The sequence below is a fragment of the Sinohyriopsis cumingii genome, chromosome 18, assembly GCF_028554795.1.
Source record: "Sinohyriopsis cumingii isolate HCF-2022 chromosome 18, ASM2855479v2, whole genome shotgun sequence".
Classification (NCBI taxonomy): Eukaryota; Metazoa; Mollusca; class Bivalvia; order Unionida; family Unionidae; genus Sinohyriopsis; species Sinohyriopsis cumingii.
Window position 1 is genome coordinate 18,608,571 of NC_142978.1, and position 72,089 is coordinate 18,680,659.

Genomic DNA, 72,089 nt, shown 5'->3' on the forward strand with positions numbered 1-72,089 from the left:
AGGGGCTTTTAGCTTTCTTTGGAATTCATGATCACATATGTTTATATTATCAGGTCCTGGAAGGTGTAATACATGGAGGGACTCGACTTAATGTCCATTCAAGTTGTAGTGGTTGGCGACTTTCGCGTTGATTTTGCTGCGAAATGTGACTTTTGTGATTATTCGTTAGCTTTCGGAAATCAATGGTTTCACCAACTTATTGAATGCCACGGGTCTCGCATGTCAGACGATAGACTGTATTATTGGTTCGACATCCTAACTTCTGATTCACAGGTATCGGGAACATGTTTGCAAATTATGCAGCGTTATGTGTCTTAATCTGCTGTCTTGTTTGAAGATACCTTTGCACGTACCAGATGGTCCTTAGACTTTTACATCTACTGTAAGCAATCATAGAACCGTCTTAAAATTTACCCTTGAGACGTTCGGACGATTCAGTATATGGCCAATTCTTGCGTATGAACTGTTGTTGGTTTGCTTCATTGGGGTAGAAAGTTTGAACGAAGGGGACACGCTTGTTGGTTTTCTTATTTTTTTTCTTTCAGGAAGGTTCCTCTGTCAAGAATCCTGTTTTGTTATTAACCTGCTCAATGTAGCTTGTTTTGTACCTTCTCAATCTATGCATGCCATCGAGCTCGACGAGTCACTCTCTAAAAGTGACAGGATTAGAACATATGTGTTTGTTTCAAATACATATATCGTAAAGGAGGTTTTGTTAATCACGTTCTGGGGGAAGCAGCTGGACGGGATTATTGTCAGTAGGTCAGTATCCATGTTACTATCTAGATGGGTAAATTTTATATGAGTCTGTGTAAATTAAATTCATGGGAGTATGAAAACCTGGGCAACGTTTTTATGTTTATATCTCATGGAAGACTTAGAGCTGCTTATGTTACCAAGGTCACAACATCACCAAAAGTTTCTAACCTTGTTAACTATACGATAACCGAAACGATTCTGATTAATAGAGTTGATTCGACACTCAGCCTTTCCTTCGATCTGCGCCTTAGACTTACAGATGATAGCTATTTATTTAGAACCCATTGATTGATCTGTGTACTCAAAACTTTGAAAACAAGAATAAAGGCAATTTTTCAAGTTCACAATAGACTCTGAATACGCAATCAATCGCAAGTGAAACAAAGAAAAGAAAACAATTCTACTATATTACAGAAAATTAATAAAACTTCGCGTGGCATATATGACTGTGGCATTTCACGCATATAACATACGCATTTGATTAACAGATTAATACATGCATTTTCATTTCTTAACTTTCAAAATTTCGACACAATGTAACAAACAATCCACTGGGTTTACCTGGCCGAGCGATGTCAAACCCTGGCTCGATTTCGTTTGAAGTCATGTTTCCTCTAATTCCAAAGACGTCTATACAAATTATGTTGTAAACTGGAAAGTGCAACGTGTAAATTCTATAAAACTATTTACGCTCGCGTACGTACAGATATGGAGAGTGTGATTGGGTTTATTTTTTCCGCCAGATTATTTTCGTGTAAAACACTGTAAAGGACCAAAATTGATAAAGTTTTGAATCGTGTGTTCTGCCCAGCCAATCTCAATGCTTTCGGATCAACTGCGCGTGAAGGGATTCTCTCTGATAACGACTTTGGCGTCAGTGGAGCTATAATTTCTTTTCGGGTGCGGAGGTGTTGTCTATTCCTTTACCATCTCCACCCCAACATACCTCCCTGTATATAATTATTCTATATGTTACATGTTTAGGCTCTTTTATACAGTAACAAGAAAAGAGTGAAGGCAACAAGCTTTGTAAAATTTAACAAGTAATTTATTTCCTTAAAAAAACCCAAAGTAAAATAAAGGAACGAACTTACGGTTTTACGAAACTAATCCAGAAATAATCCAAGAATTAAAAATATAAAAGTCCTAGATTATAAAAAGCCCTAAATGAATATGAGATTGAGTCCTGATGAAAAATCCAAGATATTGGAATATGACGTATGATGTGGTCAGTGTTGTTCTAATGTGTCATCATTTTCTTGTAGAACCACAGAAAATAATATTCCAGTTTTGAATTCCGAATAAAATTTCAATAAATGTCTTTGTACAGGAATTATGTATGAGCACTTAAATATTCCAAATGAAATGAATTAATAATTTCATAAAATAGAATTTCAATTCAAACTGGTCACAACAAAACACCTTTAAGTGTTAATGGTTTAGAGCCCAGCTGACTAAATTCGTTATATAAAAATATATGTATACAATAATTTAAGACGCAAAACAGATTCTAGTACGAGGGTCACATTATCATATTTCTAGAACAAAGTAGAAGCTTTTTACATCCCTAGCATTACGTACTCCCAGTATGGCCTCGTGTAAAACCAATGATTTTACTCTAAGAAAGAACAAAATAAAAAATAAAAATTTGTTTACGTCAACTCACTGATTTCTGATTCAAGGTCAGGAACTATGTCAGCATTTGATACAAAGTTTCAATTATTAGATGTTTAAGAGAAAGAAAGGTCAAACTAATTTCTGGACAAAGTCAAATCCAGTAAATAATTTTACATTCCAAAAGCATGTAATGGAATAAAAAAGCATTTAAAATTAGCACTCGAACAATCAAATTAAATAATGTATAAATTAAATTAATTATACATAACATTTCCATCCATAAAGAAAACGAAAAATTTATATAATAAAGCTTTGATGGTTGAGTAATTTATTTGGTGCATATTTAATTTCTTCGAAAAATAGCACACTGGATGAAGAACACCATTTTCGTCTTCTTGAAACAATACTTCTACAACCCCAACATCACTTGCATCAACAGACAGTTTAAATAATTGGTTGAAATTTGGAACTGTAAGAACTGGCGCGCTTTTAAATATGGCTTTTTAACTTATCAAAAGCCTCCTGACATTTTGTAGTCCAAATAAGCTTGTTTTTCTTTCTCAATAAATATGTCAGCGGTTCATCAATTATAGAAAAATAGGAACAAAATTTCCGATAGTATCCGGCCATACCTAAACCTCTCATCAGTTTGTGTTTACTAACTGGCACAGGGAATTCAGAGATAGCCCTTAACTTATCATCTGTAGGTTTAACATGTCCATGTCCAATAATATGTCCTAGAAAAGTTACACTAGCACGGCGTAACTCACTCTTGGATAAATTAATTGTCAAAGTTGCATCTGTGAGTCTGTCAAAGAATGTTCTAATTGTCGCTAAATGGTCTTTCCAGCTGTCATTGTAAATCATGACAACATTGATATAAGCATCAAAATTATCTAGACCAGAGGTGATCATATTCATTAGACGTTGAAAAGTACTTGGCGAACCCTTCATCCCAAACGGCATCACTTTATATTGATAAAGTCCATCTGGAGTCACGAATGCCGAAATTTCCTTTGTTCTTTCCGTTTGGTGGAATTTGCTGAAATACTTTCAGAAGGTCAAATTTGGTGACATACTTGGCATTTTCGATTTTATTAATCCAGTCATCGATTCTTAGTAATGGAAATTGTTTTTGTCACATAGTTCACCTTCCTATAATCAGTGCACATACGGAAAGTTTTATCTGGTTTTGAAACAAGTATAGATGGTGAACTCCAGTCACATTTACTGTATTCTATAAAATCATTCTCCAGCAAATACTGAATTTCTTTTTTCAAGTATTACTGTCTGTTTGAGAGAGTTCATCATGTACGGGTGTTGTTACACAGGTTTGGAATTTCCAATTTCAACGTCATGGAAAAGTTTTTTTGTTCGTCTAGGAACATCTGGAAATAAGTGCTCATATTCAAATAATAACTGTTTAAGTTCATTCCGTTCTTGTTGTTGCAAATGTGAAAGTTTCTGGTCCAGATCATTCGAACATTCTGAATTCCGAAGATTTGTCATTCCAAAGTCTATAGAGTCCGATGGTATTCCTTCACTTAAATCTTCACTGAGTGAGACATTTACAACTAAATTAATTGCATTTTTAACTTGGTTATCCCTCTCAATATACTGTTACTCCTTTAATTTATTTGATCCCAGGAGCACTAATATTATCATTTATCTCACACATTTGCTTCTTAACTTTAAAAGAGACGTAATGCCAAAACTGAAGAACATTTTGAAGACTGAGCAAGAGAGACAAAATTCTATTACCAGACTTAAATGTGCTTTGCATTATAGTTCTATCAAACCATGATTTGACTTTTGACTTCAAATGCTGAAAGCCAAATTCAAGCTTAATTTGCTGGAAAGTTCCAGACCTAAAATTTGACCCTTGATCCGATCGGACAGAATTCGGATGGCCAAATTGAGTTTAAAAAAATCTTTATCAAAGCTTTTACTATTGTTTTAGATTTAAAATTCCTCAAAGGAATTGCCTCTGGAAACCTTGTTGACGCAAACATTATGTTCAACAAGTATTGTTTACCAGACTTGGTCTCAGGTAAGAAATCAATACAGTCTACCATAATTCTGCTAAATGGTTCATCAAATGCGAAGATAGGTTATAGATCAGCCTTAGGTATCTTCTGATTTGGTTTCCTACCCTTTAACAAGTATGACAAAATCTACAGTATTTATAAAAATCACGTTTGATTTTTGGCCAATAGAAGTGAGTCAATATCTTATGATACGTCTTATTAAACCCTAAATGAGTCGTTAAAATAGGGTCACTGTGATCAATACCTTTTGATTGATCCAAACAAGCAGTGAAAGTGACCTCATCAAAAGCATGACCAATACACGTGTCAGCTAAAGGAATACTTTCCTGATCAACATTATTCTCAAGAGCTTTCTTTGCTATATCTCTAGTAACTGAACAAGCTGGGTATAAATCAGGGAATTCTTTGTCAATAGGATCGACCTTCTGATCCAAACAAAACTTGTCAGTACAAGTGGATTAACCACAACCTTATCTCCAGCTAGTTCGTTGCTTAGTAATAAATGAATGCCATAAACGGGTGAATTAAACACTTTTCTTTCTGTCACGGGTCCTGAGACTAAGTCTGATGACAAATTTACACAATAAAGAGGGACATTAACAAAGTCGTACTCTCCTCCCTGATTAAGAACACTCTGATTAGAAGAAGGCTTACCAGAAAAAGGCAAAGTACCTGATAATAAAAGACTCTGAGAAGCTCATGTGTCTCTTAACTTTTTAATAGGGATAGGATTGGCCGAATCACCCAAGAGCGATACAGAACCCTAGGATATGAATGGTTCATAATTCTCCATAATAAAATTAGACTGGGGTTTATTAGACCCAACAAATGTATTGCTTTCAATACATGACCGTGACTTTGACCTCTTAGAAATAAGAGCATTTGAAATATGTTTGTCTTGATTCTGATGCTTATTTTTCAATTTGTAGCAATCAGAAATAACGTGTCCCTTCTTCTTGCAATAGGTACACGTAGGAACAGACACGGATTTTTGATCAAGCGTATGAGAAGCATGATTTTTAAAAGTTGTGCCAGATTGAGATTTCGAAGGGCTTGTATTAGGCTGAAACACTTTACTGCCAGAAGATGCTGAGTGGAAGTCTGCCTACAAAAGAAACTTTATGAGCTAAGGAATACTCGTCAGCAGTACGAGCAGCATTTTAAGGTATCGACCCTATGCTGATCATAATAAGTCTTAATGTCACTATGGACACAGTTCTTGAATTCGTCAAATAATGAATAGTATGTGACTTTTGTAATCTTTATCTAGAAGAGCACCACGAATCGAATTGTCGTGCTTTTTTCCATGCAAATTCGACATAGGTCTTGGCAGGTTCTTTTTTATAGTTCCTGAATGTTTGACGATAAACCTCAGGGACCAACTTATAACCCTTTAAGATATAGTCCTTAACTAGATTATAGTCAGCACCCTGCTCTAGTGACAGTGAAATGTAATTAGCACGAGCTTTACCAGTGAGTATACATTGTAAAATCAGAGTCTAGAACTCTCGTGGCCGCTTCAAATGTTCCGCTATTTTCTCGAAATAAGAAAATTATTTGTCTACTGTTTTTTTCCAGAAAAAGGGTACTAACTTGATATTTCTTAAAACATCAAAAAAGGGGAGTTTGTTCCCTTCGCCAGCTCTAATTCTTTTAACCTAATTTGAAATTCCCTTTCTTCCTTTTCTCTTTGCATTTGGATTTGCAGTAACCTATCTTCTTTATATTTCTAAAATTGCATTTGTGTTTCATCTTTTTCTATCTGATACTGCATTTGCCTGTTCTCCCTTTTCTCCATTTGTATCATTTCTATATGAAACTGAACCTGTCTTATCTCTAATTCTAACTTCCATAGCTGTTCTTCCATTTTCAAATATTTCCAACCACTCCTGGGTAAAATACAAATTTATCTACCTTTGATGATATTGTATAAAGTCCTGTTGAGTTCACTAAAGATTTCTAAATTGAAAAATTATGCTTGGGATTTAAAATATTTAAAAAAACTATGGGAATTCAATTTATAAAAACAAAGTTGTCTGAAATATTTTAGCCAAAATAAATGTATCCCAAGGACGTGGCCCCAAATTTCTTTGTTACGTGTTTAGGCTCTTTTAAACAGTAACAAGAAAAGAGGGAAGACAATAAGCTTTGCAAAATTTAGCAAATAATTTATTTCCCAATAAAAACAAAGTAAAAATGAGGAAAAGAACTTACGATTTTACGAACAAATCCAAAAATAATCCAATAATTAAAAAATAAAAGTATTCGAAATAAAATAAAATGTCCTAAATGAATCTGAATTTGAGTCCTGATAATAAATCCAAGTTGGATGACGATGACGTATGATGTGGTCAGTTTTGTCTTGATGTGTAAGCAGTTCCTTGTTGAACCACATAAAATAATATTCCAGTTTTGTATTCCTAATAAAATTTCAATAATTTTTTTTTTCAAGATTTCTCTATAAGCAGTTAAATATTCCCAGGGAAAAAATTAATCATTGTATAAAATAGAATTTCAACTCACAACAAAACACTTTTAAGTGTTAATGGTTTATAGCCCGGCTGACTAAAGCTCTATAAAAAGAAAAAAAATTATACACTAATTTAAGACGCGAAACAGATTTCCGCATGAAGCTCACATTTTCACATTTCTGCAACACTTTAGAAGCTTTTTACATGTCTAACATCACGTCCTTGACTAAAACCAATGAGTTTTGCTCTTAGAAAGAATAAAAGATAAAAAAGTTGTTTACTTCAAATCTCTGATTTCTGAGTAAAGGTCAGGAACTAGGTGAGCATTTAATACAAAGTTTATATTATTAGGTGTTTTAAAAAAACAGTCAGGTCAAACTAATCTCTGGAAAATGTCAAATTCAGTAAATACAACTACATTACAATAGCATGTAATGGAATAAAAAATTGAAACTATCACTCAAACAATTAAATTAAATCAAATATAAATTAAATCAAATATACGTACCATATGCTATCTATTTTTAATGATATTATAGTTTTTCTACATTTGTTCAGATTTATACGGTTGCCTCCGATGTAATCTCTTTCAAGGTTATACGGCTTATATAGTCTCATTGCTTAATGTTTATAATGCCGCTTGTCTCAGTGTTTCACTTGTTGGCACCTTTACTTAATATATTTTTTTCGAACAGTTATATTGCTATAAATGCCTAGTTTAAGTCTGAGCCTGCTCAGTATATAACATTCGTATTTACGGTGGTTGCAGCCTTGAAATAATTCTGCATTATACGGTAATTCTCATTTTTTAATTTCTTAGCACGTTTACTCTATAGACTTTGTCTAAATAGTTATATTATGCTGTAAATCGATAGCAATTGCTTGGCTCACTACATACCATTTATGACTAATACAAAGTCACGAAAGTGGCCACCATCAAACGCAATGTTTGTCTTTATTTTAAACATGTACCCGTATGCTGTGACTTTGTAATATTTGCACGACTGACCTAGCGAATTCTGTCTTTTCACTCTGCATCTTCATTTCGACTCAAGCGATGACGTAAAGAGAAGGCTAGTGTATGCACATTTAATTTTACAACCCCATCAAACAAGTTAATACTACAGAACCCTGTTTTTTCATTTACTTTCTTTCTGACAATAACTTGCACCCCTTTTCTACATGCGTAAGAACACATCACATAATTTTTTTTTAACCCTAATTGATACAAGACCACAGATCCCACAACTTTCCAATTCTCAAACAACCGCACAACTGCATGGTTTCACTTCATTAACTTTCCGTAACGTACCGGCGGCATTTCGCGCCGTAAAACTATATTATTCAACCAACTAATACAGGAACTATTTTTTAATACGCAACCTTTGGCCAGTTAAATCATGGTTTTAAGCCACATTGTGCCTGTAACTTTGCATCACATTTTCCACCATGGCAGTAATAAACGGTGCCTGCCAACGACTTAACAGTCCATTCTCGTTTAGTCCACTGTGTAATATACCAGTTTCACTCTACAATCATTAATACTGCACCTGGAGTCACACGATCAATGTACACAACTAGATTTTAATAGGGACTATGGAACTCCACGGACTATCATAGGACTCTGACCTAAATTAACCAAAATTAAACCCTGTCATTATTGAAACCCACTAGCACTTCACTCCCTGACGTTTGCTCCTAGTAATTGGCTATTTATTTCGGGCTGAGGAATATATTCCCAGCACCGACTTCTCTTAATCAAACAAGTAATCACAAACATACAAACAATACTTTAAACGGAGCTCTATAAATACATTCGCATCCTCCAAATGATAATACAATGTAGTAACGTTTGCTTGAAAGGAGACTAGTCTCGTCCGGATGGAAATGTCTGCAAAGAGGGCCAGTGAGGACAAACATAGACCTTTCGTACTACTTACTTTAGTCTGCAGTCATTGTAGAAATCATGAATACTGCAGAGGAACGGACTCACACAGTTTTGCTAATAGTAACGATCAATATACGCACTACCAAGCCTAGTAATACGAATGAATGAATGTACTTATTTCAGCCTCTGATGTGTATTGAATTTATCCACAGTGTTATAGTCTCTATAACCATTGGTATATCTACAATGATAATTTTGTCCTGGCTGTAGAGTAAAATACAGCTGAGCTATGGATATTCTCATACTGAATAATTGTCTGTGTCGTTTTATATATAAATGTTGAGTAGCAGCGAAACCATTGTTTGGCAAACTATACAGAAAGAATTCATGGAAGAGCGGCGTAAACCTTCCAAAAGAATGGAATGTCAAGAATGTAACCGATAAATTGAGATTGCTGTATCATTTGAATGAAGCGTACATGTCCTTAAAGAAGCACAAAAACTGTTCCACAAATTTTCAGAAACAATCCAGGCCACATTAATACGTTCGTGAATCTGGGAATAACTTTATAAATAAAAGGAAATAAACTCGGACATATTTTTGAGGCAAATATTACCAATAGAATCTGCAGAATATCGTGCATGAAAGAGTGCATCCTCAAAAGAAACATAACTCGCCCACTGCTCTGAAGCGATCCACTCTTTTGGTGACGTCAGTGACGAAGATGTTCAAGAACAAGCTAATTGTAGACAAATGCTTCCGGTCCATTCGTATAAAAATGGCGTCCAAACTCAATTCTATATACGACAAATATTACAACAACACAGAAGAGGATAGTGGCAAGCATCGGCAGCAATTTGTTTTAAGTTATTGCACTAAAGAAACGAGGCAAAACTGATTGAGGAAATTGAGTAAATTTACCAGCGTTTTAAGAAAATTAACGTCACTGGATTCCAACGAGTCTGGTTGTCTTCGAGCTGGTGTAGTACTCACTGACGGGTACTTCGAGCTCCACGATGGGTCATTTGATATCATTTGGGCCAGTGCGAGACTGGAATATAAATTATTTGCGTTTGCAGATGTGTTTTATGATGACATTGATAATAAAGGGGTATATTAACCCAGAAAGCCTGATCTGAAATTTCGAGTTACCACAAAGTTGTGCAATGGACTCTGTAAGGATCGATATCCGCCTAGCCTCAATATTAGTGTACCAACTAATCAGGAGGAAGAAATAAATAAGGGACGACGGATAAACTGAAATAAAGTAGTGTTTTCCGATAATTAGATACGCTCGCATGTTTGCATGTGAATCTCAGTGGCATTGGGACGCAATAAATACAAATCTGCCCGCCTTGGAAAATACTAATCCTGTGGCAGAACATGCCATTATGAGAAATGTAGTACACACACTAATGTTTTACGTGATGGCCTACGTGCGCAACCCTGCCTAAAATGCGGGTCTCGCCAGGTGAGTTATCCACACGAAAAACTATGATGATCGTTGTTTAGAATGGGAATTTTGACGGTGCTAAAAACAGTCAGTGATCACCAAGACATGCTTAAACATGGTTAAATTCAACTTTGGTGAAATTGGAAACACTTAATCCATGTATCACTGTTAATCTATTCACGTATGACAAAGGTTTTTATCCGCTGACATTATTTCTCCATGGTGATCACACACAACTTCAGATTGATTTCATGTTGCCCAAAGAGAGGAAATAAACAGAATCGATATCACACAACATATGGATAAAGAATCTTGATCGACTCCTTAACCGACAGATCAAGAACATGGGATAAAATTATCCATAAAGACGTTGTAAGCATGTTTAACACTCAAGAACGTCTCACTAGTCACGACTTTTACTGCGGTGACCTCAGTGAAAATCTGCAACACACACTCATGCCCGAGCCTGGTATATACACTTTTAAATTTACTGCAGCACAGCGCAAGCTGCCAAGTCATGTATGTCATCTACGAGGATTTTAAATACCTGAATGTTTCAGAAGAAAGCTCTGCTTTCACACTCGCTAATGCGTCCAACTCTGCTTTCATGGACACCAGTGTGCCAGCTCTTATATTAATAATAATAATAATAATATCGATCAAACTGCAATTTGCAGAACAAATCCCTTGCTGATTATGTTATGTTGTGGTTCAATGTAATGGAAAAGCAGATCCGCCAGTCCTTTATCGTACCAAGAGTGCAAGCTTGCTTAACATAGTTGAGATGTTTCTGATTTTGATCGAAATCACAGCGAAATGTACGCATATAATTTGCAGTTGATAATTAATCCCAAGGAAACCAAAATTGATGTGGTACTTCATAACATGCGTAGGTACGAAGGCCACTTGATAACACAAGCAGTAGCCACGACATCAGAATCACCGACTAGAGTGATCCCCAACAACATGGACGAATACATCACGTTTCGTCTGGGACAATTGCAGTTTATCAAGTCCGTATAATTAAGGAATTCGTCCCTAAAGATATCAGCGAATAATCTGACGGCGAAGAACTTACAATCGCTTCTCGATACTGCCCAACCGATTCAGACCTGATAACGGAAAAATGTGTGTATCCGTACGAGCACATAAACTATGTGAACACATTTGCCGAAACTAAGTTGATACCTATATATGTTTGATACAATTGCAATGTATTTTTATCTCATCAAGACTTGTCTTTTTGTTGTATAATGTCAAAGGTTGTCTTTCGTAATCTATTGAATTTGTGTCATAGAGTATTAAAGTATTTCTTTGATCTAGACTTGCAATTTCAAACCATTGTCTTTCCCCAAATTTTTTATTGGTGTCGTAATATTTCAATGTATTTTTGTCCATGACGTTTATCTCATTCCTACGATTTCAATGCAATGATTTTGGTCAAGTCTTGTATTTGTGTCTTATAATTTCAAGACATTTGTCTTTCTCTAAGACTCGTACGTATCGTACAAGCCTCAAGGTCTTGTCTTTCCTAAACACTTGTGTTTGCGTCCTACAAGTAAAAGGCATTGTATTATCCTTTCTCACTTGTGTATGATGAAATTTACAACACTCGTGTCACTCACGTTAATTTTACTCGGTGACCTAGCCCATTATCACTCTTGATTTTCAAGAATGCGTATCGGATTAAATCATATCGGCTATATATTTATCGATGTGAAAATTGTACCTAAATTATTCAGAAAAAAAATGAAGTTTGAACGATTGTCTGCTAACTTTGCTTGAGGCTAGGTACAATGTACACTTTGATAAATGCCAACCATGATCATTTCTTTCTTATAATTCCAATTTTCGCCCTTGCTGCCAAGAAATCAAGGCATTGCATGAACAAAGCAATTCATTTTACGTAGCATTTAATGTTTTCAAAAACTTCTGTTAGCCTCTTCACAGTGTGCCAGAATACCTAGCCCATCCTCGCTAGTCAAAGGTAACTGATCCAAGTCGCAGACAAACGATGTGGAACTAATTGTAACAAATACTCTTAGCACGCGAAGTAGACATACCCCTTACAAAATCACAGCACAAGAGTTAATGAGAGTCACCATGGTTTCGTTTATTGAGAAAAGCATATACCGGTGTTGATGCTCATTATTCCTCCTTTATATGCTGTTCCATATTTTTCCAAATGAGTCACATTCATTTTTAGTGAGATCCGCTGCTGTCACGTCTAATGATCTTCGTCCTAAAAGTAAAAGTAATATCGAAGCAAAAAGGCAGTAATTTGTGGAGGCTCGTTAGTTTTTAAAACGTTGAAATATTCTTTATGTGTCAGCAGCAGAGAGTATTCTTGTGCTGGAATGAATTTTGACTGCAACGCTTTAACTTCTAATCTGAAATTGTGTTTGCCAAATTTGATATAAAATCCTAAGGAAAGATGGGTGTTGGAGGGGTGTCATTGTAGTGTCGTAAATAGTTGGCAACGATAAATCTTGACCTCAAAGTTCCTGAATCTGATTGGGACCAAAACATAATTTTCAGAATTAACTGATGTTCATATTAAATTAAAGATCAGTACCACGTGACCGTTTACCGTTTTTCACATGACAGAAAATAAGGTAAATTCTTATCAATAGAAATTAATCAGAGTCTAGCGCATCCAGAGAAATTTGCAAGTAATATTCTTCCCTGCGAAATTAATGGAATTCGCAATGTGAAAATAGGCCTTAGAGTTACTGATCACAACGAGACGTGAACAATGACTTACTTATCTAGTTTGATTTCACTCTCAATCTTAACTTTGTGTATAAATGTCTAAATAATAGCCATTTAGCCATATATATATGCGTGTGTGTGTGTTTTGTGTGTGTGCGTGTGTGTGTGTTTGTGTGCTATAAATTTAATTTACTTATTTCTAACGTTTTAAACCGAACTAACAATCGAATGTCTCTTTTGCTTTTGACTCAATTTCTAAGACCTTAATGATTTCCTTGCTTATGTTGACATACTGAATATAAATGTGCAAAATGAAGCAATGTATTTAAACGGCAACTAATGATGATATAAAAGAAAGTAAGTGGCAAATATGTTGATCAATAGACTTACTCAATATTTATATCTTTATGACAATATCGTGTCTAATATTTTAGTAAATCAGTGTTAACTTGATACCAGGTTTAACAATCTAAACTCAACAATAGTTCATTAATATTTAAAAACAGAAGCATTAATTTAATATATTTGTCTTCTCAATTTCCATTGTCAATAAAAGATGCAAATATTTAAAGTAGTAAGCTGTAAATTAAATTATCGTTTAATTAAAGAAATTTAAATTAATAATTTAATCAAATAAATATAAAATAATAATTGAATACAGGAAATATGATGTTTAGATGCAAAAGGATAAATCCACTAAAAATAAAATGATGTTTAAGTCCAAGTAATACAATCTTTCACTTGCAGTGGTGCGCTCAGATAGACGTCTTAACTAAAATCATGTTAACTGAATATTATAGTGCAAGGTTAAAAATGGTTGTAAATGTCTGAATCTGCAGTTACGTAAAGGTTGAGCATTACCAGAAAGTGTAAGAAGGAAGATAATATATTAGCATAAAAATGCAATCGTACCTTCGTTACTGTTTTTATTCCGAAAGGCATTATAAGTTAGAAGATTTAGTTTCATCATTAAATTTCTTGTTATAGGCCAGAGAATACCACACAAGATAAACGTATTGTGTAAAATTTATTTCAGTTTCAGCTTATTATATTTCGAGCTAATTCCGGTGTACTTGTCATCGCAGCTGATTAAAGTAGAATTTAACAACGATGTAATATTCGTTTGAGTCAGAAGGTAGACATAGTCGCAATTTATATTTTCCGCCTCCATTATTTAACAATATTATATTTTCTGTCAGATTAGATTCCCCGTCTGAAAATCTATGGAGTATTTATGTAAATATTAAAGCTTGTCACTAAAAGCCTCAATATGGCGGCCTAATGATGAATGCCCCTTATGCCCCGTAAACTTTTTCCCGCTTTTTTGCATCGGATGCGTTTCCTGTTATCCCAAAGGACCACTCTATATTACTTACGAAGCATTTCATAAAATAAGATAACTTTCTTAGCAGTGAATGGGGGCGATATATGGACAAGTGGAATTAGCATTAAAGAAACCCTGGGGGATTTACGGACAAGATATATACTGGCAAGGAATATGCGGACAAAAGGTTGGGTCTGTATACGGACAAGGGAAATTGAACATTGGATGGGCCTATATACGGTCAGAAAAAAATTGAAAAGGGGCGACGTCACGGTACCGGACACTAGCAACAATGTTGCAAGGGGCTAACCTCGATCGGGCGGAACAGTGTGCCAAGGGACTAACCTGAATACGCGTTACTCTAGGAACAGATAGAGACATATAAATAGAGACATGCTTAAAGAGTTAGAGACAGGGTTAGAGACACAGATATTTGACACAAACATAGAATGATTGACATAAATCTTTCACACAAACAACTATACAAACGACTAAAAACAATTAGGTAAAAGATAAAATATATATATTGGAGGCAATGGGGTGGCCCTGAAAGGGGCCTTTGTTTTTTTAATTATTTTTTTTATTGTTTTTTTTCTATTTGTTTACACCAATTAGTTAACATAGAGGGCATCGAGCGGATCGTCATCTCTTCCTCAAACTTCACCTGACTTCTGGACCGTATATTAAGACACTTTTTAGGCAGCATTGTCTCTCCACACAGATCCTTCGTTTCCAATGGGCCGTCTTTGTGATCTGGGTGATAGCCCATGACGATCTGACATAATGGGATAGTCCAAGTCGAACAACATCGACGATAGGAGGGTAGACGATTCTGCTGCTGACACCTCATAGCCTCATCCAAACACATTTAGTTGGTTAAGACTTAGAACTGACAACCTGGTTTTCTAAAAATGTTTTGAGAGGTGCTAGGTTTCCCTGTTCACCCAGTTAGTGTTATATCTTTTGGTCCATAATTTTCAATCTTCCTGTTTCCAACGTAATTAAGGCGCAATATTAATTTATTATAACAGAAACATATTTATTAAATCACGCAGACAACTTTGTTCCAAAAATCTGCATAATGCTGAGCAAGAAAAACTATTTACAAATTGAATAGGGTTGGTAAAGTTTATATTTTCAAAACAAAACAAGTAACGGCAATGATTAAATTTGATTTAATAAATAAGAAAACTGAGTAGATTTAAGACAGTATTTAGCTAACTTGGTTTAAAACAAAGTCCAAGATGTGTTATATCAATGGATGATCTTAACGAAACTTTGTACATGCTGATTCACAGACTTCCAATTTAGATGTAGTGCTGTAAACGTTTTGACCTCTCTACCATATTTTATTTCTTGGGAGTACATAGGAACTCAAAGCATATATAAATGAACCAAGGTATATGGATTATTGAAAAGAAATTCTCAAGCAGTATTCATGCTCGGGCTGAGCTCATTATATTGAAATTAGATTGGCTAATACTGGCTAATACTGGAGTACTGACCAGAATATGTTGTCAGAGGTGTCAGTTCTAACGTTGAAAAGGATAATATTTTTATTTTGATACCAAGATATAGTTTTGTATGTTTCAGAAATTGACAACCAGCACTGAAAACAACTAGACTAAAGGCTATGAAGAATGCGTCATCTATTGTTGACAGAAAACTTAACGTTTTTTGACTCATTTCAGAAAATATTATACGGCAATTTGGGTGCTTTACAGGACAGTTTATATCTTCTAAATCACTTTCATAACTTTATGAATAGAATAAGACTTTGAAATATATCCTAATCCTGGAAATGCTTCTTTGTTTTTACAAAGATGTACTAATAATAGCGTCAAGCTAAAACAAATAGGATGCACAATTCCCAAAGACAAAATACGTGCATTGAGGAAGGGGTTCCCATAAAATTTGAATACTGGATATTTGCGCTATACATTCTTGCCATGGAAGTAAAGGTGTTGTCTTGACACGTCCGGTGGTTACGAAAGACATGTAAGAATAAAAAATTTTAAAATAGATCAAATCCTATAAATTTATCGCTTCAAATATCAATACGAATGCAAACATCAATTTGTTGTTTGTTATCTTAACAATGACCTTATCTTCCTGCAACGTTCATGTCTGATATTAAGAATATACAATAAAACTGGATTCAATATTTATAAACTACTTGAGATCACAGAAAGTTTCGAATGATTTTTAATGCGCATATATATATATATATATATATATATATATATATATATATATATATATATAAGATAACAATCCAATCAGTACATAATGATAATCAGGTCAGCACGTCTGAAGCGCAAGAAATGGATGGGAAGTCATCTTGGCAACATAGCACATTCATTTTTGGATAAATAAATAAGATTTAAGAAGAAGATGCCATGCTATTTCAACAAAAGAACATTATTCATTATGTCTTCAAATTCGTGGATTTTAGTAATCAGGAAATACACATAATCTGGTACCAAGCACCAAATAATTTTAGTTGAGTAACTAGATGCAAAGTATGTATGTATATGTCTTCACAAGATTAATTAAGAGAGATATATCAGAATTTTATTTTATAAATTTTGTGCAAGCTAATGATACTGAATTACTGCATACACATTTATAAAACGAGCTATGCTCTTAAAGGATGTAGTAGGAAAGAGTGAGGATAACAAGCTTTGTAAAATTTAACAAATAATTGTACAAAGTGAAAAATGAGAACAAAGGAACATACGGTATTGCGAATTAAATCCAAAAATAATCAAAGAATTAAAGATATCAGTCCAAGTATTAAAAGTCCTGGATAAAACCCAGTTCAAGTCCCGAAGAGATCCTAAATCGAAGGCGATATCGTGTCTGTTGTAGCATACGAAGTACTGATGTGTCAACAGTCTCTTGTTGAATCACATAAATATTATTCCAGGTTTCAATTCAGTAAAAATTTCAATTTAATGTCTTTATCCAAGAATTTCTTCAAGGCACTTTTGCATTTTGAGGGAAACCAATAACTTGCATTTAATATTTTGAAGAAAATAAAATTATTCCCCAAACTGGTCACAACATAATACAACTTAAAGTGCCAGATGTTAAAGCACGACTGGCAAAATCTTCACAGTCTCAAGATAGTATAGTTATCTACTTGACCTCAGGTCACAACCGTTTTCTAAAAACAACAATCATCTAATGCCAAATAACCTACAAGAATGACGTTTTTATTTAAAACACAAGAACCTATTAAATTCAAATGGGAATCTCCAAACGCCTGGACACTGATAAACATATTTGCCACTTCTTGTTTACCTGAAAATTAATTCAGTTAATGATCTCATACACATATATTATAATGAAACTATCTTTAGTTGTTTACATAAATGAAATATAAAAAATCAACAAAAATAAATAAATAAATAAAATCAGTTCGCCTAGAAAAGAACTCAGTTTTGGATAAGGTCAAGTCCAGCAAATAATGTTACATTACAATATCATGTAATGAAAACAAAATTTAAAGCTAACATATAAAAAAATTAAATTAAATATGTATAACACTTCCCCTCATAAAGAAAAAGAAAGATTTTAGCAGTAAAGCTTTCTTTCTACAATTAGTCAACATGTGGTAAAAAACATAAAATCAAATCTTATGAATGAAACAAATTATACATGAACAATTTATTTATATACACATGAAAGTGCATCCGCTATTAAACTGTATGTTCCTTGATGTGCCTGTCATATTATATTCCTGTAACAACAAACTCGAACTTAATAATCTCTGATCTTTATTTTTCACCTTCCGATGAAAGTGAGGGGATTGTGATAACTAAACACACTAATCGGTGAAGGAGTGGAACTAATGTAAACTTCAATGTGTTGCAATACCATTATCAAAGCCAAACATTCCTTCTCAATTGCGAAATAATTTCTCTGATGTTTAATTTTTGGATAATCAACACCAGTTTTATCTTATTAAATCAATAATACTGCTCCAACCCTAACATCACTTGCATCAACAGACACTTTAAATGATTGGCTGACAGTTTGGTGCTGTAAGAACTGTTGCATTCTTAAGTATGGGTTTTAACTTATCAAAAGCCTCCTTACATTTTCCAGGCGAATGAAACTTGGTTTTCTTGCTCAATAAATTTGTCAGGGGTTCAACAATTATGGAAAAATTGGAGCAAAATTTTCGACTGTACCCAGCAATACTAAAAAATCGCATTTGTTGCTTTTTACTGACAAGCACAGGGAATTCAGAGATTGCCTTGACCTTAGCATCTATTGGTTTAACTTGTTCATTTCCCACGATATATCCTAGAAATGCTAAACAAGCACGGCAAAACTCACAATGGATAAATTGTCAAATTTGCATCAGTGAGTCTGTCAAAGAATTTCCGAATTGTCGCTAAATATTCTTTTCAGGTGTCGTTGTAGATGATGACATCATCGATGTAATCATCACAGGTAACTAGACCAGATGTAATCATATCCATTATACGCTGAAAGGAAGTAGGCGAATCCTTCATTCCAAAAGACATCACTTTATATTGATAAAAGTCCATCGGGAGTCATAAATGCCGATATTTCCTTTGCTCTTTCAATCAGTGGAATTTGCCAGAATGCTTTCAGAAGGTCAAATTTGGTGACATACTTTGCATTTCCGATTTTATCAATACAATCATCGATTCTTGGTAATGGAAATGAATTTGTTTTAGTCACAGGGTTCATTTTTCTATAAGCAGTGCACACGCGGAAAGTATTATCTGGTTTCGGAACAAGTATACATGGTGAACTCCAGTCACTTTTACTCGGCTTTATGAAATCATGCTCCAGTAAATATTAAATTGCTTTTTTCAGATATTTCTGTTCGAAAGGGATCATCCTGTATGGGTGTTGTTTCACAGGTGTGGAATTTGCAATTTCAACGTCATGGTAGATTTTGTTTATTCTTGTAGGAAAATCTGGAAATGAGTTATCATATTCAAATGACAACTATTGCAGTTAATTTATTTCTTGTTGTTGCAAATGTGAATTTGTCTCGTCTACATTATTCATAATTTCAAGCTTCCGACGATTTTTTAGTCCAAAATCAATAGAGTACGATTGCATTCTTTCGCTTAAATCCTCACTGAGTGGGACGGGTACAACTTAGATAATTGCATGATTAACCTGGCTATCTCTCTGGTACTCCTTTCATTTATTTACATCCCGGGGGTACTATCATTATAATTTAACTCATTCCTTGTCTTCTTAACTTTGTAAGGGCCGTAATACCTAATATGAAGAAAATTCTGTTTAATGAGCAAGAGAGACAGAACTATATCACCAGACTCAAAAGGTCTCCCCATTGCAGTTATGTCGAACCATAATTTCACTTTTAATCTTTATTGTTGGATGAATAATTCAAGCATACCTTGATGGCATTTTCGAGACAATAATTTTGACCCCTGATCAGAATGGACAGATTTGGGAAGGCCAAATTGAGTTTCAAAAATAATTTATCAAAGCTTTTACTATTGTTTCAGTCTTAATATGCCTCAAATTAATTGCCTCTGGGAATCTTATTGACGCACACATTATGGTCGAAAAATATTATTTGCATCACTTGATCTTAGGTAAAAGACTAACACAGTCTACTATCATTCTGCTAAATGGTTTGTTTATTAATTGCAGGAATAGGTTCCAGATGAGCCTTATGTATCTTCTGATTGGATATTTCTACCATTTCACCAGCATGACAAAATCTGCAGTATTTAAAATATCACTTTAATATTTGGTCAATAGAAGTGAGTCAAGATCTTGTTATAAGTCTTATTAACCATAAATGACCAGCCAAAGGAATTTAATGGGCACGAACAAGAATTTATTGTCTGTACGATTTTGGAACTACAATTTGAATGTTCACTAACCTCTCGTCACAAGCAGTTACATTGGGAGGTCTACATTATCTCATAAGAATCACATTTTTCACGAAGAAACAAACAGGTACTCCTGTGGCTTCACTTTCACTAATGGCTCTTTGAAACAAGTAGGAGATTTCAGAATCTTTTTCCTGTTCGACAAGTGATTGTCATTTGTCACCCTGATTAAAATGAGTTGCTAAAAGAGGATCACTGTGAGTAATACCGTTTGTTTGATCCAAACAAAGAGGGAAAGTGTTCAAAAGCATGAACAATACCTTTATCAGCCAAGCCAATACTATCCTAATCAACATCATTTTCAAGAGCTTTCTTTGCTATAGCTCTAGTTACTGCACAAGCTGGGTATAAATCAGGGAATTCTTTTTCAGTAGGATTGACTTTCTGACTCAAACAAGGCTTGTCAGTTACAAGTGGATTAACTACAACCTTATCTCCAGCTAGGTCGTTGCCTAGTAATAAATGAATGCCCTTAATGGGCAAGCAGGCGCTGTTCCGATTGTCATGGGTGCTGAGACTAAATCTGATGAGAAATTTACGCAATAAGAGGAACATTAATAAAGCCGCACTCTACTCCCTGAATAAGAACATTCTCATTAGAAAAAGACCTTAAAGAAAAAGGCAAAGAACCTAATAATAAAAGACTCTGAGACGCTTCTATGTCATTTAAAGTTTTAAAAGAGATGGGATTGGCTGAATTACCCATGAATGATATAGAACCCTTCAACATGAATGGTTCATAATTCTCCATAATAAAATCAGACCGGGGTTTATTTGCCCCAACAAAAGTATTTCTTTCAATATATGGCCGTGATCTTAACCTCTTAGAAATAAGAGCATATGGAACACCACTGTCTTTATTCTGATGCTTATTTTTCAATATGTTGCAATCAGAAATAACGTGTTCCTTATTCTTGCAATAGGTAAAGGTTGGACGAAATAATTATTTCTGCTCAATGTTTTCAGAAGCATCATTTCTAAACGTTGTGCCAATTTGAAATTTCAAAGGGCATGCATTAGGCTGCAATGTTGTAGTAGACGACTGCTGAGTGGAAGACTTACTTGCAAAAGAAGTTTTATGAGCTAAGGAATACTAGTCAGCAGTACGAGCAGCACATTCTAAGGACTTCTTCTCAATCTTATCAGAAGCTTCATTTCTAAACGTTTTGCCAGATCGAAATGTTGAAGGGCTCGTATTAGGCTGAAGTATGTTTTAGCAGACGACTGCTGAGTGGAAGACACTTGCAAAAGAAGCTTTATGAGCTAAAGAATACTCGTCAGCAGTACGAGCAGCACATTCTAAGGTTTCGACCTCAAGCTCATCAAGATAAGTCTTAATGTCACTATGGACAAAATTTTTGAACTCTTAAATATGAGTTGTCTGAGATTTAGTAATCTTGATCAACTTTCTTGGCTAAGTATCACCTATCAAATAACTGCTTCTTTTCTCTTGCAAATTCTACATGAGCTTGTCCAGCTTCTTTCTTTTTTTACAGTACCTGAACGTTTGTCGATAAGTCTCAGTGACTAACTCATAAACCTTTAAGATGCATTCCTTAACCAGATCATAGTCAGCACTTTGCTATACTGACGGCGAAGCAAAGATGTATCTGGCCTTGCCAAAAAGTGCACTCTGTAATAATAGAGTCCAATGCACCCATGGCTATTTTGAATTTTCAGCAAGTTTTTAAAAATGAGGAAAATATTTATCTATTTCTTTTTTCTCTTAAAGGAGGCACTAACCAAATGTTCTTAGCAACATCAAAACTTGAATTTGTATGTAAAGTGGGAACGTGCTTGTGATTTGATATCTCTAATTCTTTTAACCTAAATTGATATTCCCTTCATTCGTTCTCTCTTTTATTTTTAATTCTGGTTTCATTTGAATTTGTTGCTCTTCCTTCTGAAACTGCATGTGTTTTTCTCTCTCCTCTTTCTCCAATTGTATTTGCATTTGTTTCCCTTTCTTTCTGTAACTGCATTTGTTTTTCTCTCTCCTCTTTCTTCAATAATATTTGTTTTTCTTCTTTCTGCAGTTTCAGCTTTCTTAACTCAAACTCTATCTTGTATTTTAATTTTATTTCCTTTTTTATGTTAGAGTCTGATACAGGCTTGCTAATGAAAACCAAAGAACATGTCTCCAAAACATTCTTTTCCACCAAATATTGGACCAAAATTTTTTTTTTCTTGCTTCGTCAAAGAAGCTTTTTGTCTGAGAGAGATCATATGTTCTGGCAAGCTGAAACAATTCATTTTCTTTTCAGTCTGACTGCTCCTGGGTAGAATTTTAAATAAAGATTTCCACTTTTGATGACATTGTAGAAAGGTTGTTGATTTCACAAAAGATTTCTAAAATGTGAAATAATACTAGGAATTTAAAATTTTCGAAACTAGAGGAATTAAAATGATCAAAAACAAAGTTTCCTGAAATAATTTAGCAAAAACCTTACCCCAAGAAAGAGCGCCACATTTTATTTTACGAGTTTATGCTCTTAAAATAAGTAGCTGAAAAGAGTGTAACATTTAACAAAATAATTAATTTTCCTAGAGTAGAAAGTGAAAAATGAGAAAATAAGAACTTACAGTATTGCGAATTAAATCCAAAAGGAATCTATGAATTAAAGACATAAGTCATAGCAATAAAAGTCCTGAATAAAACTCCATTCAAGTCCCGAAGAGATCTTAAATTGAAGGCGATGTCGTGGTTGTTATATCATACGAAGATCTTATGTGTCAACAGTCTCTTGATGAATAAAAAAAAATGTTATTCCAGATTTGAATTTAGTATAAATTCCAATGAATGTCTTTATCCAAGAATTTTGTCAAAGCACTTTTGTGTTTCCAGGAAAATAATCACTTGAATAAAAAAATTTGAAGAAAATAAAATTCAGCCCAAACTGGTCACAACATAATACAACTTAAAGTGACGGATGTTAAAGCACGAATGTTAAAATCAATACTATAATTGACAGACAAATATTAATCTCAAGTTTATATAGTTTTCTGCTTGACATCAGGTAACAAGAGCATTTTCTAAAAACAACCTTTACCTAATGCAAAATAACCATCGAGAGTGATCTTGTTTACTTACAACACAATAACCAATTAAATTCACATAAGAATCTCCAAAACTCTTGGCCCTGATAAACATATTTACCACTTCATGTTTACCTGAATAATAATTCAGTTAATGAACTCATACACATAAAGTATAATTAAGCTATTTTTAGTTGTTTGCATAAATGAAATTCAAAAAAAAAAAAAAATCATAATAATTAAAAATTCAGTCAGGTCAAGCGGAAATGAGCTCATTGTTAGACGAGGTCAAGTCCAGTAAACAATGTTCCATTACAATATTATGTAATGAAAAACATTAAAACTAACAGACAATTAAATTAAATATACATAACATTTTAATATACAAATAGAAATAAATACATTTTCAAGCTGATTAACGCTATTAGTACTTGTAGAAAGCCTTTTGTGAATAGTCGTATAAGCATACAATTTACTTCTAAAACAAATCCACATGGGCAAGAAATTTATGAAACAATCTAAAATGTGCAAGCTTGAAACCTATCTTGAAGCAAAACCATGGATACAAAGATAAAAAGTAGTCATAAATATTTCTACTTATAGTGATTTTTACAAAATGTTAAATGCAAATTACAGAAGAAATATTAAATAAACCAACGTATGAAAGCCTTTAAAACTTATTAAATATAAAAATAAACACAACATTATGAGCAAAATACTAAGTCATTGAGACACTTGCTTAACAGCTCCCTTGTGACAAACAAGAAGAAAACAATTAAATCTACCACCCCACGTAGCTGTTGGCACTACACCGAGAATATCCTGTTCAAGTGACTGTTTACTTAGCGTGATAAGGGTTCTGTTATACATGGACATGAAGAAAAACCACAAACTATGCATTTAACATATTTACACATTTATCACTTACTAACAAACAATGAAATTGCATCATGGTCCTGTGCATGTATTAGATATTAGCCTTGATGAAGAAGTCTACTCATATTAACTAATTCAAGAAATCATTGCAAGTTGTAGACCGGACCCGAGCATAAAAACAGTGAGCAAAAACAATAACCGGGGGTTGAGGGGGTAGATTCTGTCACAAAGATAGTTCTGACACAATGAAGGATTGTAATATGACCCTCTTGGTAATATCTTAAATGGGATTCAATCAGATATTTTGACACTGAGAAGACTTTTTGTGACTTTGTCTTTTCCTCACATCGTGACTTTAATTATATTTTGCAAAGATATAGGAGAATAATATCAGTGTTTATCAAACGTTAACTAACATTTTTGTATGCAGAACAATGAATGATAGCATTCTAAGCATGATGGAGGTATGGAGGCTAAGACTGGAATATTTTTTGTAATTCGCTCGGAACCCGTGACCTACGTAGAAATTCTATTTCAAATAGATTACATATAGTTAACAGATTTACATACTGCATTAATCTATATGCATGGAGACTGATATCTGAGTAGAACTAGTATGTTAGTCTGAAACTAATTCCCGCTTAAGACCACATTATGGGACGTAATTTAACTTAATATAACGCCATCGAGATAAAAATGGAGTCAAATAATTTAAGGTGAAAAACGATTTGTATCCTTTTTAATAGTGTCATGAAAACTGTAGCGAATAAGTCGTCTTTCGTTTCATTATATTTCAACTGGAAATAATGTATTAAGTTTCACACAGTTCAGGATTTAATAAAAGCAATTTATGGCAAGCAAACAATAAAATTATTTTTTAAACTATTATTTACTATTTGACAAGAAACAATAGCACAAATAACACGAGGACCGAGTGGTGAATTAGTGAATGCTGTAAAACTAGTGCTTGGCGAGACACATTTCTAAGTTTTTAATATATTAAAATAACCACAATTATCATACATTATAAACCAATTAATCCTAAATATATTATATGTTGCCAGGATTTCATCTGAAATAGATAGTCATAGTTCATCGTTTACCCAACACCGAAATATCCATTCTCTCTTTCCTCCTGCGGTATTCTGTTTGGTTTCTACTTACATGTAAATTATGATATGGCTCGCACTCAAACTGTAAATGCATTAAGCTGTTGACAGTTTAGTTTTTCTATGTATGAATTGTGCAGAGAACCCATTTGATGGGCTACGATTTGAAGGGGCATATGCATAACTAGTTTAGTGAGCTCAAACAGCTTAAAACTATAAGCATATTTGAAATATTTTAGGTGACTAAGTGTAAACGGTAGCTTAATTTGTTTCTATATTTACGTTTTACTTAAGCTCGCATTTATTTGGAAGAAACCTTTAATTTTAAAAGAACAAACGACGATAAAATTAAACCTTTTCTTCGATTTTAAAACCAACGAAACTTTTAGACATTACATATCCGAGACCATAGGAGTAGTGAGGAGTTTTGTGTTAATGTATTTCAAACTTTCAGCGATACTATATAATTATTCCTGATATTTACTTAAGGCAATTAGAAAGCAAAGATACGCTCCACAGAAGAATATTTCACAACTTATAGCAATTTTCCGTCTTAATACATTTAAATTGCATACGTGCCTATATTATAAGCCGCATTATAAATATTGAACCAAGCGAAATAAAACTTTCAGTATCAAACAGCAAAATATTATTTGAAAACACGAAATTTGACCACTCGACCACCCGGCACTCCTGCTGCCATGCATAGCCTATCATGTACTGACTATGGCGTTAAATCCTCAATAAACGCAACCCTTAGTATACCAGTATTTATATTTTGTTATTTGTAACTATTTGAAAACTCTCGTATAGCAAACTTTAAAAGAAGATAATACTGGCTTTTCGTCACCATTGGTCTAACAAGAAAGAGTTTTTGCCTGTTGTTTTCTATGTGTGTGTGTGTGATTTGAATTTTTAACGTAGCTTTAACAATTTTTCAGTCGTATCTCTACGATGTCTGCAGTGTGGCACTTTATAGTGATGTCTAGCACTGGGGCATCATGCCGCAGACATGTGACATGATGTCCCACCCAGTCACATCATCCTGACACCGGGCCGACCAGTCCTAACACTAACCTCTTAATGCTGAGCGCCAAGCGAATCAGCTGTTAGTACCATTTTTTTAAAAGTCTTTGGTATGACTCAGCCGGGGATCGAACCCACGGCCTCATGCATCCGAGGCGGACGTTCTAACCACTAGGCCACCGGAGCGGTTTTCTCAGGGATGTGTTGGACGTTTCAATGAAAACTGATCAGCTGAAATAAATTGTAACCAATACATGTGCTGTATGTGTACCATCCATTTATCCCTCCATTCACAAAGCTATAGGCTATATTTGCTGTGCGATCCGCGGCCTCCTTATTCTTGCGGCAAAGATTTATCAAAAGCATTAAGTCTTTGTCACGCCGGCGTTAGATCAGCGGCGTTTCTTGTTATTATCGCTCATCATGAATATTCTCGACCGGTCAATTATCCATATTTATATTCATCGCGGTGAATGAAAATCAATTTCTAAAAGACATTAATGGAATTCTTTCAGTTGAAATTCATACAAGGAGCTACTACAACACTAGAATCAAAATGGACATCACATCGATTTAGAATTTACTTCCCCATCCCTTTAGCTGCCATGGTTTTAATATTCTTTCGGAGCCAGATTCGTGTTGATTTTGTCATCTGCAACTTCAGTGAAAGAAATTACCCACCAACCCCTAAAAACAGCAGGCACGTACATGATGCATCCATTGTCATTTAGATACTTTATTCCTTATGGTCAAATGTTTGAATAGTCTGTAAAGTGTTCCCATTGAATAAAACAGCAAGCAACCCTAAAGTTCGCGAATTAGGAATTCGCCGCATACCATCCTCTGGTCGATACGGCCTGATAAATAATCTTCTCTGCATCGTAGTTAATCCCGAGATTGAATGAATTCAAAATTATACCCGATCTTGATACGCTTTCATAAACACCGGATCACAATTTATCAGCTTAGGAAACGACGGGTGATTACCTAAACGAATGGATAACAACCCACGGGGATAGCAAAGTCATCACGTCTGAAGTAAAATCTATTTGCTTGCTTATAAATGATTTAATTAGACCGAAGGAAATTGACTGAGAAGTAAATGCTTATAATCCAAGCCAAAATACAAAAATTGGAACTAGTACCCAGTTCTTGCATTATTGGAATGTATGGACTATATAACTCGCCACAAGAGGCATGTGTGACACCATTCAGGCCAAGGATGTAGCCGTTAGAATCATTAATATTTATGGAAATGAATCAAGGAGTTTACCTGAGGTTACAAATGCAGCTTAATATGATTCTACTTTCTAATCGCAGGCAATGACAAAATGTGACTGGTTTCTATATATTGTTTGAACGGAATGACATGCATAAGTGTCCGACAAAGGGTGGAAGGAGTTTGATGCAATAAACATGCAACAGATGATACGTCATTACAATCCATGACCACGTTCTGTAGAACAGAGCAGGAATGATATTACAGTGAAATAGTTGTTCTATTCCAAACACAGTTACATTAAAAGTTTTGTTGATCTAGGTATGTAGGTTCACTGAGGGTATGTTTCCGTCGTATAAATACAGAAACCGATTTTCACTGCCTGTAGAGGACATCCTCTACAAATAACCTTCAAGACTGAGATTAACACATTAAGTCGCAAATGTTCTAACACACACAATGTGGTCTTTGACCTCGTGGATGATATTGTTGTTACTAACAAGCAAGAATTACGTTTTAAAAACCGATTGACGTTTATTTAACCTCTGATGAAAGGAGAAGATATTCATTTTCAATGAGAAATGCCAGAAGATTCATTGACGTCACGAATGAAAGGAAATGGACGTATCCCGTTCTTGCATTATTGGAATGTAGGGACTATATAAACCACCACAAGAGTGATGTGTGACACCATTCAGTCTAAGGATGTAATTGTACGTACTGCAAGTATTACGTTCTTGTCTTAATTTCATACCTTCATTTTTCAGATGTGAACTAAATATTTGTCACCTTTATTAACATCAGAATAGGCCAAAATAATTTGCCTTTTTTCATTTACCTTTCTATTCTCAATATATCTGCGTCGAGATCAATAAATTTCCGAGTGTGTTCACCTAAGCCGATAAAAGTGTGTCTTCACTGTAATCGGGGTTTATTCTTTGCATAAAAAGTGATACATACATGTTTACATTGATTTTAAACAAGTTCCCTCTTTTTTTCCCTTTAAACATCAATGCTGATAATATCGTGTTATGACCAGTACTCAAATATTACACATTTTATTACGATTTGTGAATTCCGATGTGTCGTGCATACCATGTTACACCAATTTCATTCTGTCAATATCATTTTCCTTGGTTTATTTCATAAAAGTAGGAAAATGATTCAATGATTTCCTATTACTTTCTTACTATTTTCTTCAAATGTTTGTTCACTTTCACTTTATCTTCAATTTCGGAAGCCGCGCGGACGAAATGGTTAGCGTACCAGACAGGCGACCAGACATGTGCGGAATCGAAATGTGCCCAGACCAGGTCAAGTCGGCCTTTGTTTTTTGTGTCTCTGGCCTGGTCATTTTGCTCCAGTTGCCTCTGCATGATACACTGATTTATATTTGGATGTATGAACAATCTCAAAATATCGAGATATACAATTTAATATACTGATTCAGTGAACAAAATAATGTTGTTTATGATGGTGTCAGTATTTGTTTCCTACAGTATTTTAATTTATAAAAATCAAAAACGTTTCATTTTATATCCGAATAATAATAATAATAATAATAATAACAACAACAACAACAGCAATGATGATGATGATGATGATAATAATAACAATAATAATAATAATTATAATAGCATTCATAATAGTAATACTGGCCCATGTTACAAAATACAAGTAAATATAATGTGCGCCATGGTGTAAAGAAGTTAAATATCGTGTTCAGCATGAGTATACATACATTATTTCCTATAATCGGTGCTCTATATTATAAATATGATACAATCTCTAAGTATAGTATTCACCTTTCGTTGGAATTATCAAAGACTGTCAAGGATACAGTAGGAAAAAATTTCTTAAAAATTAATGTATTACTATGACTCATGAGAGATACAAATTTTTGAACAGACGGAGAGAGATAATAAACTTCATTAAAGTATTTCTTTCTTAAATGGTCATAAGCTAGACAAATACAAACAAAATGAAATTCATCTTCTACCAACTAAACATTATTTTTCCGGCATAATTCACAATACTTTTTACTTGTCTCAATAATGATATGCCTACCGGTCTCTATTTTCAGTGCTGAGCACCTAAATGTCGCAAGCAACGTGCTAAGAAAATATAATAATACCATTGGAAAGTATTTTTCCGGTTCTAATTTGGTTTTATACCTGCCACAATACACACATTTATTTGAATTTTTAATATCACTTTGCCAGTTCTGGAATGTTGAATCCTTAATATTTTGCAAAACTAGAAAGAAATTGTTCTTTGTTTTGTATCCAACTTTTTGATTTAGCCAGACATACCCTAAACCGAATCGAAATAACTTTGGTAACCCAGGTAACACAGTTAGTTTTATCTAATCTTTTCAACATTGTATAACGCTGGTGTGGGTAGCGAGTTAAATGCATTTTGACAACTTTAAAAAAATATTTAATGCATCATAAAAAGTATGAAGTACAAAGTGGGTATCATCCACACACCCCTAACACAACTGCATTATCGGTATTTTTATGAACACCTAAATAAAGTTAGCAAAAGTAGCTGTATAAATTCATATCCACAAATTTCTGACCCATGGTAAGCGGCTGGTTTTATCAGAGAATCAAAATGTTTTAAAGCATCCTTCACAACTAAAAACGACGAAATCGTTTTTGATAATTCAAAATCCTTAAAGTTGCTTTCTTTGCCTGTGCCGATGGTATATGCTTTGCTTTTGTCCAAACCAACTTAAGGGTGAAAAATAGACCCATGTACTTGTAATAAGGCACACATTCAATAAGACTTTCTTTGAAAAACGACACCTCCAATTTCTGGAGATATCATCACAATTATTATCTTCATAATCAACAACTTCATCATTTTCTTCTTCTTCTTCTTCTTTTTATCATTATTATTATTATTATTGGAAAGAAAAAAACAAGATGGCCGCTATCGCTTAACCAGCTTGAAGCAACTGTTCCGTTTTTTAGTGCCGTTTTCATGATATTTGTGCTTGTTGCCTGTTTTCATCTTCGTTATTGTGTTCATTATGTATTGGATGTTAAATTCGTATGTGTTTCTTCATCTCCTTGTTTTGGAAATGAGAACAATTAGACTTTTTCTCAGCTGTCTTGCTCCACTGTTTTTGAACAAACCGCCATCACGTGATACTCGCCAGTCAACCCGGTTATGCTACGATGGGCCCTCTTTAATTGCTTTAAATGATCACTCCTTGGCTCTCCACACTACATTGTGCTCTAGACTAAACGAACTGGGACTATATTCATCATTACCTTCATGTAGACAGAAGCGAAAAAAGAAACGTTGTTTCAAAGCTGGCCGGCGTAGAACAGGAAGAAGAATTCCAGTTATCTCCCTTATTTCGGCTCAACAATTTAAAAACAATTCGACCGTTAATTTAGATAACCTAATTCAAATTCCTATTAATTCGTCAACCTTTGTGTCAGCTATCCAAGAAATACCTCTGCGCATTGCATTATTCAATACCCAGTCAGTAGGACCACCGGAAAAGCGCACAGAAATAGTTAATTTTATCAACGACCAGAAAATTGACGTACTTTTTCTGACAGAAACATCGCTAAAGCATCAAGAGCTGAGCCCAAGTGTGCGGATCTAACACCCACTGGTTACTCCATCAAGTCGTTCCCCCGTAATTCTCGCGGAGGTGGAATTGCTGTCATCACAAAGAACTCCATGATAAAACGTCTTAACCACACCACAACATTCAATTTCGACCACGCATCGTTTGAACTAGTCCAAACCACACTCACACTGGAGAAAAGGTCAGTCCATTTTTCTGCCTATACCGCCCTCCTCCTAGCAGGAAAAACAAGCTGGCTGACTCTCTCTTTTTGGAGCAGTTTCCAAATCTCCTTGACTATGGAAATTCGATAGGTGGCAACCTGATTATTCTTGGAGATTTCAACTTTCACTTTGACTGTCCCGGAAACTCAAACACATCAAACACATCAAAATGTTTTCAACCTCAAAAAGTCAGTTAACCAACCCACCCATAAACTTGGTCACATTTTAGACTGGATTCTTCATAGACCTGATGAAAACATTCTACGGTCCTCCCTGGTATCCCATGACCTTGCATCAGATCACCTCTGCATTATATGCCATCTTGACGTATCAGTCCCTAACCCTCCACCTTTATCTACTACTAAGAGAAACCTCCGTATGATAAATAGAACCAAACTAATGCACGACATCCAAACTAACCTAACAACTTGCTTACCTCCTACCGCAGAACAACTCGATAACTGCCTGCGTTCATTGTTTGACAAACATGCCACAGCTACCAAGTGCAGAGTATCAATTCAAAAGTGTTCTCCATGGTATAGCAGTGTTAGGGACCAGCTTCGCACTGCTAAAAGAGACCGCCGTAAAGCTGAGAGGCTCTGGCTTTCCACCAGACTCACTATTCATAAGCAAGTCTATGAAGCCGCTAAGAAGAATGTTACAAATATAGTCCATGCAGCGAAATCAGCCCGCTACACTACTAAGATCATGGAAAGTTCCAGCTGCAAAGAGCTCTACGACATTACTAACAAGCTAATGTCAAGGAATAAATCTACACCACTTCCAACTACCTTCTCTCCAGTCGACCTTCCGGACATGTTTGCAAATTTCTTCCGTGACAAAGTACAAGCCATTAGAGATAAGCTTGACACCACAATTTCAATTGACTTTTCGTCACCATACAGTTGGGATACAGAATTTGAGCAGCAACCATTAGCAGCATTTGAACCTGTCTCTATGGATTTCGTACGTTAAATCCTGATGAAGAGTGCACCAAAGTCATGTGAACTTAATCCAATTCCAACATCACTGCTGCTTGAGTGCTTAGATCCAGCATTGCCTTCGCTAACTTATGTTATTAATATCTCTCTCTCATCTGGGGAATTCCCATCATTTTTCAAAACTGCCATTGTAAAGCCTATGCTGAAGAAACCAACACTAGACCATAACGATTTAAAGAACAACCGCCTAGTTTCTAATCTTCCATTCATATAAATAAATCTTAGAAAAGGTTGTTCTATCCCAGCTTGTATCTCATCTAAATTCAAACAGTCTTTTTAGCAATGTACAATCTGCATATCGCCCTTGCCACAGTACTGAAACTACTCTTCTAAAAGTAGTTAATGACATTCTCTCTGCGTTGGATAGCGGAAAGATTACAGTCCTCACCCTCCTTGATTTGTCTGCAGCATTTGACACAATAGACCATGATATATTACTTCACCGTCTCCAGCGTGTATTTGGCATTCATGATCAGCCTTACTGTGGTTCAAGTCCTACTTGGTCAACAGGACACACATTGTATCTGCAAATGGAATACACTCCAGCCCAGTTGATCTATGTTGTGGTGTTCCACAAGGGTCTGTTCTTGGACCTGTTCTCTTCATTCTGTGCACTCAGTCGCTCTCAGGTGTCATAGATCATCATCCAGTTTCTCACCAATTGTACGCTGATGACACACAAATATACAAATCTAGCCACCCAACTGAAGTTGATGCTACCATCCAAGGTGAAGAGAGGTGTATTTCCGATGTGAAATCATGGATGACATGTAACAAGCTGCAGATGAATGATGATAAAACTGAGGCCATTCTGATCACAACACAAAGACTTTCTCATTCAAATCCTTTACTTTAAACAATAAATATCAGCAACACCAACATTAAATTCACGCAATCAGTACGAAACCTAGGTGTTACTCTGGACAGTACTCTCACATTGCACCAAGCATGTCATGAACATATGCAAGGCTGCATATCTTGAGCTGAGACGCATCAGCTAAATTCGAAAATATCTTTCAGTGGATGCCACTAAAACACTTGTGTGTTCATTAGTACTTTCAAGACTGGACTATTGTAACTCAATTCTGTCTGGTTCATCTCAATATCTGATCCAGAAACTTCAAAAACTTCAAAACACAGCTGCTCGGATCATACTTAGAGTACCACGATCAGAGCACACCCCCCAGCTGTTCTGTACCCTACACTGGTTTTCCATTCGATCCAGAATCAAACACAAAATTTGTTCTCTGTGCTGCGTTTCACTGTCGGACTCTAGTCCAACATACCTATCCGACCTCACCCACGTGTACACACCAGCAAGATACTTGCGCTCCTCTTCTGACAATCGTATGCTCATTATTCCCACTATGAAAACAAAGTCATATGGACAGCGTTCTTTTGCATACCAGGGCCCAGCAATGTGGAATGAATTGCCCACTGAACTTAGACACAAAGACACAGTGATCACATTCAAGAGGGATCTCAAAACTCACTTATTTCGACTGTAAGAACAAACTTAAAAGACTGAATAATGTTTCCTACCTTAAATATTCTCAGCATGTTTTTTAATGTTTTCTAATTTCATGGTGTTTGTTTTTGTAATCATTTCATTATATGTTTTTTATCTTATAAGTGTTGTCTAATGTTGTAAAGCGCTTAGAGCTTCTAAAGATAAGGCGCTATACAAAGTCCTCATTATTATTATTATTATTATTATTATTAGTAGTAGTAGTAGTAGTAGTAGTAGTAGTAGTAGCAGTAGTAGTATAACAATAACAACAATTATGTAAAAGAGAATGAATGAATGAATGAATGAATGAATGAATGAATGAATGAATGAATGAATGAATGAATCAATAAATGTACGTAGATGCGAATGAATCAATGAATCAGAGCTCAATCAGACATGATTCACATATCTGGTAAATCTGAATTTTTCTTCATTTTACAGATTTCCACCCAGAATAATGTTACAAGACGAATATAGACACTGAAACAATAAAATATTATTCTATTTCAAACAAACGAATCTGAAGGTACACAAAGAACACTTGTTCACACGCTTGAAATTACGGCCTCTTGTCAGCTACAAATAAACTAGAGAATGTTCAGTTATCACAATTGCCAGCCTATTTGAAGCATATAAACCATAAACGCTGCTGATTGTGAATAGACTTTTGTCTTTTAAGAACAAATATATTCAGTTTACAAGTTTATACTTCGGCATTGCTAAAGGTTGACTGGCATTGGAGAAAAAAAATTGAGGATGGAAGAGAATTATATGCGACCCATAGATTACAACAGATATGCAGAAGTCGGAACACCATATGTAAGTAAATACGTTATTTGTAGCTCTGTACTGTGATACTTTTGATAAATAAGGATGATTCTTGTGGTTAATCGTATAATCGCATAGATATGTGTGCGCAAATATAGACTGGTTAATTGGTAATTGCTGTAATTGTTGGTGTATGTGTTTTCATTATATATATATATATATATATATATATATATATATATATATATATATATATATATATATATATATATATATATATATATATATATATCAGTGTTTCTCAAACTATTTTGTCTTGCGGCGCACCAAAAAGATCTAAAACATTGCACGGCACACCTGAAAAGATTTAACAATTTTTGTGGTGAAGAACGTATTTATTTTTACATATATATTTAATTTTAAATTTAATGTGAAGGATGTGCCTGCTTTCGAGGCAAATCAGATTGAAGCGAGGCTCCAAAGTCGACAAACAAGCCCGCATTTCATCGTTGATTTTAAGAAGTCTTTCTCTCTTTTTCGATTAGATTTCAGTCAATGCTGAAAATCCAAACTCACAAAACCACGAAGACACAAATGGCAGAATTACTTTGATTGCTTTTGAACTGATTGCAGGATATGACTTCTTGATCGAGATCCAAAACTCATCCAGGCTCTTTTCGGGAAATGTTGAATGAAACAATTTATCGTTTTTTAAATTAATGAGCTGTTCTTCTTCTTCGGTTGTAAGATTTGTAGTTTCGTTGTTTCTGAATGGATTGATCACCCATCCATATTCATCGCTTGCATGTGATGGGAAGTAATGCTGCAGTGCCGATTGTAGGTCTCTCAGTGTGTCCAGAATTTCGGGGATGATTTTCTTGCTTGAATGAGATCCGTTGACAGTAGGAAAGCAGTCGAGGACCCCCTATGAGACCTTACTTTGCCAGAGCGACAACTTTTCATTAAATGACTTCCGTTTTGATGTTGCAGTGATGATGTTTTACGATGGTCCTTAAAGACTTAAATTCAGCGAATTTAATTTGTCGAATAAATCGGAGAGAAACTGAACCTTCAGCCACCAGATTTCGTCATGAAGAGAGAATCCAAAGTCTATTTTTTCAACCTCCAAGAAAGAAATCACTTCAGTCTTGAGATGGACGAGACGCTTTAACACTTTTCCCCTTGCAAGCCAACGAACGTCGGTATGGTACAGCAGGCATTTGTAGTCTGAATCCATCGCTTCACAGAGTTGAGAGAAAAGTCGAGATTGAAGCGGTCGAGATTTCATGAAGGTTACAATTTGAATAATTTGGTTCAGAACAGACTCCAAATCTTTCGGCAAAGATTTGGAGGCAGGAGCTTCCCTGTGGATCATGCAGTGAACAACTAATACGTTTGGATTTTCTTGGCGCACGAGAGTGACGAATTCCTTCTTTCTTCCCTGCATTGAAGGACATCCATCGGTGCAAACGCTGACACAGTTTTTCCACTGTAGGCTGAAGAGCAAAATGTTTTCATTCACCAAATGGAAAATGTCTTTGCCTCTCGTCGTAGTTTCCAAATCTTTGAAAAATAAGTACTCGTTCACAAATTTTCCATCCTTTATGAATCGAATAAAAGTCAGCGGCTGAGCTTTACCATTAACGTCTGTAGATTCATCAACTTGAAGAGACCACAGCAGAGACAATTCATCATCAGGCGCTTCGAAGTGTTCGCAAATTTGATCCTTTAAATCTGACGATAAGTCTTGAATTCTGCGCGAAATCGTGTCATTTGACAAAGGAACTTTCTTTACTTTTTCGGCGGCATCGGTTCCAAGCATAGTTTCAACGACAATTGCTACTGCTGGCGCAATGACTGATTCGGCCTCTGTATGCGCTTTCCTGCGTTTTGCCAACAACTGGGCGACCTTATAACTTGCAATCAATCCCTTTTATTTTGTTGAGCCACGAGATTTTCGAAGTATTCCTTTGGTTTGTCCTTTACAGCTGGATGTTTTGTTTCCAAGTGTCTCTTCAATTTGCTTTGAACAAGCGCCTCGTTCGACAAAACTGCGTTGCAGATCAGACAGAATGTCAATTGAGTATCTTCAGATCCCGAATTGATGAAACCATACTCGATGTAATCTTCTTTGTACTTTCGCATGCTTCCTTGCTTTTCATTTAACAGTTTCTCTTTCAGAGTTCCAGACTTGATTAAGTGTTTCTCCATAGCTAAACAATGAACAAACTTTATTTATAAGCATCAAAGTTGGAATGGAAAGGTCTGATTTGTTACGTCGTGTATTTATTATTTTAGCGTGGAAAATACAAGAACATTGTATAGCTGCCACCCCTAGCGGCCAAATGCAGAAGTCTGATTTGTTATGTCGTGTATTTATTATTTTAGCGTGGAAAATTTGAGAACATTGTATAATGGGATGCATGTATTTATTATTATACTATTTTTATAATTAGAGCGATCGAGTTCTCCCGAGATCTCGCACAAATCTCGCGTTACGAAAGGAACCAGTGAATGACAGACTGACAGAGAATGCGTTTTTATATATGTTACTTTTTAACTTTTGCGGACATTGATTTACCATTTAATTTTTCAATATGTTCAAGGTTTCAAAACGCTAGCAATTTTAAATCTTTTTCAAAATTCCCACGGCACACCTGCAAATCTCACGCGGCACACCAAATCTCAAGCGGCACACTACTGTACAACGGCACACAGTTTGAGAATCACTGATATATATATATATATATATATATATATATATATATATATATATATATATATATATATATATATATATATATATATATATATATATATAGAGAGAGAGAGAGAGAGAGAGAGAGAGAGAGAGAGAGAGAGAGAGAGAGTTACAAATAGACACGAGACAAATAGGAATGCTATCCCTTGATAAGAAGTGGCATTATTAATATATACTATCCCTTGATAATAAATATATAATTAATATATACTATCATACAGGTCAGGGAAATTTTATTTCGTGCTCTACGGAGATTTGAACCCAGTTCCGTGGGGAAAGAGCACCCATCGCCTTGCCTGCACACACCAGCCCATATTCTATCACGACTAAGCACACATCTCAAAAAAAAAAAGATGCTTCTCGGTTGGTGTTATATGCACTCGTGTGTAGCACACTCGTATGGCGACCTAGTAATTAATTCTCATCTATCTACACCGACCTTCTGGGTTACTCTGAGCGAAATCCAGGTGTATATAGGATTAATTATAGAGAATAATAAATATAAACCTTACAGAACGGAAAGTGCTATCCCTGAATTATATAGGAAAATGTTTGACAGTAGTAGGCAGAATTAGATAAATGAGAATTGTATGTATGCATGTATATATATATATATATATATATATATATATATATATATATATATATATATATATATATATATATAATTCACAGAGAGAGCAAGAAAGACAAAAGATAGTTTCCCCTTCTTATTGGTTGATAAGGTTTTAATGAGAAAAAAAAGGCTTATAGACTAGTGTATCTCCAACGAAGGTGATTCTAGGTACAAGAATTTCCTTTAATACGCTTCTTCCGTTGACGGTTATTTCAATGTCTGTTGCAATTGTGAGTCTTCATAGAAGTCCAGTCTCCACTGCGGCTTTATTATTGTATGTTATCGATAACATTTGCTTTGTTCTTGAAGAATGTCTTTTCAGAGATAAATTTTCGAAGGGCACAGTTGTCAAACCATAGTCAACAGTACTGTACCTTTTATGTATATTGCATATCTGATGAAAATAATATATTGTGTATTGTAGTTTGTATAGCTGCTTCAACTACATCTACATGAGCCGATCATAGGCCTGTGTATTATCCACCTAACTTCTATTTCATAAAGTACATCTCTTAGATTTAAAATAAATTTGAAAGAAACGTGTATCGCATAGCATTTTCAATGGGAAAGAACAACAATACCTATTCTTACTGAACATTCTGGGCTAACTCCTTCCCTCTCTCTCTCTCTCTCTCTCTCTCTCTCTCTCTCTCTCTCAATATTTCATGCCTATGATTAAGGAATCTCACATTGATTAGGAAGTATAGAATTCGCATATATATATATATATATATATATATATATATATATATATATATATATATATATATATATATATATATATACATGTATATATATATATGAATCTCGGGTAATGATTTCTTTAATTCATTAATTATTTGTTGGTCAGTCAACAATAACGATCGTCCTTGTTATCTTGCCCCACCATTTCACTGTCTGTCTCTCTGTCTGCCTGTCCGTCTGTCTATATATATATATATATATATATATATATATATATATATATATATATATATATATATATATATGATCTCAGAAGCTTTGTCATGCCATTGGATTAAGAAACCTTACCTGAATAGGAAACTTGGAGCCCGTATTACAGACTTTTCTTCAGACAGGCTAGGTACTTATGACTAGAATCAGTTGTTTTTTAGACATAAGAAAATATATGCTTTATTCTCGCAGCACTTTTCCATATTGACATAATATGAACAAAATCAATCCAACATACACGAGGCTGTATTGTAGATCTAACATAAACTTTTGTATATTAAATGCTTGGCTTGTATGCACTTGGCAACTTTTTGTTGCCATACACAAGAGGTTCGAATATAATCGATTGGGTAGGTTTTAATGTGGGCTGAATACCTCCGGTAAAAGGCAATTCAATACAGCTTTGTAAGGTATACTAATGATACCTGACACATACAGTGGTAGCACGGTGCGGTACAAAGTTAAAATCAACGAAAACCAATTATAAGATATAATGTATTTTATTTTGTTTTGGCGAGGGCTTTCAGGAAACCTTTCTCGAAGTGCATCATTGCCTGGTCAATTTAAATATATGTTTAGGTTTCAACAACTTGCGGAAGTAGAGTCTGCAATAAATGCCTTAAAAGAACTGTTGAAAATCAATAACAGACAATTAACTATCTTGCTCATTGTTGAGAGTGAAAAGTCATGTGACTAATTTTTTAATGAGCCTTAAAAGTCATTAAACAATAACCCCGGCATATTATACATTAATAATCGGTGTACTGAACTCTCCTAAATCATCAGTTATTAAATCGTTACTGTGTTACACATTGTTATTGATATCATATACAAACATTCAATACCTTAGCTAGTTTTGTATTCATAATATCATCCTAAATCCCTAGAATAAAAGTATATTTCAGTGTATTGTAAATATAATTTCGATCAGAGATTCACACCAGGATAGATTGCAGTCTTTTGGATTGGTGCCAACTGCATCATTGTATTGCATTTAAGATGTATAATCGCACTGAAATTGTACAATTAACTGATCTTTACAAACATGTTAATACTAGTATCCAGTCCGTTCTAAACATTTTCTCTTGAAGTATATCACATTCTTTCCAAAATGATTCTGAAATAAATCAAACAGTTTTTTTTACTGTGCTGTAGATATGTTTAGTGATTATGGGACATACACATTAGGGGACATACACATTAGGGGACATACACATTAGGGACATACACATTATGGGACATACACATTATGGGACATACACATTATGAGACATACACATTAGGGACATACACATTATGGGACCTACACATTAGGGGGCATACACATCTAGAAAGAACTTACGAATTAAAAGCTAAAGTAGATAATACAAGTAAAAGACAAATTAATCCCTTTCCAAAAATATTAAATACACAGTGACAAAACAAACAGACAGAAGAAATATCGAGACATATACGAAGCTAACAACAAAGGGGTGTCATTTCAAATTAGCTTCAGATAAATATTATTCTGTTCATAAAATGTCTTTACTTGAAACAATTTCCAAAATATTTGAATTGTTTCTCTGCATATAATTATAGTCAATTATATATATTCCCTCACGACTAAGCACACCTCACCAAAAATTATGTTACTCAGTCGGTGTTATATGCACCCGTGTGTAGCAGACACACGTGGATGACGACCTAGTAATTAATTATCATGTACCTACACAGCCATTCCGGATTCTTTTGAAAGAAATCAAGGTATATAGAATTAATTGTAGAGAATTATAAATATACACCAGAGAGAACGGAAAGCGATATCCCTGGATTCCTACAGAAGAATGCTTGATAATCGTAGGCAGAATTAATATTTTAATACAAGTACAAAAATTTTGTGTTGTGTGTTTAGTCGTGAGGCAATATGGGCTCGTGTGTGCAGGCAAGGCGATGGGTGCCGTTTATCCGCGGAACCGGGTCCGAATCTCCGTAGAGTACGAATTAAACGTTCTCTAACCTGTATGATAGTATTATATATATATATATATATATATATATATATATATATATATATATATATATATATATATATATATATATATATATATATATACACATACATACATACATACATACATACATACATATATATATATATATATATATATATATATATATATATATATATATATATATATATATATATATATATATATATATATACATACATACATACATACATACATACATATATATATATATATATATATATATATATATATATATATATATATATATATATATATATATATATATATATATATATATATATATATATATATATATATAACATAGCTTTAACACGTTTTCGGTCATATCGCTTCTACGTCTGCGGTATGACAGTTTATAGTCACGTCTAGCACTATGGCATTATGCCACAAACATGATATCCCACCCAGTCACATTATCCTGACAACAAGCCGACCCGTCCTATTACTAACCTCTTAATGCTGAGCGCCAAGCTAGTCAGCTGCTAGTACCCATTTTTATAAGTATTTGGTATGACTCTGCCGGGGTTTGAACCTACGACCTCCTGCATCTGGAACGAGAGAGAGAGAGAGAGATTCTTTGCGTTGTATCTATCTTGGAATCAAGTTTGAAATTCATATTTAAATTTAAGCAATGATCCTATTTGTATTTTGTACTTTATAAGACATAACGTTAACTTCTCTACTTCTCAGACAAAAGATATTAAAATTAGTGTGTTTTATTCATATTAAATTATACATTATTGACGGTGCGTCCAAGGTCCCAACATCAGGAAGATAATGTGTCAGTGGTAATATATTTAAATTTCTTTTTAGAGTTTGAAATTCATAAATTCAGGCAATATAGCTATTGGTCTTAGTTTTGCTTATTATCTTAAAAGAGGGTCGTATAACTCCGGAGAGGTAGTACATTTGTGGCCAAGGCAGATCACATTTTATTTATCAGTACTGTATATCTTTATGAGACACTTTCAGCCTAAACCGATTAATGGTACAGACAGAAAGAGGATTATATAAAACTACACTAGAGATCAACTCCAGTACATCAAAATACTTAAAAAATCGAAATAAATCGATTACTGTTTTGATACAGTGGATCAAATTCACTTAAAGAGTCGAGGTCAAATATCACGCTTCATGTATTTCAAAAGGTTCCTCTTCACAATCCCCGTCATTGACTATACAAATAGAAATGTTAAGGTGCGTGAAGCGTTGTAGAGCTAATCTTTAACAAGTTATAGTACAGCACCCCGCTGTTATCAATATCTATTTTGTCTACACCGTGTACCCGTTTTCCTATCTATGCCGCGATTTATACCTTTTCCATGTCATACCGCTTGTTGACTTATGGTGGGCTGATGGTGAATAAAAGTTTCCTTGTGTTTGTTAAATATTGCAAGATTGCGAATCGCCTGAATAAATATTATCCATAATCATTCAATTTGTACTTGGATAAATTACACTAAAACGCTGAGATAAGTTTGTTTTCCGGCGATAATTTCTCCTCTGGTACTCAAGAGCGTATCTTATCGAATACACGGTGAATAGAAGGAAATTTGCAAACACGCAATGTACAAGTCATATACACTTAATTTACGTACCTGTGCACGGAAGCGTCTATAACCTAAGCATGGAGTACTGTGCGAAGAGCTCCATAGATTCCAAAGAGCATTAGTAAACGAGTTTCCAGAACGAGATGTGCAGTATTAGACGAGTTCTGTGTCTCCTTACCAATTATTCCCCAAAGTTCGGTTGATTCTTAAATTCAACCACTTATTTTCTGGAGGCAAGTGAATGTGCCGTTTTTCAAGCTGAAATTTATACAATGAGTATGCCATATTTTGACGCATCTGTACGAGGAATTAGCTGCGTGCTTACGGATAATACAGTGTAATATTTATAAAATCCGCAGAATCAGCTGAGGAATTCGTTGCGTGACGGAGGACAATAAGTGTTTAATGTTATAGATTAGCCGTTGGTAATCTGAGTCTGGATGGATTTAGAAGCCGCTATTCGTGATATATGAATATGAACTGTATAGCCTCAAATGTTCTTGGGACATTCGGGTACACTTCCATGGAAATCTCACCATAATGATATGGTTCAGGCCATAAATACAAAGCCCGTATTTGTTTCCGTTTCGGAAACAGTAGCACGATTGTTCATAACATTAAACGTTTGCTGATTATGCACTCCTGCTGAACTTCATAGGACGTGGTTATGCTGTTCAACTCACAGTAAATGAATTTTTTTCTGCAACTAAATTGTAGCCCTCTAATTTATCATTTTATCTCTAACAAAGAAAAAAGTACATAAATTGACGCCCATTAGCTAAAGATATCCGTATATGTTCCGGACCACATTCAAAGTAATCTGGAAGGAAAACACAAACTTTAGATAATTTTTTTCAATTACAAGATAGCACTTGAGCATGTTGTTGCATTCCATCGTTATCAAACCAGGATTTTGAACATTAAGCGTTTGAAGTTAATGGAAGACCCGTCGTGATATTTATGTAGGACTTGTTCAAATGAATAGCTTACGTATAAACGTCATTGACTAGTATTGACGTCATCCTGAGAACGTTTTGTATTCTGCTTTGTAACCGTTCTCTCTTCTTCCGATATGTTCAAGACATTTAAAAACGGACAATAAATAGTATAAAAACTGAAATGAGTTAGTGCCAATTTAATAACGTTCACTGGCTGTGTCCTGCAAAATGGAAATGAAGTACTTTTTAATGGCTAGATAGTTACGTTGACACCGTCTCTCACCCAGCGCTATATGAGATAAGAAAATGCACGAAACATTCTACCATCTTTTTTGTTCATGGCTTTGATAAACTAGAACTATGGAGTTGTTCTCTGTAGCCTTAAACAGTTGTTAATAAGAAAAATATTCCTTCAACCAATTAAATGTTGGCTAATTAATATACGAGGGAAAGTTAAGAACCCGTGAAGTTCCTTTGATCAGTGTGAAGGAATAAGCCATGTTTTCGGGGATAGTGACCACGGATATTCAAGGATTCATTGAGGTAATGTACACTCACATATCATAGGGAGGGGACACGCAGGGATACTTGAACCCTTTGGCTTTGTGAATGCATTGTTGAGACTGTTCCTATCCAATATAGTTCATGCACCGTTAAATATATTTTATATAGTACGTGACGGCAACGATTTTCGAATTTAACGAGAGAAGAAGCTAGCCATATCATTGAGATATCTGGCATAGCGGAGAACTGGCAGGCAGGCATCGATACTAGGTCATTTTGTTTTTACTTTGCGATTTACAAATCAAATCACAACTTCACAGTTATGAAAGTGAATCATGTGGAACATAGAGTTTTATTAATCCTTCGTTACCCAGAAAGAAACTCTTTTGTGATAGGTTACTAAGAATAAGTCCTCATAAACTCACAAGGACATAATCCGTTATACATGCCTGTTATATCTACTTATTATAACTACGGCTGGTATCTTATATCGTAACATTTGCGCACGGTGAACATTTTACCGTAATTGTCACTGTGGGCGAATATTTGCAGGAACCAGAGAGCAATTGGCAACAAGATTAATACATGCAGATCCATTGCAATTCGCTAGGTAGTTTAATCACAGTCCTAGTCAACATGTAAAAAAATCAGGAAATCAAAAGCACAATATTAGCCTGAAATTATGTGAAATCGATTCCGGTTATGAAACGGTATACTAGCTGTGTATATCTAGATATCGATTGTAATGAGATCGATAATTCCTGCCCAATAACAACGAAGATGACTAGAACTACCACCATATTATCAGCATCAGTACAATATATTTGTTATTATTATTATTATCATTATTATTATTATTATTATTATTATTATTATTATTATTATTATCAGTAGTAGTAGTAGTAGTAGTAGTATTACTGATCCGGTAGAGCGTCCGCCTTGGATGCGGGAGGTCGCGGGTTTGAACCCAGGCCGAGTCAAACTAAAGACTTTTTAAAATGGTACTAGCAGCTGCCTCGAATGGCGCACAGCATTATGAAGTTAGTATTAGGACTAGTTAGGACTGGTGTCAGGGTAATGTGTCTGGGTGGGATATGATTCTACATGACTCCGTCATGATGCCCCAATGCCAGACATTGTTATAAACTGCCACACTGCAGACACCGTAGTGATGTGACCGAAAAATTGTCAAAGCTACGTTACAAATCTACATTATTATTATTATTATTATTATTATTATTATTATTATGTTACATCACTTACTGTTTTGATTATAGTCTAAACACATATTTGGTCAAAACAATTTAAAAAATATCTTATGAAAGGTTTATTCTTTTACTGACACAAGGAAAACGGGGTTTTGGATCAAACAATTTAAAGATTCTTGCAATGTGTCAATAATACGATGACGAGGCGATGATGTTTTCAAAAGATAACAGATACTTCAAAAATTCAACATGAATTTCAAACACCCTCGGGCATTATTTTATTGGAATATCTTTCAATATGCTTCTTAAGTTACACTGGACTTGAAAATGTGCTTGCAAATGGAGGTAATATTTCGCTAGTGGCAGTCAAGTAGCGTAATTAGTTAAGCAAGCTGCAATGAATAAAAGAAAACTAGGATTGAACTCGCAAGGCCACGACTTTGTTAATCGTTTTGTCCAAGGTAAATCAGCCATCACTGAGAATATGTCTTTGTACTCACAATACCATTTCACGTGATATTGGCATTTATGTTCAACATAGTCATACTGCAAGCATAAGGAAGAGCAATGGGAAAAACGTAACTCTATGTACATTTACCTGTAATTTATATAAGAGTTATTACCTGGCATGAATTACATAGTATCTAATCATTTAATTAATTAAGTACAAAACCATACTTCTACATTAGGAAACGTGTTGATGAGCAACCGGTCTTACTCTCTCTCTCTCTCTCTCTCTCCAAGACAGAATAAGCTTGATTAATTGCCAGAAATCTATTGGATAGTGAGTTTGTGATTGAAGATTTTAATGCGTGAATCGGAGATTTACTGTCACAAGTTATGTTTAATCTATCATGCATCAACAGTTTACTTGCTATGGCGATCGAGCTATTATTACTGTTTTGCTATTTCTTTTTTTGATTTTCACTTGAGGGGGTGGATTAGGAAATGGGTATTCAAAATTCCACGGATAAGCTTTCAATTAAACATTGTGATGCTATGTCATAATGACTGGAATAATTTAAAACGATGAACGTTTAATGTACATCTGAAATGTATAAGGCAAATACTATAAAGAGATATACAATCTGACAAAATGGCTTTCAAATAAATAGAAACACTTCTGTGTTGAAAATAGGGCATTATAAAGTAAAACAATAACATAGATGTTTGCAGTTCTGGCGTATAGTGTTGCTTATTAACATCTCAAATAGAAGAGATAAGATTACATTTCATGCTAAAATGAACACATTGGCGTAGTGAGACTCAGGGGTTTTGGTGAGATCAAAATTAAAATGCACTAGCTCAGATGCTGAGATTGTTGTTTTTGTTTTTTGGATTTTTATCCTAGCTTTAACAATGTTTCAATCATATTGCTACGATGTCTGCAATGTGGCAGTTTATAGTGATGTCTGTCACTGGTGCATCATGCCGCAGACATGTAGCATGATGTCCCACCCAGTCACATTATCCTGACACCAGGCAGACCATTTACCCTGACACCAAGCAGACCAGTCCTAACACTAAAGCCCTTAATGCAGAACGCCAAGCGAGGCAGCTGTTAGTGCCATTTTTATAAGTCTCTGGTATGACTCGGCCGGGGATCGAACCCACGACCTCTCTCCGATGCGGACGCTCTAACCAATAGGCCACCGGAGCGGTTAGCTCAGATGCAAGTGCAGTGAAACCACCAGAGCGGCATTGACAGTTCAAGAAAAGCCTTGCGACAACGGCTTAGTGAACACATGATATTAATAGGAATATATTTACACATAGTCAATAATGGCACAAAACTCCATAGAATTGAATTCAACAGCTCTCAAGGAGTTGATATAAATGTTTCACGAATTTAACATGATAGCATCGATGCCAGTATATAGAGATAATACATAATTTGCTTACAAGTATGGACGAGACCAAAATTTGGCAAAAGTTAATTGTGATAAAGAATATTGTTCACCGAAATAAAAATGGTAATTAGTTCATTTCAAACATCACATGAACTAACAAAAAGTTGAATCTGTACAAAATCGGCAACGACTATTGAGTTTGCCAATTGTAAAGGATAGGCTTGCACAAAAATACAGATACAATCTACCAGATATAAAAATAGTTGTTAGCATTGTCTTTTTTTCTCTCGAGTTTTCCTAACTTTATCCATCTTAATGCTTAACTTGTATGTGGTATATGCGTTCATTTGCAATCTTCTCGACAAAGTTTTTTGAGACATGTCCCAAATTCTTTTGAAACATTTAAAATGTATCGTTCGTTACGTATGTACATCAGCTCTTTCATTGCCTCTGCAGTGTAACCACATTCTTCTATTTATGTATCCACTGTCCAGCAAGCTCATGTGTTTTTTCTTTCATGTTTATCTCTGTTCTGTATAGATGCATGTTATGCCTGTATTTCCTATCCCTCATTCTCGCAAACTCATCGCCGAAGTCGACATACACATCTTGACTTGCAAACCTTCTTCTTCATCCTTACATTGTCCATGTAGGCAGGAAATATTGCAAGATATATTAATAAGATACAGTCAAAATGAATTTAACATAATGTTTGCAACATAAAAGTGTATTCTTACCGACAGGAAACACGGTAACAACTTTAGATATGACAACAAGGAACGTGATTGTCGTGTGTTACTTTGTTTCTTCAAACATATTTATGTCTCTTTTGACTCTAAACAGTTTTTATATTTATTTTTTTTGTGTCTTTCCACAGCCTCATCCAACTCTTACTTGTGTTCGTGTAGTTTAGAGCTGTTTTGCTGCTATCGATTCTTCGAAGATTTCTATAAAATGTTGCTTTATGTTTTGCAAGTGAAAGACTTCTGAATCCGTTTGTCACTTATCGTAAGATTGTTGAAATGATATGTTAGGAGGGTTTATTTCTTCAAAATCTAATAATTGTGAAATGATTGTATCATTCTTTGTGCCACGGTTGTTGTTTCTGCAAAAGCCTTGTCTATTAAGCCTTGTTCTATAGAATTAAAATATTTTGCAAACAGAATAAAGACTTCCATTTTGCAGTACCAGTGTTCTACCAAAATTGTGGAATGTTTCATTTTGTGCTCACTGCGATGTAGTTGTCTGTTCTGTTACATGTGTATGCTTTATTGGCATCGAGTGAAAGCTCAGAGTAGATAAAGAACAGTTCAGAATCCTCTCTTCTTTGTAATTTTTCGGCAAGGTATACTCCATTTTAAATATCGTTTTTTTTTGTGTTCTTTTTTTGTTGATTTGTTTTAGGTTTGCCCAACACCCGATTTGTACTGGGTATTATTTTATCGGCTTTTTGGGAGGGAAGCGCGGGGAGGGGGTTGTGTTGTTAACAAGGAACAGTTAAATATAGATCTTATAAAACATATAAATGTTCTGCAAAAGGTACTTTGTAGAAGTGTCCATCCTTAATTGTTACTAATCTTAGTTCTCAAAATATACAGTGCATTAGGACATTTATGGTGTGTCCCTTACAATCTTATTTATTCGTTTTCCTGTGCTAAAGGAATGCTAAAAGTCCTTGGTAATGTTATATCCGCACAGTCCAAAAACTTCCGAATACGTGTGCCTATGTGTTTGTTTTTATCGTGGGACTTTAACAGGCAGACCTTTATAAAACCAACTGAGACCTTCTTTATATGCTGTCCTTTTCCTCGCATCTCTATTTTATAGTTGTTAGAAGCGTTTACGTTGGTTTTATCTGTGGCAAAATTATATTTGTAATTTACATATATCTTTTGTTAAAATACTTCATAAATCTCGTGTTATGTAAAATTTTAGAAAGTAACCGTTTTTCCTAGCTAAAACTCTTTTTGTTCCATCTAGTTTAACACAGCGCGGTCTGTTTTTCCGTGTGTCACTTTTGCCTTAGATGGAACACAAAAATCTCTTTTATGTCTCCTGCTTTAAATCCTCTAAGAACCTCTATAGCAGGTTTGCATATGTGGGATTCTGGTCTATTTAATCACTCTCGGCTTTTTAGTCTTTTCAGGTGGCTAGAAAACCTAAGTTCGTTAATTTGCCCGGATAACATACTTACTCCACATCGATCCTTTATTTTTACTTTTACCTGCAGTTGTTGTTATTGTTGTTGTTTCAGGGTTTAAAGCCATTTTCAGCACAAGATAGGCTATACATGGCGACCAGTATCAATGGCGGAGGAAGATCCCGGGAAAACCCGGAAAGAACCAGCGACCCACGAGAAGCTACCGGGAAGCTTTCTCACATTCCCACATTGGCCGAGCCCTAAACTCGAACCCGCGCAGACGGAGGTGAGATGGCAGTGATCCGTAACGGTGAGCGCTTTAGACCACTCGGCCACTCGGGGCCCCTTTTAACTGTTGTCTTCAAATATCACATGGGTCCGTCCAAAATAGTGAATAAATACCATAATGTTATTGCAAAAGGGTTCTGTCATAGGGTTGATGCTGTATCTTTATGTTCTCTCTCTATCTCTCTCTCCCTCTCTCTCTCTGTCCCTCTCTCTCTCTCTCTCTCTCTGTACGATTTACGTTAACTATGTTAAGAGGTTCTTATCGCTACAATTTGCTACCAGTTACTGCAAACTGCACCTAAACCAGGCTGTTATACATCGACATATTTGATGTCTTCCTTGTGAATTGTTCTGTACTGGTGATGCAGTTTTGATCGTCGTCATAATTGCAAATACCAAAAGTAAGTTGACTGTGAAATACACAAGAATCTATGAGAAATACAAGTTCTGATTAATATTTTTCAATGTTAAACTTAGATTTTTCCGAAGACCTTGACATAGAATACATTAATAACAATGCCAATACCAAATAACCGTTCTATATTTGGTACAGAATGTATTATCGTATAAAGAGGTCAAATGATTAACTTTTTAGAAACGTACCAAAAGACTTTTATGTAAGTATCATAGCGTTAGTTATACACCTATGAACTTGATGATAGTTATGTACAGAAGTTTCATTAATATTACCCGTCTTGATATCAGAGAAGGCAACATAATAAATTCAGTATGTTTGTTTGTTCTACATTTCGTGGCATTACTTCTAGTACAGATTTGTGATGGATTTTATCACATATCATCCTTCCGTGCCCATTAAATTTTATATGATTGATCTAGAGTTCGATACGAATATTCAATCCATCTTTTTGTATCGCACACTATGGTTGGAGATATTTCACTGTTTACATTTGTCTATAGATATTCGTATATTGAACCGAACAGAACTTGTATAAATTCAAATGTAGTTTACGTATTTTCCGTTCTGTCCTGTAAAGGTTTCTGCTAACATTGGATGCACGTTATTAATTGGAGACAAAGGATCGTGTTTTCGTATCATCTAACCTACTATTTATGAACATCAGAGAGAGAGAGAGAGAGAGAGAGAGAGAGAGAGAGAGATGCGTTGCCCAATAATTAGTGTGGTATATGCTTTGAATGCAAAATGACATGGAACTGTGTCATAAGGTTGCCGACGATCTTGACTAGTGAATTCATAGTTGATTAACTACTACTCAGACGAAGTTGCAAATACGGGAATTACTTTGGACAGTTAATATTATTAACTGACATTCGCATTAACAAATGCGCTAATTACATTGCACAGAAAATAGTAATGCATGTCATCTGACGGACTTAATAATTATGTAATTACATTGGACAGATTGAATTACCGAATACCATTCAGAAGGTTTTAAAAATACGGTCATTACATTTTTTATAGATAATATTATTTCCATAAAGTAATCTCATTTTGATGTATGGGAATGGGCTTCTAGAAGAAAAAAAAACTTTAATTTTTGAATGGAAGAAAAAACTTGTACAGGCGGTGAGCAGGTCAGAGACAGGTTGCTGGAGAACAAATAGAAGTTGATCATTGATGAACGCAAAGACTGTTATTCACTAACAGACAGGCAACAGATCGTAGACGAGTTGAGAAACTAGCGTTCACTGAGACGTGGATGGAAATACGGAAACATTTATATATATGAATCAATAGATGACATATCCAGCATTTATTCAAGATTATTTTAATGTGTTATGCTTGAAGAATCAGATCATTGAAGTCCCTCGTAAAATAATGTTCAACATATCTAGTAATATTTCTTGAAAGTAATAAGTGATACATGTTACTCGCTTGAAATACATGGTCAAAGCATTTCCAGGTGGATTTAAAGTTGATTGAAATCTTATAACCACGACAGGTCTCGTCCCGGAATGTTGAGAGACCTTTCTTGTCGGTTGTATTAGCCAGCTGCAGGAAGTGATACAAGGATATAATGCTGCAATGCAAACCAAACTAACTTAGTAAAATATGTGAAGGACGTTTCCATATATATAAATATATAAATATATAAATAAATAAATAAATAAATATATATATATATATATATATATATATATATATATATATATATATATATATATATATATATATATATATATGGCATTACAGGATAGAGCGGTTTTATTTCTAGTATTCCATTTTAATAGCTTTGATGTTTTTCTACTTGGGAATGTCGCTTATTCAGTTGATATCGTTTTATGTACGGAGTATTCAAAACGTCTATTCTTGATTTAAGGTTTATCTATATACATGTTATTCATTTATATCGTACTGTCTTTTTGAAGTCATTAGTTTGTATCTTCTTCTGAAAGAATGTAAATAATGGTCGACTCGTTTTTAAGAATGTTAATAACGGTCGTCTCGTTTTCCGAGATCTAATCAATTTCATAATAAACCGACCCTGTTAAATAGTATACAGAGATTTTCAAATGAATGACAAAAACTTAAATATATACATTGAAAGAAACGAAACGAAAACGATCAGAAATGTAACAAGCGACTGATATAGTCAAGGCTAAATTTAATCTTCAGAAAGTGACAAGGATGTCTAACATAAGAACTCTGTCCTTCGACTGTTCTTTAGTTGATATTTGATACAAAATTTGGTTGGTTAGGTATTAACTTTCCAAAGTTCGGAAGTTTCTTTTCACTCTTGTAAATTTTCTTTTCACTTAAAGCTGTAGTTTCTGAGAGCATTGCCCATGACCTTTCAGAAAAACGAAATATAGAAAAGATTATAAAGATAGAATCTCATTTCTGCTCATATTCTGAAACTCCCCCATTTCATCACATATGAAGCCAATTGACTAGACGTATTCGTGTACTTGTTCCATTCATGTCTAAAAATATCAATAGTTGGTGTTGGTCTGGAGCTCTATTCTTTCCAAGTTATGATCTAAGGTTAAAGACCAACAGATGCCCACTTCAATACATGTATACAGGTTATAGCATAACTAACATCTAAGATATAGTCCCGACTTTAAGCATGTAATTATCAGAGTTGTCGAGCGATGACATATAATTATGTCATATTAAACTTTTTAAACAAATAATTAATGTTTGCTAACATAGACGGATGTTTATACTAAATATCATATGGAGTATTTTAGATGGAAAAGGTAAGGTCCAAACAACTGTGCAGTGAAGCATTGATGCGCACATGTATTACCTTAATTCCTCTCGAAAAGCATGTCAAGTTGCGGGCATAAAATTCAGTAACTGCCCGATTTTATTCCCCAGGAAATTGGTCCCCAGAATCTTCTGGAACAATCTTTCGCAGAGGTACTATTGACAGAACTAATAATGTGTTAGAAATTATGACGTAGGAGGATAGAAGTAAAATATACGAGTTCGCATGAATAATAATTAGGTCCTTTTTTTCTTGCAGGCCCAGACGCGCGACCAAGTGGACGCGGCAGGTGACGAAAGAGATGGTTTCCTCGGTAAGATGGCGGCGTTTGACCGTCTTCTGCAACACACGATGTCGCGCTTTTCTAAAGAGAGGCTGTATGCAATGCTTCGGATCGTGACTTATTGGTTCCTTGCAGAGGAGAGAAAAAAGTCAGAGAGCGTAAAGGAAGAGAATAGATTGGGAATGAAATTTAAGTCTTTGGACCAGCTAAAAGATATTATAACTTCTCTGAAAGACAAAGGGAAAGCTAGCGGTCTAAGAATAGAGGAAGATCAGGCTGTCCGATATTTCGAGACATTCTTTAATGACTTTTTCTATCTGAAAGATTTAAAGAAATATTTTGACGATGAGCTCATGTATATTTTGCAAAGATATTATTATGATCAGAATGCGGATCATGAAAGAGAACCTAATGTAAAGACAAAATCACGTGGCAACGCAGCAGAAAATGATATAAAAAAAGTGCAACTGCATGGACCAGCGAAAAAGAGAAAAGGATCAGTCAAAGCTCAGACCAGTGAAAACTCCACTGCGAAAACGTTTGAACAAGTTAAGAGTGATCTAATGGAAATATGCAAGAAATGGGATGGTTTACTGAAAGATGGTGATTTAAATCTAAATGACTTCGATCCTGATAGTTACCACGAATTGTTACAGTTTGTTGATTATTCCCAGTTTGAACCAATTCTTCGTCTTGTACCTGACATATTTGCTAAGTGCTACAAGTCAATAGATCTTGCCAAACAATGGATGAGTATAGCGAACGCTGTAAGAAAAGATATTCCTTCGAAAACTAAAACACGTCAACCGGCTGAGAAAGAGACGACCCCGGTGAATGCATCAGCTGAAGAGGAACAGCAAAGAGCAACTTCAAAAGAGTTCATTCGTCAAATTATAGAACTCAAACGCCAACTTAGTGATATAGATATATCTATAGGTAAGGACGAACAAAAAATGCAGGAATATACAACAGAATTAGAGGGTCTACAGAAAAGAGAAAATCGCTTTGACGAAGTAACCTCGACATTTCAAAGAATGGACTCGCTGGTCTCAGACGCGGGGGATCAATACTTAAAGGCGAAAGAAGGCAAAAGTGATGTTGTCAGAAAGATACAAACATTTACAAGAGAGAGCGAAGAATATGCACAAATGTATGGAGAGCTGAAAAAGATGAATGAAGAGGTAACAAGTACTTATAATCATTTAAAACTAATGGAATTCCAGAAATCAATAGTGCAAGAAGACTATTTGGTTGAAATGGAAGTCCGCCCAAGTTTTATTTATTTTGTCGGTGATTTAAAGGATAAAATTCACGAACTTCAATTTATCATCGAGGCAAAGAAGGAAGAAAAGCGAAGAATAGAAAAGAACATGGCGTTGCTTAAAACAAATACAGAGCGCATGCGTAAGGTCATGAGTGCATATCTCGGGAGTGCAGCTTCCTTCGTCAGTGGTCAAGGAGAATCTAGACAAAACACGTGGGATTCATTCATTCCTGATGGTGATCAAACAAACAACTTGGATGATATCTCAGAAATTATTATTGAAAATGGAAACGAGGCTGATATTGATTCCCCTACTCCCTATGACGTCATTGTTCCCCATGGCGCCACCCTCAAACAAGAGGTGAAAACAAGTACACCCAAGAGCATACATTCCACGGAAACAAATTTGTCGTCTGTTTCGCAAAATTCCGCGAGTGAGATCAAAAATAGTAGATCAAGGACGAGGTCATCATCTTTAACAACTCCTTCTAAGCATAAAACGCCTCAACAGACCGTGAAGAAAAATGCTCGAGTTGTCAGAGAGGTTAAAAAGGGTCAAAATCCTTTTTTACAAGCAAGTGCCGGCTGGAAAACAAATTCTTGATATATATCGTAATGTGAAGGTGATCAAACTTGAAAAATTATACAGCTGACCGTCATGGATTACTGATACATGTTTCAAAGGCAAGCTGTTGAAATCTATTTAGCAGACATTCTTTCATATATAGATCTTGCTTGCGTGTGTGTCAAGTATTCATGAGCCCAAGTGTCTGGCTATTATGTGGGTCTCATAAAACACCGCCATATCTTGGTTTTGCTGTTCTAAGGAATATAGGCATCTTATCTGGTTTCACTTTTTGTACACAACTGAACATGGACGCTGATGAAATCCATTGGTTTTGTGCTGAACTCAAACATCAAAATGTATCACATTTATATAATGAGTGTAATATGTATATCAGTAACAAATAAATGTAAAAATAATTACAAATGTCATCGGAATCATACGTAAGTTCTTCATTCTTTGAAAACTGGGTGGAAAATGTGTAGAGCAATCTTTGTCAGGTTTATTGTTTTCTTAATTTGTTTTTGTGAACATCACAAGAAAGTGTAAGGTATATACTGTAGCGCCTGAGTTCGTAAATTTTGCACGTTGATCTGATAATCATAATATCCGCGCATATATAATAGTTCTTATAATCCGTTTCGTTTCCTTACCCTTAACCATTGCAAAGAAGAACTATGTTTGGATTTATTGTGAGCATGGTTTCCGTTGTATGGATATGTCGAAGCCAAATGGTACACGTTTACTCATTCTGTCCCTCTGTCTGATATATTTTTCAGCTCGTTCGGTGTACTGAAAAAGTGGGTTCCATGGAATTTCCGTTTAGCATTTTATCCAGTTGTAGAACTGTTGGAAATATCTAAAATGATACGTGTTTGTATTGTAGGCGATGAACCTTTTATTCCTATGCCCAAGAATTACGGTTTTCTGCAAGATTTAGCTCCCTTATAACGTCACGGTAAATACTGAGATTTACAATATATTAAGACAATAACGTTTCGAATTTTTTAAATTCGTGAGAGCTATTCGCCCAATGTAGGAAATGAACGAAAACATAATTGTGACCGGTGATAACATTGTATTCTGCTCTATGTATTTACTGCATAATCAATGTTTTAACCCCTGCCATTTTTGCTTTTTGAATTCCAATAACTGATTTATGAAGTATAATTACGTTGCTGCAGTGTTACATAATGGCATATAATTTTCTGGTGATAAACAGTAAGTAAATAATCCCTTCAGTGAGCTGTATCCGTTCCAATATGCAAAAGAAAACCGAGTAATCCCATGAAAGAGCTGTACCCACTAAAGCATACCGAAGAACACGAGTAACCCCTTCAAAGAGCTGTATCCGTTAAAGTATACCAAAGAAATCTGAGTAATCCCTTCAAAAACCTCCATACGTTAAAGAATACCGAAGAAAACCGATTAATCCCTTCAAAGAACTGTACCCGTTAAAGAAAACCGAGGATTTCAAATGACACATAACTTAAGTATACAAATTACAACGTATAAACCTGTAAACTAACCACGGACTCTAGGTTACATGGTACTGAATTAATTCGTAGAGTTATTATTACATGCACCTACCATAACTTTTTCAAACTAGTTGATGGTATTATTTTTTTTACTAGTTTCCTAATACATGGAACGCTATATTTGTATAATCTTCCTTGTGGGTTCGGGTTTGGGGCAAGGTACTATTTTGTACAGTTATGATTAATATTGCTGATACAGTCGCGACTACTTTTGCTAACTGTGAGTAATACAATCAAGATGAATGCATCCATACAGTTGTCATGACGGTACACTAAACAATTTAAGAAACAAATATATTGGGGTTGTCTTTTTGTGTTTTTGACCTTTTGGGGGGTTGGTTCATCATGCCGAAGAATAGGAGGTAAGTGCCTTTCCAATGTCACATCGAGGCTTCCAACCCGTAAAGAGAACTAGATGTAGAGAAAGATGCATAATGTAACAAAAAGATCTTGCAAACTGGGTCACTATGACCTACTTTTTCTAGATATGAGTAAAACTGATCAAGATGAGTGCAGCTACAAGACTTGATGACTACTACTGTCAAGATGGCATGGAGCAAGATGCCAACATTTAATATAATTGTTGAGGATACAACATTTAATTATCTGTGAAGAATTTTATTTCTTGAAAAGATAAACAACAGTTCCCGGGTTGAATGTGTGTGTGTGTGTTTTGTGTGTGTGATTTGGATTTTTAACGTAGCTTTAACAATATTTTAGTGAAATCACTGCGATGTCTGCACTATTGCAGTTTATAGTGATGTAGCATCAGGTCCCATCCACTCACATTATCCTGACACGAGGCTGACCAGTCCAAACACTAAGGTCTTAATGCTGAGCGCCAATCGAGGCAGCTGCTAGTACCATTTTTATAAGTCTCTGGTATGACTTGGCCGGGGTTCAAACCCGCGACATTCCGCATCCGACGCAGGCGCTCTAACACTTCTGTGGATGAATGCAACCCTCAGATTTCATGACGGATTCTTCCCAATTATTTTTCCCCGGTTCCACATTTCGCTTGTTACATATATTATTCTTTGCTGTCTTTATTTTGAAGAAGAAAAAAATTAAATTAAATTATGATATCAAGACCTATAACATACAAGCTGCCTAAGTTTATCATGGTTTGATGTGTGTCTTCTTTTCTTTTCATTTCGTTTGTTCTCTCTTTATTTGTTCTACTACGTTTCTTTTCTACATTGTAGGGCTATGCAATATTTGCAATGTTCATAAAACACCTGTTGAAATAAAACAGCACGTACACTCTCCTATGACGTATGACAGGGGAGTTAATTTGTACCGAGTTATCATGCGTTTGTACAAGAACGCGATAATACAAGAAAATTGTTGTCTAAAAAATAATTTTCTGATATCTGAAAATCTCTCTTTAATCTTAGGCAATAATTCCATAATATCGTCAAAATGAATCATTTAATTGTTGCAAAACATTTCTATTTGGTAGTGGCAATAGTATTTACAAGAACACTGTGTTTGGTAATATTATGATACAATGTAGTAATATTCAAAATTAAGTATTCATCATTTGAAAAGATTTAAGTCTGCAAACAGCAGGAGAGAGCTGGTGCTGAGGTGTGAGGAAGGGAGTTTAAACAGTAATACATCTGCTATGCCACATCCTGTTTGAATAAATGTTGTTCTGATGCTGACGATTGGTAAATTTCCTTTCATGAAAAACAATTGAAAAATTACGTTGGATTCAATCATTTACTCAAAACTGAATCACTATAATCATAATGTCACGAAAGTAAAAGCTGTAGAAATGTTCCGGAATAGTCCGGAGCAGGAAAAGAGTCACGCATACAACGTCCATGCAATTATGGTGTAAAGTTTTGGAAAAATGGTGTAGGAATTTTCAAGTAAATTCCCATTCTTAGTTTTTAAAGTTTTAAGAAATCAAGGAAAGGCTAAGTCTGAATAGCATGGTTTGAATATTGACACTTTGATACTGCCTTCGTTTGGTCAGGCTACCTAGAACTGACCTGTGTGTCCCAAAATGTCAATTTGATTAAAACCGGATCTCCGACCTTTGAATTAAGCCAGTGGAAAGGCAGCTTTACAAATCTGAAAGTGAATCAATCAGTTCGGTACACATTCATGCTCTTCATCCACACTGCTCAGTCTACAAACACGAAGATTTAAGATTTCATTTGATTGGTTAATATAATTCTTGATTATGGTAATAACACAGGTTAGCAGAACATGACCCATATGCGGTCGCCGTCAAAACTTCATGTAGGACAGCGGAGATCTGATTTTAATCAGATTGCAAAAATGTCAGATATTGCAAGCTTACAGCTGTTCAAAATGACGATCCTGACTGTTCATGGCTTGCAGCTGTTCAAAATGATGATCCTGACTGTTCATGGCTTGCTCAACATGTCGTATGTTAGCAGCCAAATGTATTAACCGTGTAAGTGATTGTGCCGAATGCATTAAAAAATATGAAACCCCAATACCCTCATCAATTTAATTAATACTCGGTAAATTAAATTAGTACGTGTAATATGTGTTGTTTACTCTTATTGACAAACGAAAATGAGGGCAAGACACAAGAGCTTGTCAATCAAACTCGTACAGTCATTCTTTTATGCAAGTTAAAGTTTCTTACAATTCCGATTAAATGCGAAATTTACTCTTTGTTTACCAATCTATTAGCCAAATTCAAATTTATCGTTCACTGTTGAGAAATAAACTTGTATAAGTGCAAAATTTCACTTTGCTGTTCAAATAAATACGTTTTCTTGTTTTCAGATCTGAAATTAAACGTTTCCACCAATTATGAAGATATTTCCATTGTGTCGAACACTTTCGAACAATTTCTCTGTCTATAAATCATATCGATGAAATGTGATTTGAGATTTGCGAGGCAATATTGTATGGTTCTCTTCTAACTGAATGCATTTTGTTGCAAATGTCATATTTGTGTAAAGAATTATCATTTTTGTATCACTCTTTTTCATGAAAGACCTATTTGTTTTTTTATTCGTGTCAGTAAATCGTTAAATATCCTAATGTTTTCGGACATTTCAGACGTCATGGCGCCAACCATTGTAGTTTCTGCTAATCAAGGAATTTGACCATAATGTTTGAGTTTGTAAAGTAATAAATTACAAAATGTATGCTCTACTGTTTTCACACGATTTCATATTGTACGTAAATAAATAACTAATTTACATATGTTGAAACCGATCTTCTGATCCTGATATTTAGACTTTTAGGGAGGAAATAAACTCTTACGACTATCACTCTCTCTGTCGTTGTTTGTGTGTCTCTGTCTGACTGTTTGTCTGTCTGTTTCTCTCTGTACGTATAATATATATATATATATATATATATATATATATATATATATATATATATATATATATATATATATATATATATATATTCTTATGTTACGTGTTTAGGATCGAATAAACAGTATCAAAAGAAAGAGTGAAAACAACAAACTTTGAAAACTTTAAAAGATATTTTATTTCCCTGGAAAAACACTGTTAAAATGAAAAATAAATTAAGAACTCAATGTTTTGAGAATAAAATCCAAAAATAAGCCAAGAATAATCCACGAATAAAATTGTAGAAGCCCTAATAATAAATTGTTCGAATGAATTCAAGTTCGAGTCCCGACGAAGAATCCAAGTTGGAATGCGATGATGTATGCTGTATCCTGTACAGTGTTGTCAACAAGAAATAACACTCCGGTGTTGGAAATCCGAGTAACATCTTTAAGAAATATCTTTGTTCAAGAATTGTTTATGAACCCTAAAATATTTCCAGAGAAACGAATTAATATTTTAAATACAAATAATTAAGAAAAATTAACATATAACTCGAAAACTGGCTACAACAGAAGAAAACGACTTGACGTCAAGTGTTTAAAGCCCATACTGAGATTATTTTTCGAAATAATGGTTATAAAGCAATTTGGAGACGCAGGATAGATACACATATGAGGGCCACGTGATCAGATTTACATCACGTACTCTCAACAAGGCCCTGACAAAAACCAATCATTGTAGTCTAAGAATAAAATTTTAAAAATGTTGTTTACTTCACTAAAAATAGTTATAAGTCTAGGGTCACGTATCCAATACAGCCTCGATCTCACCCTTATTATTCCCACAATAAAAATAAATAAAAAAAGAACTTGTTCATTGGATGTTACTAATTTTGAATTAAGGCCAGGAACTAGGTCAACCTTATGTGTTTATAATTAATATCAGGTCAAACAGATGTTTGAAAAAAATTCCAAATCACGCAAACAACATTATATTATTATAGCATATAATAGAATTCAAAAAAATTAAAGCTGACAAACAAACAATAAAATTAAAATAAATTTAAGTTAAATCAGATACACGTAACACTTCCCCGATAAAGAAAAAGAAAGATTTATATGACAAAGCTTTCTTTTTACCATAGATTAACTATACATGTGGTTAAAGAAAAATATAAGAAGAAATCGTATGAATTATACAAAGCGTTTATGAAATAACACATTTCTACAGACGGAAAAGCGCATCTGCTATTCAATTGTCTTTTCTCTTGATGTTCCTGATGTCAAGAGTATTTTCCTGTAACAAAAAACTCGACCTTAGTAGACTTTGATTTTTATTTTGTTTCTTGCCGATGAAAGTAAGGCAGTTGCGGTCACTAAACTCAATAATCGAAGAAGGAGCTGAACTAAGGTAAACTTCAGAATGTTGTAATACCAATATCAAAGCCAAACATTCCTTCTCGATTGCTGAATAATGTTTAGGTGGTTATTTAGTTTCTTAGAAAAATAGCTCAATAGACGATCCATACTATTTTCATCTTCTTGAATCAAAACTACTCTAACCCCAACATCACTTGCGTGAACAGACAATTTAAACTGTTACATTTTTAGACTCGAATAAACAGTAACAAAAGAAAGAATAAAAACAACAAGCTTTGAAAAATGTAACAAATAATTTATTTCCCAGGAAAAATACTGTAAAAATGAAAACATTAGAACTAACGGTTTCAAAAATCAAATCCAAAAATAATTCAAGAATCATCCACGAATAACATGTTAGAAGTCCTGATAAAAAATGTTCTAATGAATTCAAGTTCGAGTCCCGACGAAGAATCCAAAATGGATGGCGATGATATATTCTCTATCCTTTTCAATGTTGTTGTCTACATTTCCTTGTAGAAACACAATAAATAATCCGGGGTTGGAAATCTGAATAACATTTTTAAGAATTGTCTTTGTTCAAGAATTTTGTAAGAACACTCAAACTGTTTCCAAAGAAACGAATTAATCTTTTATAATCCAAATAATCTGAAGAAAATTAACATAACTCGAAAAATGCCTACAACAGAAGGAAACGAATTGACATCAAGCGTTTTTAAGCTCATACTGTGAAAGCCCTCATCATAGCATCACTATTAAAACGAAGTAATGCGCAATTTTGAAAATGCCTAATTGAAAAATAGAGGTTCACGTGATCGTGTTTACATATAAAAATCACGTAGCCCCTGTATGTCCTTGATAAGAACCAATCATTTTACTCCGGGAATAAAAGTTGTTTACTTAACTAAAACTATTTACAAGCCTAGGGTCACGTATTTAATACAACCTCAATCTCAGCCTTATTATTCCCACTATAAAAATAAATTAAAATAACTTGTTCGCGTGACTGTTACTAATTTTGAATTAAGGTCCGGAACCATGTCAGCCTTATGTTTATAAAATAAACAGTCAAGGTCAAATTATTTTCTGGAAAATTATTGAGTTCCTAATAAACGAAACTACATTATTTTGACATATACTGAGATTAAATTTTTTTAAAGATTTTAAAGTTTGCAAACAATTAAATCAGATAGAAATTAAATGAAATATACATTAAAAAAAATGATTGGCTGAAATTTGGAGCTGTAAGAACTGGCACGCTTTTAAGTATGGCTTTTAACTTGTCAAAAGCCTCCTGACATTTTTCAGTCCGAAGGAACTTGCTTTACGTACTCAATACTCTAGAAAAAGAGCAGTTATTTGATAGATGGTGCTTAGCCAAGAACGTTCAACGAGATTGTGAACGTCTCAGACAACGTGTATTATTTGAAGAGTTCAAAAACTGTGTCCATAGAGACATTAAGATTTATCATGATGAGCATCAGATCGAAACCTTGAAAAATGTTGCTCGAGTTGCTGATTAGTATTCCTTAACTCATAAAGTTCCTTTTGTAAATACGACTTCTACTCAAGAGTCTTCTGGCAGAAAAGTATATCAGCCTAATATAAGCCCTTCTAAAGCTCAAACTGGCACAACTTCTAAAAATCAAGCTTCTGATAAGCTTGACTCATTTGCATATACTAATATACAAAAATCAAGCAAACAATGAAATTAAAATAATTATAAATTAAAGCAGTATATATAATGAGAGAGAGAGAGAGGAATGTGTGAAAATTCACTGGTTATCTTTCAGCTCAAACATCTAGAGCAAAGTGAAATGTTGAAAATACTTGGCAAGCTGTCCAATATCGTAACAAAATTGTAGAACATTTATGTTTCCAGATCAAGTACGTTCAAATTACATCCTACTGGAAATGAAATAAGACCTTAAATGTTCTATTATATATATATATATATATATATATATATATATATATATATATATATATATATATATATATATATATATATATATATATATATATATATATATATATATATATATATATATACATACATACATACACACACACACACACACACACATATATATATATATATATATATATATATATATATATATATATATATATATATATATATATATATATATATATATATATATATATATATATATATATATATATATATATATATATATATATATATATATATATATATACAGTTTTGCTTATCCGTGGACGATAGGGGGGCACTTGGTCAGTACACTACAAATCAGAGTCATGTCGCCATTTTGAAACCTGACTATGACAGAGCTGCTGTTACCAAGGAGATGTATACAATTATGGATTTAGAACTTTTTTTAAGCCATATCCTTCTATTCTTACCTTGTCGCAAAGTTTGCACTATTTAACAATCTAAACCGAAATGACTGAAGTTTTCCACGGTAGCTCTTATTGAGTGTAACACTTATAAACGTGATAACAGCAGCATCCTTCTGCAAACATCTAGTGTATTGGAAAGTTTAGAAAAGTTATTAGAATACAATGAATTTAGGGAACAGTGAGCTATTATAGATTATGCCGGATATCTTGAATTTGTTTGCCTTTTGATTTGTATCGATAACAGTGCAACAAAAAACACTAAGACACCGAGATTTAAAAAAAAATTTCTTCAATGATCACATCACAAAATTAGTAAATTTTTAATTTTGTTTCATGTACAATTTTAATATTTCATTAAATTTTAATATTTAAGCTTTACTTGATATGCGTTCATACATTCTATATGGTTTTATTCGAATTATTAGATTTACGATAGAGATTCTCCTTAATATATCTTGATTCATATAACTGTAATTTTTATAACACTTTTCCAGCATTCTTGCGAGAGCTTGCGACTATGGTACATCTAGCTTGCTTTGATAACACATTAAGCCTATCTATAACCATACACAATGAGACGCATTCCATGTAAAACAGCCTAACACAATGAATGTCAGTTTTTCTTATATTCTCTGACATTATGTCGTCTATAACTTTGTCGTCTTTTGCACATTCAATTTTTTGTCCAAGTGCTTTATATATATATATATATATATATATATATATATATATATATATATATATATATATATATATATATATATATATATATATATATATATATATATATTCCAATTTGAAATAGATGTGCCACAGTCAAGTGTGAAACTTTGATATTTCAATTATATCCTGAGTTGACAGCAATCTAATATTTTTATGTAATAGTTGATGTTTACTCTTCTTTCTGAGAAGGCGAACTCTTATTATTGCTTTTCTTTATTATACCAGAGGAATCAGTTGAGAATGCCTCGAAGTATCAGTTCCAGCAATCAGGCCAATGTATTATTTTCAAAGGAACCCAAACGTTTGTGACACCTAAACCAATCTTGTCATATTGGAGATGAGATTTGTCGTTCAGAGTCTGATTAGAGCCCCTACAAGCAATACAAAAACAATAACAGGAAATTAATATATACGTATGGATTGTTTTCACCGTCATTGCTTCCAGGGAAAGCTCGTGTTTAAAACGAAACCGTATCCTGTTCCAATATTCTGATGCTGTCAATAAAATCCTCACATGTGTGTGCTGATAGCGCTTTATTAGAGACCATCCCAGAGAGGACAATTGGTTATCCGATTACCATTTTGCTTTTGTCCATAAATTACAGTTAAAGTTAGGTATATATTTTATCTGTCAAGACATATGGTCTTGAAAGCAAGATGGGGGCATATACCAATGAGCTGGTAGAGTACATGTACGATGTCAAAGAGGATTCTAATAAGAGAATTACATGATTTGTGTAAGAATCAGAACCTATTTATAATTTTTCACTGTGCATATCATACGCCATATTGAATTGTCAGCTAACAGTTATCATGATACAAAATGTCGATTGCTTTCGACAGACCACCAATGTTGACATTTGGTAAGACAAGTAATATGTCTACCCTAATTCAGGAACATCTCACGCATTTTTAAAGAGCTATCTAAAATTGTCAATTTGACGATATGTTCCCCCATATACATAGAACTAAAGGGAGATAACTCTGCTGGAATCAGGGATAAAAGCTATCATAACACAAGAGGTACCTTTTCACTGATGCACAAGACGTAATTTTAATCATTAAAACTACAAAAAGTGATCTAGATTTCAATTAGCATGATGCTACAGTTAGGCAAAGTTTCAACATTTTTCATGCCTGACAGAAACTACAAAACTTACTTAATGATCCAATCATAGCTAGATTTATTGTTTAATTCTGAATCAAATGTTCCTTATCTATTTAGCTTCGCTCCCCCCCCCCCCCCCCCCGAAAAAAAGCGGCCTTACGCAGCTGGATCAATTATAAGAAAAGGCTGCCACCATGTCTGCTCTTCTGGCACTTGACACTGTATTATTACGGACTTAGTTCGTACTTCTAACCACACCTGAAGAGAGGTCTAAATGGTAATTGGTGAGCAATATACCAATTAGATAACGTTAGATAACTCGCAGAGAATCATCATTTTAAATTTAGAGAAGTAAATATCTGAGACGGTTTGTAATCTTAACTGTGTAGACAACATAATAAATCAAATGCTTCTTTCATCGTCTTTTCATGAATAAAGTCATAAATGTATTTCGTATTTCACATGGGCTTTTTCTAAATCATACAGAAGACGCCCACACAAGTCAAATTTTATGCGGATTTTGTTTCTTGTGTTTACACAACCAAGATGTTTGTCATCTCTCAACGATTTAGCCGTTTTCTGATTTGTTTAGATACATTATCAACGGATTGACATATGAACATCAACACCTAATAATACTTATGTAAGCCATGTAATGTCTTTTCCATTGACGTTTAAATCAACTATTGTATGCTTTGCTGTTTCACTGTTTATCTCGTTAAGACCTGCACAATTTACATGTAGTTTAACGAAGCGTCTGAAAATCCATTTGCAAAAGTTTCTATGCGACTGTAAAAGGGATATAACATCCAGTAGATAATAATGTTTAATAGTTTGTCGTTCATTGTTTTATTTTCATTTTATTGTTTATGGTTTACTTTTTGTTGCTTGCAACGTCGGTGATATACCATTCGTCCTTTGTTCTTCGTTCATTTGCAACCGTTTTTCCTTTATTCGCTTATCGTTCGTTCTGCGTTTATTTTCCGTTTATTTACCGTTATTATTTGTATATCTTCCAAACAAATGTTTTAGATTATGTGTCTGCCATAGACTAAAGTTCCTTAGAATATATTCGCCGAGAAACATTTATAATTAGTTACCAAACTGACAATGTCACATTTATAATTAGTTACCAAACTGACAATGTCGCAGACAACAAATCTGAATGTACGACGAAATTTTTCTGGTAATATTTCAGCTTTGTCATTAACTGCTGACTGGTTCTTTTCCTTGTCTAAGACTGGTCTCGGGAAAAAGTGTCAGGATATAACTGATTAACGCTAACAATCAGTAAACTCAGAGAAATTACAGGATGATATCAGGCACACTGGCTTTTGTCTGCTGAAACAAATATCAGTAACAAATTAGAAATTTTTTTAACAAACGTAGCATGTGTTTAAGGTAGGTAGCCACGTTGCCATTATAAACAACCTACAAACGTCACAAAGCCAAACCATTGTCAGATGAAGAAACCTTAAATCTGGTTGTCAAAAAATCAATTCTTTATGAAAATACATTGGCTTATATCGTACTGACATAACGCTGAGAAGTCAATATATGATTTTCCCATTCGGAGGACAATTGGTTAATGTCTCATGGTTTTCAAATAAATGTTTTAGGGGTTGATATATATATATCTTCTTAAGTATGTAAATGTGAATCAGTGAATCAACCCGTAAAGAAGTCAGACTATTCAAAAGTACAGAATACTTTTCCGGAAGATACATGGATTTTGAATCACCATGAAAAATGTTTCGAACTTCGCTCAAACTGTTAGTTTTTCAAAATCTATGCTATGCGATAATTCTAAAATATTCAAATAAAATAAGGAAATATCAAAAGCTATCGGAAAAAAACAAACATATCGAACGTATGGTGTACGTTTCATTTGTGGTCCTATTTGTCATAAAGACAGCGTTCTTTTGCATACCAGGGCCCAGCAACGTGGAAAGAATTGCCCACCGAACTTAGACACAAAGACACAGTGATCCCATTCAAGAGTGCTCTCGCAACTCACTTATTTTGACTGCAGGAACAAACTTAAAGACCTAATAATGTCTCCTACCTTAAATATTCTCAGCATGTTTTTTTATGTTTTCTAATTTCATGGTGTTTGTTTTTGTAATCATATGATTATATGTTTTTTATCTTATAGGTGTTGTCTAATGTTGTAAAACGCTTAGAGCTTCTAAAGATTAGGCGCTGTACAAAGTCCTCATTATTATTATTATTATTAGTTGCCCTTATATTTTCAAAGACCACAAGACAACAGTGGCTGGCAATGACTAGTTCCGTAAAGTTCTCTAACAGCATAAAAAATTTCTGCTAATCAAACAAAGGACCACACATGCATAGGACACTAACTTTACTTTTGTATGGTGTTTCTTACATTATATTGGTACGATTTAACAGTACGCACTGCTAAGACATAAATCTGCATTCCATGCTACGTATCACAAAACAGACCGTAAGCACTTAACTCATATAATTTTCCTATTTTCCTAACCTCTAATTACTAAATCCCTTATAGGTAAGAATATCACAAGAATTCCCTATGCTTAGAATTTTTACGGTGGTCATTTTCCGAGATTATTACATGTTAGCACCAGGTCTCGTGAATTTCGTTCAGTATGACGATAGTACCTAAATAATTCATTACTCTGATTGAACGCCGATTCATTACATTGCAAGAAATGATCGCTAAAATCAATAAAAATAAAAATAAAAACTACAAAAGGAAACGTAAATAAAGATTAACAGACAAAGTAATAGATGAGGTAGAGATATTCGCCTGGCCACCAATTTTAAGCGGCGTATACCGTGCTTGTTTTTTTTGCAGTTTGTTTCAAATGATTATAGCTTACAACAAAGCTAGACTTGAGTGTTTTGACACGCAACTAATACGTTTTCGTGGACAACTGACAATTAAAGGTCTATTTTCGATTCTGAAAATTGTTCATTTTTACTCTCAACATTTACCGCTAAAACGCTTTTTTATATTCCGTTTTATTTCTTCCAATGTCACAATATTGAAGATTAAAAACAGCCAACTGTAAAATCTTGATAAAATTGGAAATGGCATACTGAAATTGAGATATGTCATTACAAAAATTTGACACAATTGTACTTACGTTTCTAAAATAAATAAATAAATAAATAAATAAATAAATAAATAAATAAAATAAATAAGTAAGTAAATAAATAAATAAATAAATAAATAAATAAATAAATAAATAAATGTCTGGAATTAGATATTAAAAAATACCAAAATTTATTTATATGCTCATTTTTTTTCTCCGTTAAGTTTACATTTTCAGAATCGTTCAGTATCTTACGATATTGCACTCACGCTCACTTCATAATGAACTCACGTGAATAAAGGAACTACTTTCTAATGTAAACAAACAATGGACGCAGACGCCAGCACTTTTGATTTATCTTATTTGTTTGTGGATGAAGTAAACCAACTGAATGAACTTAAGCAAATGCTTCATGAACTACATTTTTTTTTATATAATGTTTCGATTTAGACGTCAGACAGGGTTCTTACAAATTACATGCAAGTGACAAGGCATAAACTATCTTCTTTAGCTGGTAATAAGAATGGCAAAAATATACTTACAGTCTTACATACTGAATTTCCTCAAAATGTCCTTTCTTAGTTCTGCAAATCCGAATTACATGAGCCATGTCATATGTTCTCAGACTTGATTACAGATATCGAAATTGTGTTGTAATTTCGGCTACATTGCAAGTGCAATTACATCCTCCTTACTGCACTCAAAATGAAGTAAACTTTAAATTCCATAGCGTCTTTCTGATAATTGCAACTGAAAATCTTCATATTTTCCCCACATTATGATTTCAAATATTCAATGAAAGAACAGAAACACACTTGCAGATGTCAACAGGCTTCTTCCTCGCTACTTCAATCCGATGTATTTCATGTAGAATGTGCACAGATGAATCCAGTCCAAAATCAAAAAATTTCGTAGAATCGACAAAAATACCAAAATCGTTTCATTCCAGATCAAATGGAAAAGTTGTTGCAATGCGCATTAATTCACAATATGACTCCAAATTTCAATTATAAGTAGACCAAAACGCCATTTTCTTTTAAAAGTTATGTCTAGCGCTCGACTAAGTTCAAATGTATCTAGGCGGAATTATGTGCTCATGAACAATGTTGTTCTTGTGTAATAATGAATCTGTGCTTGTGTATTTAGTTTGGAATACGGCATGCATTCAGTTATTTTATTTCTTGTAGTGTAGTTTGTTTATATAATTACGCCTTAGGTAGAATAAGGTCGTGCAGTAATCCAAAAAAAACTCGTTCATATTTTCCCATACAAATGCAGTAACCTATAAATATAAATTAGGAAACCGTACACTACGTCACAATATTGACTTATCGGGTTATGACGTATTCGCAGAAATTAGTATGATACCGATGTACAACGTTAATACAACGTATATTTCTGCATATGCAAGCGAAACAAAATATCCTTTATTTATTGCAAACGTTTCACATAGCAAATATTCTGCTAAAGGTTTAGTTGAATACAGCAACTGTTGGCCAATATTTGTTACTTAAAAAGTCCTTTAAGATGGAACTTCAATCACGTTGATGACCGCGCCTCCGAAAAGAGATACATAATTCGTGGTTGTCAGGCGAAACAAAAGCCATTTACATGCAGTTCGTTATGGCTGTTCATTTAGGGTTAGTAAGTTTGCAAAGGTGCTCCGGTTTCCGGCTCATCGTAGCTTGGTGCTTACCTTTTTTAAATAAAAATATATCTAAATTGCGTTGAGAAGTAATTTCTAACTTTCGTGAATGTATTGTATGAACTAATACTTTATGGAGATGGTAAGAATTATGCATTGCAAACTAATAATAATAATAATAATAATAATAATAATAATAATAATACAATTATTGGCAATATCATTAATAACAATATGAAATATTTAGAAAGCTGAATACGAGTGGTATCTACGGTAATGTGGACTCGTGGTTAGCTTCTCCACCAGAAGGCAGAACGACTATTACTGTCCTATGCGCCTTAACTACCTCCTTTTGGACGCCGTTCTCCGAGGGGCAAGAGGACGCAGAAATTATCTGCGCTAGTTATGTAGCGACATATAAAGTGAATGGCATGCAATGCTAGTCAAATTTTACAGATGAAACAATACTGTACACGTTTAAATGTATATTGTACGCCGAAACAGATTCGAACATATCACAAGTGACCCGAAAGGGCATGCCTAATTATTTGCAAAAATGAAAAGCGTCAATGCGCATTATCCATTTGGAAAATGTACATTTCAAGGTTCAACATGTACTGAATCTAACTCGCTGTCTCTGTCGCTCTCTGTCTTTGCCTCTCTCTCTCTCTCTCTCTCTCTCTCTCTCTCACACACACACACACACACACATACACACACATAGACACACGCACGCACACACATATAGACACACACACACATATAGACACACGCACGCACACACACACACATATAGACACACGCACGCATACACATATAGACACACGCACGCACACACATATATAGACACACACACATATAGACACACGCACGCACACACATATAGACACACACATATATAGACACACGCATGCACACACATATAGACACACACACACATATATAGACACACGCACGCACACACATGCATAATGTTTTCTGACATTAAAAGTTTTAGTTTCTTTCATTTCGTTTCGAACGGCAGCCTGATTGCTGTTCATTAGTGTTCGTCAAAACTAGACAATGGTTTCTAAGAAATGTCATTTAAATGTTTTTCTGTTTTAGTTAACACGCCCATATTTGATGACAGATTGACATCATTAAAACAGATTTGAAAGTCCTTTGTGTCAGAACGACTTCCGTCAACTCCTCTCTCTCTCTCTCTGTTCTCTCTCTCTCTCTCTGTACTGGTTGGTTAGGTAGCAGACATATAAACATAGGGTAGATGATACACAAATAATCCGATAGTAAGATGGTAAGTCTTCCCATTCCCTCCCCCCACCCCAATCTTCAAACATCATCACAAGCTACGTGTGAACATCAGATATATGTGGACCTACGTTTGATGGTAAGATATACAGACAAGCCAATGGAAAGGGAAAAAAGGGAGGGAGATTATGGCTGGATAACAATAATCTATGGTCAGTATCAAAGCTAATTCAAACATAATAATGACTTTGATCCAACGTAATTTAAACTGGGACAAACGCCATACATTGGATCTGTTACTAAGATTACTGCATGAATTTAATCCATAATACACTAAGACACAAAAAATAGGGTCCATTATCACTTGATGTCATTGAGAGTTTAATCTCTAGAGGGTACGTGCATTACTTATAAATATTTTGTATAGCATTGAATAATACGTTTTCTCAATAATTATTTCCGCTGACGTTTTATTAAACAAAAATTTAGTCTTCTCCGTCTTCTCTCATTTTTTCTTTCTCTGAAATTTGTTTTCTCTGCTGAAGTCATCAGGAAGATTTGAGTCAGGAAAAAAGCCGGAAAAGGAAAACTCAAAAAAGAAATTATTTTTGATGGTCAACCATGCAGATGTCACGCATTACCATAAGCGCCAAACAAGCTAGACTCTAATTAGATTATAATCACTAGTGGTAGTAACAGATGTTGTAGTCGTAGAGATAGTTCCATAACTCAAAATATTCCCAGAGGCAGATTCAAGGTGTATATGTATGCATTTGATATTATACAACAGTATATTTAAACGTATAATTTTCGAAAGACTCAGACGACACGCATGCCACTCAGCATAACTTTCATCATCGTTGTACAGACCAAATTAGCCTTTCTACGTTTTTGCCTCCTCAAACTAAATACTATATGGATTTTCAATTTGGCATTACGTATGCATTAAACATGGTCATTTGGGTCTACAATATTAATTTTACCTCATTGC

General features: G+C 34.4%; 1 protein-coding gene across 2 annotated transcripts; it reads left to right on the forward strand.

Annotated features, from left to right (window-relative positions):
* Positions 1-27,267: 27,267 nt before the first annotated feature.
* LOC149776172 (uncharacterized) lies at positions 27,268-55,124 on the forward strand. 2 transcript variants are annotated; one of them, XM_089942479.1, is made up of 3 exons: positions 27,268-28,169; positions 34,222-34,599; positions 52,840-55,124. In XM_089942479.1, exons 2-3 carry the CDS (start codon positions 34,537-34,539, stop codon positions 54,730-54,732), a joined length of 1,956 nt encoding a protein of 651 aa, XP_089798605.1. In that variant the 5' UTR covers positions 27,268-28,169; positions 34,222-34,536; the 3' UTR covers positions 54,733-55,124. The 2 variants fall into 2 exon arrangements, with proteins under 2 accessions (XP_089798605.1, XP_089798606.1); XM_089942480.1 differs by lacking the exons at positions 27,268-28,169; positions 34,222-34,599 and adding an exon at positions 42,538-43,940.
* The last annotated feature ends 16,965 nt before the right edge of the window (positions 55,125-72,089 follow it).

What these genes read in the sequence shown, in the direction of transcription:
- LOC149776172 (XM_089942479.1), top strand. Translation starts at nt 34,537, where the DNA reads ATGGAAGAGAATTATATGCGACCCATAGATTACAACAGATATGCAGAA. An exon ending in CAGAAGTCGGAACACCATAT is followed by an intron (nt 34,600 to 52,839) that starts GTAAGTAAATAC and finishes TTTTTCTTGCAG; the next exon opens with GCCCAGACGCGCGACCAAGT.